We start from the raw sequence: 69,609 nt of genomic DNA, 5'->3' as shown, positions 1-69,609 counted from the left end.
AAGTTCTGTATAACCACTTTTCCCTCTCTCTGTGTTTGTTTCTCGTTCGTCGTTGTGTGTGTGTTTGTGTGCATCTGTCTCTTTCAAACAGGTGCCGGTCCTCACCTCTGCAGTGCTGCCGTCTCCTGTAGCGCTGCATGGTTCTAAGCTAAGTTTCCTTTCCTTTTTCTGTTCTCTCAGATTTTGTCCTCAGGTTTGAAGTGTCTGTGTTGTGCAGCTGGTCTGGTCTGTCTCTAGACAGTTCAGGCTTCACCCACTAGTTAAATGGTGGAGGCTCACAGCGACATACTCAACACACAAGTTTCTGAACTCTGCATGAGGGTTTCTCCGACGAAGTGAGGGCCGTGAGGCACAGCTCCCCGTCCCCCGGTGACCCTGCTAGGTCCACCTTCTTAGGGAAACCCTCTGCAGAGGAGCTGACAGAGCCAGGAACTTGTGAGTTGCGTGTGTCCACTCAGGCATCATTCATGCTTGTTCTGCAGGCAGTTCCTGTCAGAAGGAGGAGGCGCAGCAGGAGCGCCGGGGGGCGGAAGACGGTGCCTCAGTGCCTCTCTCCTTCTGACATTGTTAAAGAAAACACAACAAATTTATAAGTATGTAGATAATTACATGTAGATAATGTCCTCAAGTTCTGTATAACCACTTTTCCCTCTCTCTGTGTTTGTTTCTCGTTCGTCGTTGTGTGTGTGTTTGTGTGCATCTGTCTCTTTCAAACAGGTGCCGGTCCTCACCTCTGCAGTGCTGCCGTCTCCTGTAGCGCTGCATGGTTCTAAGCTAAGTTTCCTTTCCTTTTTCTGTTCTCTCAGATTTTGTCCTCAGGTTTGAAGTGTCTGTGTTGTGCAGCTGGTCTGGTCTGTCTCTAGACAGTTCAGGCTTCACCCACTAGTTAAATGGTGGAGGCTCACAGCGACATACTCAACACACAAGTTTCTGAACTCTGCATGAGGGTTTCTCCGACGAAGTGAGGGCCGTGAGGCACAGCTCCCCGTCCCCCGGTGACCCTGCTAGGTCCACCTTCTTAGGGAAACCCTCTGCAGAGGAGCTGACAGAGCCAGGAACTTGTGAGTTGCGTGTGTCCACTCAGGCATCATTCATGCTTGTTCTGCAGGCAGTTCCTGTCAGAAGGAGGAGGCGCAGCAGGAGCGCCGGGGGGCGGAAGACGGTGCCTCAGTGCCTCTCTCCTTCTGACATTGTTAAAGAAAACACAACAAATTTATAAGTATGTAGATAATTACATGTAGATAATGTCCTCAAGTTCTGTATAACCACTTTTCCCTCTCTCTGTGTTTGTTTCTCGTTCGTCGTTGTGTGTGTGTTTGTGTGCATCTGTCTCTTTCAAACAGGTGCCGGTCCTCACCTCTGCAGTGCTGCCGTCTCCTGTAGCGCTGCATGGTTCTAAGCTAAGTTTCCTTTCCTTTTTCTGTTCTCTCAGATTTTGTCCTCAGGTTTGAAGTGTCTGTGTTGTGCAGCTGGTCTGGTCTGTCTCTAGACAGTTCAGGCTTCACCCACTAGTTAAATGGTGGAGGCTCACAGCGACATACTCAACACACAAGTTTCTGAACTCTGCATGAGGGTTTCTCCGACGAAGTGAGGGCCGTGAGGCACAGCTCCCCGTCCCCCGGTGACCCTGCTAGGTCCACCTTCTTAGGGAAACCCTCTGCAGAGGAGCTGACAGAGCCAGGAACTTGTGAGTTGCGTGTGTCCACTCAGGCATCATTCATGCTTGTTCTGCAGGCAGTTCCTGTCAGAAGGAGGAGGCGCAGCAGGAGCGCCGGGGGGCGGAAGACGGTGCCTCAGTGCCTCTCTCCTTCTGACATTGTTAAAGAAAACACAACAAATTTATAAGTATGTAGATAATTACATGTAGATAATGTCCTCAAGTTCTGTATAACCACTTTTCCCTCTCTCTGTGTTTGTTTCTCGTTCGTCGTTGTGTGTGTGTTTGTGTGCATCTGTCTCTTTCAAACAGGTGCCGGTCCTCACCTCTGCAGTGCTGCCGTCTCCTGTAGCGCTGCATGGTTCTAAGCTAAGTTTCCTTTCCTTTTTCTGTTCTCTCAGATTTTGTCCTCAGGTTTGAAGTGTCTGTGTTGTGCAGCTGGTCTGGTCTGTCTCTAGACAGTTCAGGCTTCACCCACTAGTTAAATGGTGGAGGCTCACAGCGACATACTCAACACACAAGTTTCTGAACTCTGCATGAGGGTTTCTCCGACGAAGTGAGGGCCGTGAGGCACAGCTCCCCGTCCCCCGGTGACCCTGCTAGGTCCACCTTCTTAGGGAAACCCTCTGCAGAGGAGCTGACAGAGCCAGGAACTTGTGAGTTGCGTGTGTCCACTCAGGCATCATTCATGCTTGTTCTGCAGGCAGTTCCTGTCAGAAGGAGGAGGCGCAGCAGGAGCGCCGGGGGGCGGAAGACGGTGCCTCAGTGCCTCTCTCCTTCTGACATTGTTAAAGAAAACACAACAAATTTATAAGTATGTAGATAATTACATGTAGATAATGTCCTCAAGTTCTGTATAACCACTTTTCCCTCTCTCTGTGTTTGTTTCTCGTTCGTCGTTGTGTGTGTGTTTGTGTGCATCTGTCTCTTTCAAACAGGTGCCGGTCCTCACCTCTGCAGTGCTGCCGTCTCCTGTAGCGCTGCATGGTTCTAAGCTAAGTTTCCTTTCCTTTTTCTGTTCTCTCAGATTTTGTCCTCAGGTTTGAAGTGTCTGTGTTGTGCAGCTGGTCTGGTCTGTCTCTAGACAGTTCAGGCTTCACCCACTAGTTAAATGGTGGAGGCTCACAGCGACATACTCAACACACAAGTTTCTGAACTCTGCATGAGGGTTTCTCCGACGAAGTGAGGGCCGTGAGGCACAGCTCCCCGTCCCCCGGTGACCCTGCTAGGTCCACCTTCTTAGGGAAACCCTCTGCAGAGGAGCTGACAGAGCCAGGAACTTGTGAGTTGCGTGTGTCCACTCAGGCATCATTCATGCTTGTTCTGCAGGCAGTTCCTGTCAGAAGGAGGAGGCGCAGCAGGAGCGCCGGGGGGCGGAAGACGGTGCCTCAGTGCCTCTCTCCTTCTGACATTGTTAAAGAAAACACAACAAATTTATAAGTATGTAGATAATTACATGTAGATAATGTCCTCAAGTTCTGTATAACCACTTTTCCCTCTCTCTGTGTTTGTTTCTCGTTCGTCGTTGTGTGTGTGTTTGTGTGCATCTGTCTCTTTCAAACAGGTGCCGGTCCTCACCTCTGCAGTGCTGCCGTCTCCTGTAGCGCTGCATGGTTCTAAGCTAAGTTTCCTTTCCTTTTTCTGTTCTCTCAGATTTTGTCCTCAGGTTTGAAGTGTCTGTGTTGTGCAGCTGGTCTGGTCTGTCTCTAGACAGTTCAGGCTTCACCCACTAGTTAAATGGTGGAGGCTCACAGCGACATACTCAACACACAAGTTTCTGAACTCTGCATGAGGGTTTCTCCGACGAAGTGAGGGCCGTGAGGCACAGCTCCCCGTCCCCCGGTGACCCTGCTAGGTCCACCTTCTTAGGGAAACCCTCTGCAGAGGAGCTGACAGAGCCAGGAACTTGTGAGTTGCGTGTGTCCACTCAGGCATCATTCATGCTTGTTCTGCAGGCAGTTCCTGTCAGAAGGAGGAGGCGCAGCAGGAGCGCCGGGGGGCGGAAGACGGTGCCTCAGTGCCTCTCTCCTTCTGACATTGTTAAAGAAAACACAACAAATTTATAAGTATGTAGATAATTACATGTAGATAATGTCCTCAAGTTCTGTATAACCACTTTTCCCTCTCTCTGTGTTTGTTTCTCGTTCGTCGTTGTGTGTGTGTTTGTGTGCATCTGTCTCTTTCAAACAGGTGCCGGTCCTCACCTCTGCAGTGCTGCCGTCTCCTGTAGCGCTGCATGGTTCTAAGCTAAGTTTCCTTTCCTTTTTCTGTTCTCTCAGATTTTGTCCTCAGGTTTGAAGTGTCTGTGTTGTGCAGCTGGTCTGGTCTGTCTCTAGACAGTTCAGGCTTCACCCACTAGTTAAATGGTGGAGGCTCACAGCGACATACTCAACACACAAGTTTCTGAACTCTGCATGAGGGTTTCTCCGACGAAGTGAGGGCCGTGAGGCACAGCTCCCCGTCCCCCGGTGACCCTGCTAGGTCCACCTTCTTAGGGAAACCCTCTGCAGAGGAGCTGACAGAGCCAGGAACTTGTGAGTTGCGTGTGTCCACTCAGGCATCATTCATGCTTGTTCTGCAGGCAGTTCCTGTCAGAAGGAGGAGGCGCAGCAGGAGCGCCGGGGGGCGGAAGACGGTGCCTCAGTGCCTCTCTCCTTCTGACATTGTTAAAGAAAACACAACAAATTTATAAGTATGTAGATAATTACATGTAGATAATGTCCTCAAGTTCTGTATAACCACTTTTCCCTCTCTCTGTGTTTGTTTCTCGTTCGTCGTTGTGTGTGTGTTTGTGTGCATCTGTCTCTTTCAAACAGGTGCCGGTCCTCACCTCTGCAGTGCTGCCGTCTCCTGTAGCGCTGCATGGTTCTAAGCTAAGTTTCCTTTCCTTTTTCTGTTCTCTCAGATTTTGTCCTCAGGTTTGAAGTGTCTGTGTTGTGCAGCTGGTCTGGTCTGTCTCTAGACAGTTCAGGCTTCACCCACTAGTTAAATGGTGGAGGCTCACAGCGACATACTCAACACACAAGTTTCTGAACTCTGCATGAGGGTTTCTCCGACGAAGTGAGGGCCGTGAGGCACAGCTCCCCGTCCCCCGGTGACCCTGCTAGGTCCACCTTCTTAGGGAAACCCTCTGCAGAGGAGCTGACAGAGCCAGGAACTTGTGAGTTGCGTGTGTCCACTCAGGCATCATTCATGCTTGTTCTGCAGGCAGTTCCTGTCAGAAGGAGGAGGCGCAGCAGGAGCGCCGGGGGGCGGAAGACGGTGCCTCAGTGCCTCTCTCCTTCTGACATTGTTAAAGAAAACACAACAAATTTATAAGTATGTAGATAATTACATGTAGATAATGTCCTCAAGTTCTGTATAACCACTTTTCCCTCTCTCTGTGTTTGTTTCTCGTTCGTCGTTGTGTGTGTGTTTGTGTGCATCTGTCTCTTTCAAACAGGTGCCGGTCCTCACCTCTGCAGTGCTGCCGTCTCCTGTAGCGCTGCATGGTTCTAAGCTAAGTTTCCTTTCCTTTTTCTGTTCTCTCAGATTTTGTCCTCAGGTTTGAAGTGTCTGTGTTGTGCAGCTGGTCTGGTCTGTCTCTAGACAGTTCAGGCTTCACCCACTAGTTAAATGGTGGAGGCTCACAGCGACATACTCAACACACAAGTTTCTGAACTCTGCATGAGGGTTTCTCCGACGAAGTGAGGGCCGTGAGGCACAGCTCCCCGTCCCCCGGTGACCCTGCTAGGTCCACCTTCTTAGGGAAACCCTCTGCAGAGGAGCTGACAGAGCCAGGAACTTGTGAGTTGCGTGTGTCCACTCAGGCATCATTCATGCTTGTTCTGCAGGCAGTTCCTGTCAGAAGGAGGAGGCGCAGCAGGAGCGCCGGGGGGCGGAAGACGGTGCCTCAGTGCCTCTCTCCTTCTGACATTGTTAAAGAAAACACAACAAATTTATAAGTATGTAGATAATTACATGTAGATAATGTCCTCAAGTTCTGTATAACCACTTTTCCCTCTCTCTGTGTTTGTTTCTCGTTCGTCGTTGTGTGTGTGTTTGTGTGCATCTGTCTCTTTCAAACAGGTGCCGGTCCTCACCTCTGCAGTGCTGCCGTCTCCTGTAGCGCTGCATGGTTCTAAGCTAAGTTTCCTTTCCTTTTTCTGTTCTCTCAGATTTTGTCCTCAGGTTTGAAGTGTCTGTGTTGTGCAGCTGGTCTGGTCTGTCTCTAGACAGTTCAGGCTTCACCCACTAGTTAAATGGTGGAGGCTCACAGCGACATACTCAACACACAAGTTTCTGAACTCTGCATGAGGGTTTCTCCGACGAAGTGAGGGCCGTGAGGCACAGCTCCCCGTCCCCCGGTGACCCTGCTAGGTCCACCTTCTTAGGGAAACCCTCTGCAGAGGAGCTGACAGAGCCAGGAACTTGTGAGTTGCGTGTGTCCACTCAGGCATCATTCATGCTTGTTCTGCAGGCAGTTCCTGTCAGAAGGAGGAGGCGCAGCAGGAGCGCCGGGGGGCGGAAGACGGTGCCTCAGTGCCTCTCTCCTTCTGACATTGTTAAAGAAAACACAACAAATTTATAAGTATGTAGATAATTACATGTAGATAATGTCCTCAAGTTCTGTATAACCACTTTTCCCTCTCTCTGTGTTTGTTTCTCGTTCGTCGTTGTGTGTGTGTTTGTGTGCATCTGTCTCTTTCAAACAGGTGCCGGTCCTCACCTCTGCAGTGCTGCCGTCTCCTGTAGCGCTGCATGGTTCTAAGCTAAGTTTCCTTTCCTTTTTCTGTTCTCTCAGATTTTGTCCTCAGGTTTGAAGTGTCTGTGTTGTGCAGCTGGTCTGGTCTGTCTCTAGACAGTTCAGGCTTCACCCACTAGTTAAATGGTGGAGGCTCACAGCGACATACTCAACACACAAGTTTCTGAACTCTGCATGAGGGTTTCTCCGACGAAGTGAGGGCCGTGAGGCACAGCTCCCCGTCCCCCGGTGACCCTGCTAGGTCCACCTTCTTAGGGAAACCCTCTGCAGAGGAGCTGACAGAGCCAGGAACTTGTGAGTTGCGTGTGTCCACTCAGGCATCATTCATGCTTGTTCTGCAGGCAGTTCCTGTCAGAAGGAGGAGGCGCAGCAGGAGCGCCGGGGGGCGGAAGACGGTGCCTCAGTGCCTCTCTCCTTCTGACATTGTTAAAGAAAACACAACAAATTTATAAGTATGTAGATAATTACATGTAGATAATGTCCTCAAGTTCTGTATAACCACTTTTCCCTCTCTCTGTGTTTGTTTCTCGTTCGTCGTTGTGTGTGTGTTTGTGTGCATCTGTCTCTTTCAAACAGGTGCCGGTCCTCACCTCTGCAGTGCTGCCGTCTCCTGTAGCGCTGCATGGTTCTAAGCTAAGTTTCCTTTCCTTTTTCTGTTCTCTCAGATTTTGTCCTCAGGTTTGAAGTGTCTGTGTTGTGCAGCTGGTCTGGTCTGTCTCTAGACAGTTCAGGCTTCACCCACTAGTTAAATGGTGGAGGCTCACAGCGACATACTCAACACACAAGTTTCTGAACTCTGCATGAGGGTTTCTCCGACGAAGTGAGGGCCGTGAGGCACAGCTCCCCGTCCCCCGGTGACCCTGCTAGGTCCACCTTCTTAGGGAAACCCTCTGCAGAGGAGCTGACAGAGCCAGGAACTTGTGAGTTGCGTGTGTCCACTCAGGCATCATTCATGCTTGTTCTGCAGGCAGTTCCTGTCAGAAGGAGGAGGCGCAGCAGGAGCGCCGGGGGGCGGAAGACGGTGCCTCAGTGCCTCTCTCCTTCTGACATTGTTAAAGAAAACACAACAAATTTATAAGTATGTAGATAATTACATGTAGATAATGTCCTCAAGTTCTGTATAACCACTTTTCCCTCTCTCTGTGTTTGTTTCTCGTTCGTCGTTGTGTGTGTGTTTGTGTGCATCTGTCTCTTTCAAACAGGTGCCGGTCCTCACCTCTGCAGTGCTGCCGTCTCCTGTAGCGCTGCATGGTTCTAAGCTAAGTTTCCTTTCCTTTTTCTGTTCTCTCAGATTTTGTCCTCAGGTTTGAAGTGTCTGTGTTGTGCAGCTGGTCTGGTCTGTCTCTAGACAGTTCAGGCTTCACCCACTAGTTAAATGGTGGAGGCTCACAGCGACATACTCAACACACAAGTTTCTGAACTCTGCATGAGGGTTTCTCCGACGAAGTGAGGGCCGTGAGGCACAGCTCCCCGTCCCCCGGTGACCCTGCTAGGTCCACCTTCTTAGGGAAACCCTCTGCAGAGGAGCTGACAGAGCCAGGAACTTGTGAGTTGCGTGTGTCCACTCAGGCATCATTCATGCTTGTTCTGCAGGCAGTTCCTGTCAGAAGGAGGAGGCGCAGCAGGAGCGCCGGGGGGCGGAAGACGGTGCCTCAGTGCCTCTCTCCTTCTGACATTGTTAAAGAAAACACAACAAATTTATAAGTATGTAGATAATTACATGTAGATAATGTCCTCAAGTTCTGTATAACCACTTTTCCCTCTCTCTGTGTTTGTTTCTCGTTCGTCGTTGTGTGTGTGTTTGTGTGCATCTGTCTCTTTCAAACAGGTGCCGGTCCTCACCTCTGCAGTGCTGCCGTCTCCTGTAGCGCTGCATGGTTCTAAGCTAAGTTTCCTTTCCTTTTTCTGTTCTCTCAGATTTTGTCCTCAGGTTTGAAGTGTCTGTGTTGTGCAGCTGGTCTGGTCTGTCTCTAGACAGTTCAGGCTTCACCCACTAGTTAAATGGTGGAGGCTCACAGCGACATACTCAACACACAAGTTTCTGAACTCTGCATGAGGGTTTCTCCGACGAAGTGAGGGCCGTGAGGCACAGCTCCCCGTCCCCCGGTGACCCTGCTAGGTCCACCTTCTTAGGGAAACCCTCTGCAGAGGAGCTGACAGAGCCAGGAACTTGTGAGTTGCGTGTGTCCACTCAGGCATCATTCATGCTTGTTCTGCAGGCAGTTCCTGTCAGAAGGAGGAGGCGCAGCAGGAGCGCCGGGGGGCGGAAGACGGTGCCTCAGTGCCTCTCTCCTTCTGACATTGTTAAAGAAAACACAACAAATTTATAAGTATGTAGATAATTACATGTAGATAATGTCCTCAAGTTCTGTATAACCACTTTTCCCTCTCTCTGTGTTTGTTTCTCGTTCGTCGTTGTGTGTGTGTTTGTGTGCATCTGTCTCTTTCAAACAGGTGCCGGTCCTCACCTCTGCAGTGCTGCCGTCTCCTGTAGCGCTGCATGGTTCTAAGCTAAGTTTCCTTTCCTTTTTCTGTTCTCTCAGATTTTGTCCTCAGGTTTGAAGTGTCTGTGTTGTGCAGCTGGTCTGGTCTGTCTCTAGACAGTTCAGGCTTCACCCACTAGTTAAATGGTGGAGGCTCACAGCGACATACTCAACACACAAGTTTCTGAACTCTGCATGAGGGTTTCTCCGACGAAGTGAGGGCCGTGAGGCACAGCTCCCCGTCCCCCGGTGACCCTGCTAGGTCCACCTTCTTAGGGAAACCCTCTGCAGAGGAGCTGACAGAGCCAGGAACTTGTGAGTTGCGTGTGTCCACTCAGGCATCATTCATGCTTGTTCTGCAGGCAGTTCCTGTCAGAAGGAGGAGGCGCAGCAGGAGCGCCGGGGGGCGGAAGACGGTGCCTCAGTGCCTCTCTCCTTCTGACATTGTTAAAGAAAACACAACAAATTTATAAGTATGTAGATAATTACATGTAGATAATGTCCTCAAGTTCTGTATAACCACTTTTCCCTCTCTCTGTGTTTGTTTCTCGTTCGTCGTTGTGTGTGTGTTTGTGTGCATCTGTCTCTTTCAAACAGGTGCCGGTCCTCACCTCTGCAGTGCTGCCGTCTCCTGTAGCGCTGCATGGTTCTAAGCTAAGTTTCCTTTCCTTTTTCTGTTCTCTCAGATTTTGTCCTCAGGTTTGAAGTGTCTGTGTTGTGCAGCTGGTCTGGTCTGTCTCTAGACAGTTCAGGCTTCACCCACTAGTTAAATGGTGGAGGCTCACAGCGACATACTCAACACACAAGTTTCTGAACTCTGCATGAGGGTTTCTCCGACGAAGTGAGGGCCGTGAGGCACAGCTCCCCGTCCCCCGGTGACCCTGCTAGGTCCACCTTCTTAGGGAAACCCTCTGCAGAGGAGCTGACAGAGCCAGGAACTTGTGAGTTGCGTGTGTCCACTCAGGCATCATTCATGCTTGTTCTGCAGGCAGTTCCTGTCAGAAGGAGGAGGCGCAGCAGGAGCGCCGGGGGGCGGAAGACGGTGCCTCAGTGCCTCTCTCCTTCTGACATTGTTAAAGAAAACACAACAAATTTATAAGTATGTAGATAATTACATGTAGATAATGTCCTCAAGTTCTGTATAACCACTTTTCCCTCTCTCTGTGTTTGTTTCTCGTTCGTCGTTGTGTGTGTGTTTGTGTGCATCTGTCTCTTTCAAACAGGTGCCGGTCCTCACCTCTGCAGTGCTGCCGTCTCCTGTAGCGCTGCATGGTTCTAAGCTAAGTTTCCTTTCCTTTTTCTGTTCTCTCAGATTTTGTCCTCAGGTTTGAAGTGTCTGTGTTGTGCAGCTGGTCTGGTCTGTCTCTAGACAGTTCAGGCTTCACCCACTAGTTAAATGGTGGAGGCTCACAGCGACATACTCAACACACAAGTTTCTGAACTCTGCATGAGGGTTTCTCCGACGAAGTGAGGGCCGTGAGGCACAGCTCCCCGTCCCCCGGTGACCCTGCTAGGTCCACCTTCTTAGGGAAACCCTCTGCAGAGGAGCTGACAGAGCCAGGAACTTGTGAGTTGCGTGTGTCCACTCAGGCATCATTCATGCTTGTTCTGCAGGCAGTTCCTGTCAGAAGGAGGAGGCGCAGCAGGAGCGCCGGGGGGCGGAAGACGGTGCCTCAGTGCCTCTCTCCTTCTGACATTGTTAAAGAAAACACAACAAATTTATAAGTATGTAGATAATTACATGTAGATAATGTCCTCAAGTTCTGTATAACCACTTTTCCCTCTCTCTGTGTTTGTTTCTCGTTCGTCGTTGTGTGTGTGTTTGTGTGCATCTGTCTCTTTCAAACAGGTGCCGGTCCTCACCTCTGCAGTGCTGCCGTCTCCTGTAGCGCTGCATGGTTCTAAGCTAAGTTTCCTTTCCTTTTTCTGTTCTCTCAGATTTTGTCCTCAGGTTTGAAGTGTCTGTGTTGTGCAGCTGGTCTGGTCTGTCTCTAGACAGTTCAGGCTTCACCCACTAGTTAAATGGTGGAGGCTCACAGCGACATACTCAACACACAAGTTTCTGAACTCTGCATGAGGGTTTCTCCGACGAAGTGAGGGCCGTGAGGCACAGCTCCCCGTCCCCCGGTGACCCTGCTAGGTCCACCTTCTTAGGGAAACCCTCTGCAGAGGAGCTGACAGAGCCAGGAACTTGTGAGTTGCGTGTGTCCACTCAGGCATCATTCATGCTTGTTCTGCAGGCAGTTCCTGTCAGAAGGAGGAGGCGCAGCAGGAGCGCCGGGGGGCGGAAGACGGTGCCTCAGTGCCTCTCTCCTTCTGACATTGTTAAAGAAAACACAACAAATTTATAAGTATGTAGATAATTACATGTAGATAATGTCCTCAAGTTCTGTATAACCACTTTTCCCTCTCTCTGTGTTTGTTTCTCGTTCGTCGTTGTGTGTGTGTTTGTGTGCATCTGTCTCTTTCAAACAGGTGCCGGTCCTCACCTCTGCAGTGCTGCCGTCTCCTGTAGCGCTGCATGGTTCTAAGCTAAGTTTCCTTTCCTTTTTCTGTTCTCTCAGATTTTGTCCTCAGGTTTGAAGTGTCTGTGTTGTGCAGCTGGTCTGGTCTGTCTCTAGACAGTTCAGGCTTCACCCACTAGTTAAATGGTGGAGGCTCACAGCGACATACTCAACACACAAGTTTCTGAACTCTGCATGAGGGTTTCTCCGACGAAGTGAGGGCCGTGAGGCACAGCTCCCCGTCCCCCGGTGACCCTGCTAGGTCCACCTTCTTAGGGAAACCCTCTGCAGAGGAGCTGACAGAGCCAGGAACTTGTGAGTTGCGTGTGTCCACTCAGGCATCATTCATGCTTGTTCTGCAGGCAGTTCCTGTCAGAAGGAGGAGGCGCAGCAGGAGCGCCGGGGGGCGGAAGACGGTGCCTCAGTGCCTCTCTCCTTCTGACATTGTTAAAGAAAACACAACAAATTTATAAGTATGTAGATAATTACATGTAGATAATGTCCTCAAGTTCTGTATAACCACTTTTCCCTCTCTCTGTGTTTGTTTCTCGTTCGTCGTTGTGTGTGTGTTTGTGTGCATCTGTCTCTTTCAAACAGGTGCCGGTCCTCACCTCTGCAGTGCTGCCGTCTCCTGTAGCGCTGCATGGTTCTAAGCTAAGTTTCCTTTCCTTTTTCTGTTCTCTCAGATTTTGTCCTCAGGTTTGAAGTGTCTGTGTTGTGCAGCTGGTCTGGTCTGTCTCTAGACAGTTCAGGCTTCACCCACTAGTTAAATGGTGGAGGCTCACAGCGACATACTCAACACACAAGTTTCTGAACTCTGCATGAGGGTTTCTCCGACGAAGTGAGGGCCGTGAGGCACAGCTCCCCGTCCCCCGGTGACCCTGCTAGGTCCACCTTCTTAGGGAAACCCTCTGCAGAGGAGCTGACAGAGCCAGGAACTTGTGAGTTGCGTGTGTCCACTCAGGCATCATTCATGCTTGTTCTGCAGGCAGTTCCTGTCAGAAGGAGGAGGCGCAGCAGGAGCGCCGGGGGGCGGAAGACGGTGCCTCAGTGCCTCTCTCCTTCTGACATTGTTAAAGAAAACACAACAAATTTATAAGTATGTAGATAATTACATGTAGATAATGTCCTCAAGTTCTGTATAACCACTTTTCCCTCTCTCTGTGTTTGTTTCTCGTTCGTCGTTGTGTGTGTGTTTGTGTGCATCTGTCTCTTTCAAACAGGTGCCGGTCCTCACCTCTGCAGTGCTGCCGTCTCCTGTAGCGCTGCATGGTTCTAAGCTAAGTTTCCTTTCCTTTTTCTGTTCTCTCAGATTTTGTCCTCAGGTTTGAAGTGTCTGTGTTGTGCAGCTGGTCTGGTCTGTCTCTAGACAGTTCAGGCTTCACCCACTAGTTAAATGGTGGAGGCTCACAGCGACATACTCAACACACAAGTTTCTGAACTCTGCATGAGGGTTTCTCCGACGAAGTGAGGGCCGTGAGGCACAGCTCCCCGTCCCCCGGTGACCCTGCTAGGTCCACCTTCTTAGGGAAACCCTCTGCAGAGGAGCTGACAGAGCCAGGAACTTGTGAGTTGCGTGTGTCCACTCAGGCATCATTCATGCTTGTTCTGCAGGCAGTTCCTGTCAGAAGGAGGAGGCGCAGCAGGAGCGCCGGGGGGCGGAAGACGGTGCCTCAGTGCCTCTCTCCTTCTGACATTGTTAAAGAAAACACAACAAATTTATAAGTATGTAGATAATTACATGTAGATAATGTCCTCAAGTTCTGTATAACCACTTTTCCCTCTCTCTGTGTTTGTTTCTCGTTCGTCGTTGTGTGTGTGTTTGTGTGCATCTGTCTCTTTCAAACAGGTGCCGGTCCTCACCTCTGCAGTGCTGCCGTCTCCTGTAGCGCTGCATGGTTCTAAGCTAAGTTTCCTTTCCTTTTTCTGTTCTCTCAGATTTTGTCCTCAGGTTTGAAGTGTCTGTGTTGTGCAGCTGGTCTGGTCTGTCTCTAGACAGTTCAGGCTTCACCCACTAGTTAAATGGTGGAGGCTCACAGCGACATACTCAACACACAAGTTTCTGAACTCTGCATGAGGGTTTCTCCGACGAAGTGAGGGCCGTGAGGCACAGCTCCCCGTCCCCCGGTGACCCTGCTAGGTCCACCTTCTTAGGGAAACCCTCTGCAGAGGAGCTGACAGAGCCAGGAACTTGTGAGTTGCGTGTGTCCACTCAGGCATCATTCATGCTTGTTCTGCAGGCAGTTCCTGTCAGAAGGAGGAGGCGCAGCAGGAGCGCCGGGGGGCGGAAGACGGTGCCTCAGTGCCTCTCTCCTTCTGACATTGTTAAAGAAAACACAACAAATTTATAAGTATGTAGATAATTACATGTAGATAATGTCCTCAAGTTCTGTATAACCACTTTTCCCTCTCTCTGTGTTTGTTTCTCGTTCGTCGTTGTGTGTGTGTTTGTGTGCATCTGTCTCTTTCAAACAGGTGCCGGTCCTCACCTCTGCAGTGCTGCCGTCTCCTGTAGCGCTGCATGGTTCTAAGCTAAGTTTCCTTTCCTTTTTCTGTTCTCTCAGATTTTGTCCTCAGGTTTGAAGTGTCTGTGTTGTGCAGCTGGTCTGGTCTGTCTCTAGACAGTTCAGGCTTCACCCACTAGTTAAATGGTGGAGGCTCACAGCGACATACTCAACACACAAGTTTCTGAACTCTGCATGAGGGTTTCTCCGACGAAGTGAGGGCCGTGAGGCACAGCTCCCCGTCCCCCGGTGACCCTGCTAGGTCCACCTTCTTAGGGAAACCCTCTGCAGAGGAGCTGACAGAGCCAGGAACTTGTGAGTTGCGTGTGTCCACTCAGGCATCATTCATGCTTGTTCTGCAGGCAGTTCCTGTCAGAAGGAGGAGGCGCAGCAGGAGCGCCGGGGGGCGGAAGACGGTGCCTCAGTGCCTCTCTCCTTCTGACATTGTTAAAGAAAACACAACAAATTTATAAGTATGTAGATAATTACATGTAGATAATGTCCTCAAGTTCTGTATAACCACTTTTCCCTCTCTCTGTGTTTGTTTCTCGTTCGTCGTTGTGTGTGTGTTTGTGTGCATCTGTCTCTTTCAAACAGGTGCCGGTCCTCACCTCTGCAGTGCTGCCGTCTCCTGTAGCGCTGCATGGTTCTAAGCTAAGTTTCCTTTCCTTTTTCTGTTCTCTCAGATTTTGTCCTCAGGTTTGAAGTGTCTGTGTTGTGCAGCTGGTCTGGTCTGTCTCTAGACAGTTCAGGCTTCACCCACTAGTTAAATGGTGGAGGATCACAGCGACATACTCAACACACAAGTTTCTGAACTCTGCATGAGGGTTTCTCCGACGAAGTGAGGGCCGTGAGGCACAGCTCCCCGTCCCCCGGTGACCCTGCTAGGTCCACCTTCTTAGGGAAACCCTCTGCAGAGGAGCTGACAGAGCCAGGAACTTGTGAGTTGCGTGTGTCCACTCAGGCATCATTCATGCTTGTTCTGCAGGCAGTTCCTGTCAGAAGGAGGAGGCGCAGCAGGAGCGCCGGGGGGCGGAAGACGGTGCCTCAGTGCCTCTCTCCTTCTGACATTGTTAAAGAAAACACAACAAATTTATAAGTATGTAGATAATTACATGTAGATAATGTCCTCAAGTTCTGTATAACCACTTTTCCCTCTCTCTGTGTTTGTTTCTCGTTCGTCGTTGTGTGTGTGTTTGTGTGCATCTGTCTCTTTCAAACAGGTGCCGGTCCTCACCTCTGCAGTGCTGCCGTCTCCTGTAGCGCTGCATGGTTCTAAGCTAAGTTTCCTTTCCTTTTTCTGTTCTCTCAGATTTTGTCCTCAGGTTTGAAGTGTCTGTGTTGTGCAGCTGGTCTGGTCTGTCTCTAGACAGTTCAGGCTTCACCCACTAGTTAAATGGTGGAGGCTCACAGCGACATACTCAACACACAAGTTTCTGAACTCTGCATGAGGGTTTCTCCGACGAAGTGAGGGCCGTGAGGCACAGCTCCCCGTCCCCCGGTGACCCTGCTAGGTCCACCTTCTTAGGGAAACCCTCTGCAGAGGAGCTGACAGAGCCAGGAACTTGTGAGTTGCGTGTGTCCACTCAGGCATCATTCATGCTTGTTCTGCAGGCAGTTCCTGTCAGAAGGAGGAGGCGCAGCAGGAGCGCCGGGGGGCGGAAGACGGTGCCTCAGTGCCTCTCTCCTTCTGACATTGTTAAAGAAAACACAACAAATTTATAAGTATGTAGATAATTACATGTAGATAATGTCCTCAAGTTCTGTATAACCACTTTTCCCTCTCTCTGTGTTTGTTTCTCGTTCGTCGTTGTGTGTGTGTTTGTGTGCATCTGTCTCTTTCAAACAGGTGCCGGTCCTCACCTCTGCAGTGCTGCCGTCTCCTGTAGCGCTGCATGGTTCTAAGCTAAGTTTCCTTTCCTTTTTCTGTTCTCTCAGATTTTGTCCTCAGGTTTGAAGTGTCTGTGTTGTGCAGCTGGTCTGGTCTGTCTCTAGACAGTTCAGGCTTCACCCACTAGTTAAATGGTGGAGGCTCACAGCGACATACTCAACACACAAGTTTCTGAACTCTGCATGAGGGTTTCTCCGACGAAGTGAGGGCCGTGAGGCACAGCTCCCCGTCCCCCGGTGACCCTGCTAGGTCCACCTTCTTAGGGAAACCCTCTGCAGAGGAGCTGACAGAGCCAGGAACTTGTGAGTTGCGTGTGTCCACTCAGGCATCATTCATGCTTGTTCTGCAGGCAGTTCCTGTCAGAAGGAGGAGGCGCAGCAGGAGCGCCGGGGGGCGGAAGACGGTGCCTCAGTGCCTCTCTCCTTCTGACATTGTTAAAGAAAACACAACAAATTTATAAGTATGTAGATAATTACATGTAGATAATGTCCTCAAGTTCTGTATAACCACTTTTCCCTCTCTCTGTGTTTGTTTCTCGTTCGTCGTTGTGTGTGTGTTTGTGTGCATCTGTCTCTTTCAAACAGGTGCCGGTCCTCACCTCTGCAGTGCTGCCGTCTCCTGTAGCGCTGCATGGTTCTAAGCTAAGTTTCCTTTCCTTTTTCTGTTCTCTCAGATTTTGTCCTCAGGTTTGAAGTGTCTGTGTTGTGCAGCTGGTCTGGTCTGTCTCTAGACAGTTCAGGCTTCACCCACTAGTTAAATGGTGGAGGCTCACAGCGACATACTCAACACACAAGTTTCTGAACTCTGCATGAGGGTTTCTCCGACGAAGTGAGGGCCGTGAGGCACAGCTCCCCGTCCCCCGGTGACCCTGCTAGGTCCACCTTCTTAGGGAAACCCTCTGCAGAGGAGCTGACAGAGCCAGGAACTTGTGAGTTGCGTGTGTCCACTCAGGCATCATTCATGCTTGTTCTGCAGGCAGTTCCTGTCAGAAGGAGGAGGCGCAGCAGGAGCGCCGGGGGGCGGAAGACGGTGCCTCAGTGCCTCTCTCCTTCTGACATTGTTAAAGAAAACACAACAAATTTATAAGTATGTAGATAATTACATGTAGATAATGTCCTCAAGTTCTGTATAACCACTTTTCCCTCTCTCTGTGTTTGTTTCTCGTTCGTCGTTGTGTGTGTGTTTGTGTGCATCTGTCTCTTTCAAACAGGTGCCGGTCCTCACCTCTGCAGTGCTGCCGTCTCCTGTAGCGCTGCATGGTTCTAAGCTAAGTTTCCTTTCCTTTTTCTGTTCTCTCAGATTTTGTCCTCAGGTTTGAAGTGTCTGTGTTGTGCAGCTGGTCTGGTCTGTCTCTAGACAGTTCAGGCTTCACCCACTAGTTAAATGGTGGAGGCTCACAGCGACATACTCAACACACAAGTTTCTGAACTCTGCATGAGGGTTTCTCCGACGAAGTGAGGGCCGTGAGGCACAGCTCCCCGTCCCCCGGTGACCCTGCTAGGTCCACCTTCTTAGGGAAACCCTCTGCAGAGGAGCTGACAGAGCCAGGAACTTGTGAGTTGCGTGTGTCCACTCAGGCATCATTCATGCTTGTTCTGCAGGCAGTTCCTGTCAGAAGGAGGAGGCGCAGCAGGAGCGCCGGGGGGCGGAAGACGGTGCCTCAGTGCCTCTCTCCTTCTGACATTGTTAAAGAAAACACAACAAATTTATAAGTATGTAGATAATTACATGTAGATAATGTCCTCAAGTTCTGTATAACCACTTTTCCCTCTCTCTGTGTTTGTTTCTCGTTCGTCGTTGTGTGTGTGTTTGTGTGCATCTGTCTCTTTCAAACAGGTGCCGGTCCTCACCTCTGCAGTGCTGCCGTCTCCTGTAGCGCTGCATGGTTCTAAGCTAAGTTTCCTTTCCTTTTTCTGTTCTCTCAGATTTTGTCCTCAGGTTTGAAGTGTCTGTGTTGTGCAGCTGGTCTGGTCTGTCTCTAGACAGTTCAGGCTTCACCCACTAGTTAAATGGTGGAGGCTCACAGCGACATACTCAACACACAAGTTTCTGAACTCTGCATGAGGGTTTCTCCGACGAAGTGAGGGCCGTGAGGCACAGCTCCCCGTCCCCCGGTGACCCTGCTAGGTCCACCTTCTTAGGGAAACCCTCTGCAGAGGAGCTGACAGAGCCAGGAACTTGTGAGTTGCGTGTGTCCACTCAGGCATCATTCATGCTTGTTCTGCAGGCAGTTCCTGTCAGAAGGAGGAGGCGCAGCAGGAGCGCCGGGGGGCGGAAGACGGTGCCTCAGTGCCTCTCTCCTTCTGACATTGTTAAAGAAAACACAACAAATTTATAAGTATGTAGATAATTACATGTAGATAATGTCCTCAAGTTCTGTATAACCACTTTTCCCTCTCTCTGTGTTTGTTTCTCGTTCGTCGTTGTGTGTGTGTTTGTGTGCATCTGTCTCTTTCAAACAGGTGCCGGTCCTCACCTCTGCAGTGCTGCCGTCTCCTGTAGCGCTGCATGGTTCTAAGCTAAGTTTCCTTTCCTTTTTCTGTTCTCTCAGATTTTGTCCTCAGGTTTGAAGTGTCTGTGTTGTGCAGCTGGTCTGGTCTGTCTCTAGACAGTTCAGGCTTCACCCACTAGTTAAATGGTGGAGGCTCACAGCGACATACTCAACACACAAGTTTCTGAACTCTGCATGAGGGTTTCTCCGACGAAGTGAGGGCCGTGAGGCACAGCTCCCCGTCCCCCGGTGACCCTGCTAGGTCCACCTTCTTAGGGAAACCCTCTGCAGAGGAGCTGACAGAGCCAGGAACTTGTGAGTTGCGTGTGTCCACTCAGGCATCATTCATGCTTGTTCTGCAGGCAGTTCCTGTCAGAAGGAGGAGGCGCAGCAGGAGCGCCGGGGGGCGGAAGACGGTGCCTCAGTGCCTCTCTCCTTCTGACATTGTTAAAGAAAACACAACAAATTTATAAGTATGTAGATAATTACATGTAGATAATGTCCTCAAGTTCTGTATAACCACTTTTCCCTCTCTCTGTGTTTGTTTCTCGTTCGTCGTTGTGTGTGTGTTTGTGTGCATCTGTCTCTTTCAAACAGGTGCCGGTCCTCACCTCTGCAGTGCTGCCGTCTCCTGTAGCGCTGCATGGTTCTAAGCTAAGTTTCCTTTCCTTTTTCTGTTCTCTCAGATTTTGTCCTCAGGTTTGAAGTGTCTGTGTTGTGCAGCTGGTCTGGTCTGTCTCTAGACAGTTCAGGCTTCACCCACTAGTTAAATGGTGGAGGCTCACAGCGACATACTCAACACACAAGTTTCTGAACTCTGCATGAGGGTTTCTCCGACGAAGTGAGGGCCGTGAGGCACAGCTCCCCGTCCCCCGGTGACCCTGCTAGGTCCACCTTCTTAGGGAAACCCTCTGCAGAGGAGCTGACAGAGCCAGGAACTTGTGAGTTGCGTGTGTCCACTCAGGCATCATTCATGCTTGTTCTGCAGGCAGTTCCTGTCAGAAGGAGGAGGCGCAGCAGGAGCGCCGGGGGGCGGAAGACGGTGCCTCAGTGCCTCTCTCCTTCTGACATTGTTAAAGAAAACACAACAAATTTATAAGTATGTAGATAATTACATGTAGATAATGTCCTCAAGTTCTGTATAACCACTTTTCCCTCTCTCTGTGTTTGTTTCTCGTTCGTCGTTGTGTGTGTGTTTGTGTGCATCTGTCTCTTTCAAACAGGTGCCGGTCCTCACCTCTGCAGTGCTGCCGTCTCCTGTAGCGCTGCATGGTTCTAAGCTAAGTTTCCTTTCCTTTTTCTGTTCTCTCAGATTTTGTCCTCAGGTTTGAAGTGTCTGTGTTGTGCAGCTGGTCTGGTCTGTCTCTAGACAGTTCAGGCTTCACCCACTAGTTAAATGGTGGAGGCTCACAGCGACATACTCAACACACAAGTTTCTGAACTCTGCATGAGGGTTTCTCCGACGAAGTGAGGGCCGTGAGGCACAGCTCCCCGTCCCCCGGTGACCCTGCTAGGTCCACCTTCTTAGGGAAACCCTCTGCAGAGGAGCTGACAGAGCCAGGAACTTGTGAGTTGCGTGTGTCCACTCAGGCATCATTCATGCTTGTTCTGCAGGCAGTTCCTGTCAGAAGGAGGAGGCGCAGCAGGAGCGCCGGGGGGCGGAAGACGGTGCCTCAGTGCCTCTCTCCTTCTGACATTGTTAAAGAAAACACAACAAATTTATAAGTATGTAGATAATTACATGTAGATAATGTCCTCAAGTTCTGTATAACCACTTTTCCCTCTCTCTGTGTTTGTTTCTCGTTCGTCGTTGTGTGTGTGTTTGTGTGCATCTGTCTCTTTCAAACAGGTGCCGGTCCTCACCTCTGCAGTGCTGCCGTCTCCTGTAGCGCTGCATGGTTCTAAGCTAAGTTTCCTTTCCTTTTTCTGTTCTCTCAGATTTTGTCCTCAGGTTTGAAGTGTCTGTGTTGTGCAGCTGGTCTGGTCTGTCTCTAGACAGTTCAGGCTTCACCCACTAGTTAAATGGTGGAGGCTCACAGCGACATACTCAACACACAAGTTTCTGAACTCTGCATGAGGGTTTCTCCGACGAAGTGAGGGCCGTGAGGCACAGCTCCCCGTCCCCCGGTGACCCTGCTAGGTCCACCTTCTTAGGGAAACCCTCTGCAGAGGAGCTGACAGAGCCAGGAACTTGTGAGTTGCGTGTGTCCACTCAGGCATCATTCATGCTTGTTCTGCAGGCAGTTCCTGTCAGAAGGAGGAGGCGCAGCAGGAGCGCCGGGGGGCGGAAGACGGTGCCTCAGTGCCTCTCTCCTTCTGACATTGTTAAAGAAAACACAACAAATTTATAAGTATGTAGATAATTACATGTAGATAATGTCCTCAAGTTCTGTATAACCACTTTTCCCTCTCTCTGTGTTTGTTTCTCGTTCGTCGTTGTGTGTGTGTTTGTGTGCATCTGTCTCTTTCAAACAGGTGCCGGTCCTCACCTCTGCAGTGCTGCCGTCTCCTGTAGCGCTGCATGGTTCTAAGCTAAGTTTCCTTTCCTTTTTCTGTTCTCTCAGATTTTGTCCTCAGGTTTGAAGTGTCTGTGTTGTGCAGCTGGTCTGGTCTGTCTCTAGACAGTTCAGGCTTCACCCACTAGTTAAATGGTGGAGGCTCACAGCGACATACTCAACACACAAGTTTCTGAACTCTGCATGAGGGTTTCTCCGACGAAGTGAGGGCCGTGAGGCACAGCTCCCCGTCCCCCGGTGACCCTGCTAGGTCCACCTTCTTAGGGAAACCCTCTGCAGAGGAGCTGACAGAGCCAGGAACTTGTGAGTTGCGTGTGTCCACTCAGGCATCATTCATGCTTGTTCTGCAGGCAGTTCCTGTCAGAAGGAGGAGGCGCAGCAGGAGCGCCGGGGGGCGGAAGACGGTGCCTCAGTGCCTCTCTCCTTCTGACATTGTTAAAGAAAACACAACAAATTTATAAGTATGTAGATAATTACATGTAGATAATGTCCTCAAGTTCTGTATAACCACTTTTCCCTCTCTCTGTGTTTGTTTCTCGTTCGTCGTTGTGTGTGTGTTTGTGTGCATCTGTCTCTTTCAAACAGGTGCCGGTCCTCACCTCTGCAGTGCTGCCGTCTCCTGTAGCGCTGCATGGTTCTAAGCTAAGTTTCCTTTCCTTTTTCTGTTCTCTCAGATTTTGTCCTCAGGTTTGAAGTGTCTGTGTTGTGCAGCTGGTCTGGTCTGTCTCTAGACAGTTCAGGCTTCACCCACTAGTTAAATGGTGGAGGCTCACAGCGACATACTCAACACACAAGTTTCTGAACTCTGCATGAGGGTTTCTCCGACGAAGTGAGGGCCGTGAGGCACAGCTCCCCGTCCCCCGGTGACCCTGCTAGGTCCACCTTCTTAGGGAAACCCTCTGCAGAGGAGCTGACAGAGCCAGGAACTTGTGAGTTGCGTGTGTCCACTCAGGCATCATTCATGCTTGTTCTGCAGGCAGTTCCTGTCAGAAGGAGGAGGCGCAGCAGGAGCGCCGGGGGGCGGAAGACGGTGCCTCAGTGCCTCTCTCCTTCTGACATTGTTAAAGAAAACACAACAAATTTATAAGTATGTAGATAATTACATGTAGATAATGTCCTCAAGTTCTGTATAACCACTTTTCCCTCTCTCTGTGTTTGTTTCTCGTTCGTCGTTGTGTGTGTGTTTGTGTGCATCTGTCTCTTTCAAACAGGTGCCGGTCCTCACCTCTGCAGTGCTGCCGTCTCCTGTAGCGCTGCATGGTTCTAAGCTAAGTTTCCTTTCCTTTTTCTGTTCTCTCAGATTTTGTCCTCAGGTTTGAAGTGTCTGTGTTGTGCAGCTGGTCTGGTCTGTCTCTAGACAGTTCAGGCTTCACCCACTAGTTAAATGGTGGAGGCTCACAGCGACATACTCAACACACAAGTTTCTGAACTCTGCATGAGGGTTTCTCCGACGAAGTGAGGGCCGTGAGGCACAGCTCCCCGTCCCCCGGTGACCCTGCTAGGTCCACCTTCTTAGGGAAACCCTCTGCAGAGGAGCTGACAGAGCCAGGAACTTGTGAGTTGCGTGTGTCCACTCAGGCATCATTCATGCTTGTTCTGCAGGCAGTTCCTGTCAGAAGGAGGAGGCGCAGCAGGAGCGCCGGGGGGCGGAAGACGGTGCCTCAGTGCCTCTCTCCTTCTGACATTGTTAAAGAAAACACAACAAATTTATAAGTATGTAGATAATTACATGTAGATAATGTCCTCAAGTTCTGTATAACCACTTTTCCCTCTCTCTGTGTTTGTTTCTCGTTCGTCGTTGTGTGTGTGTTTGTGTGCATCTGTCTCTTTCAAACAGGTGCCGGTCCTCACCTCTGCAGTGCTGCCGTCTCCTGTAGCGCTGCATGGTTCTAAGCTAAGTTTCCTTTCCTTTTTCTGTTCTCTCAGATTTTGTCCTCAGGTTTGAAGTGTCTGTGTTGTGCAGCTGGTCTGGTCTGTCTCTAGACAGTTCAGGCTTCACCCACTAGTTAAATGGTGGAGGCTCACAGCGACATACTCAACACACAAGTTTCTGAACTCTGCATGAGGGTTTCTCCGACGAAGTGAGGGCCGTGAGGCACAGCTCCCCGTCCCCCGGTGACCCTGCTAGGTCCACCTTCTTAGGGAAACCCTCTGCAGAGGAGCTGACAGAGCCAGGAACTTGTGAGTTGCGTGTGTCCACTCAGGCATCATTCATGCTTGTTCTGCAGGCAGTTCCTGTCAGAAGGAGGAGGCGCAGCAGGAGCGCCGGGGGGCGGAAGACGGTGCCTCAGTGCCTCTCTCCTTCTGACATTGTTAAAGAAAACACAACAAATTTATAAGTATGTAGATAATTACATGTAGATAATGTCCTCAAGTTCTGTATAACCACTTTTCCCTCTCTCTGTGTTTGTTTCTCGTTCGTCGTTGTGTGTGTGTTTGTGTGCATCTGTCTCTTTCAAACAGGTGCCGGTCCTCACCTCTGCAGTGCTGCCGTCTCCTGTAGCGCTGCATGGTTCTAAGCTAAGTTTCCTTTCCTTTTTCTGTTCTCTCAGATTTTGTCCTCAGGTTTGAAGTGTCTGTGTTGTGCAGCTGGTCTGGTCTGTCTCTAGACAGTTCAGGCTTCACCCACTAGTTAAATGGTGGAGGCTCACAGCGACATACTCAACACACAAGTTTCTGAACTCTGCATGAGGGTTTCTCCGACGAAGTGAGGGCCGTGAGGCACAGCTCCCCGTCCCCCGGTGACCCTGCTAGGTCCACCTTCTTAGGGAAACCCTCTGCAGAGGAGCTGACAGAGCCAGGAACTTGTGAGTTGCGTGTGTCCACTCAGGCATCATTCATGCTTGTTCTGCAGGCAGTTCCTGTCAGAAGGAGGAGGCGCAGCAGGAGCGCCGGGGGGCGGAAGACGGTGCCTCAGTGCCTCTCTCCTTCTGACATTGTTAAAGAAAACACAACAAATTTATAAGTATGTAGATAATTACATGTAGATAATGTCCTCAAGTTCTGTATAACCACTTTTCCCTCTCTCTGTGTTTGTTTCTCGTTCGTCGTTGTGTGTGTGTTTGTGTGCATCTGTCTCTTTCAAACAGGTGCCGGTCCTCACCTCTGCAGTGCTGCCGTCTCCTGTAGCGCTGCATGGTTCTAAGCTAAGTTTCCTTTCCTTTTTCTGTTCTCTCAGATTTTGTCCTCAGGTTTGAAGTGTCTGTGTTGTGCAGCTGGTCTGGTCTGTCTCTAGACAGTTCAGGCTTCACCCACTAGTTAAATGGTGGAGGCTCACAGCGACATACTCAACACACAAGTTTCTGAACTCTGCATGAGGGTTTCTCCGACGAAGTGAGGGCCGTGAGGCACAGCTCCCCGTCCCCCGGTGACCCTGCTAGGTCCACCTTCTTAGGGAAACCCTCTGCAGAGGAGCTGACAGAGCCAGGAACTTGTGAGTTGCGTGTGTCCACTCAGGCATCATTCATGCTTGTTCTGCAGGCAGTTCCTGTCAGAAGGAGGAGGCGCAGCAGGAGCGCCGGGGGGCGGAAGACGGTGCCTCAGTGCCTCTCTCCTTCTGACATTGTTAAAGAAAACACAACAAATTTATAAGTATGTAGATAATTACATGTAGATAATGTCCTCAAGTTCTGTATAACCACTTTTCCCTCTCTCTGTGTTTGTTTCTCGTTCGTCGTTGTGTGTGTGTTTGTGTGCATCTGTCTCTTTCAAACAGGTGCCGGTCCTCACCTCTGCAGTGCTGCCGTCTCCTGTAGCGCTGCATGGTTCTAAGCTAAGTTTCCTTTCCTTTTTCTGTTCTCTCAGATTTTGTCCTCAGGTTTGAAGTGTCTGTGTTGTGCAGCTGGTCTGGTCTGTCTCTAGACAGTTCAGGCTTCACCCACTAGTTAAATGGTGGAGGCTCACAGCGACATACTCAACACACAAGTTTCTGAACTCTGCATGAGGGTTTCTCCGACGAAGTGAGGGCCGTGAGGCACAGCTCCCCGTCCCCCGGTGACCCTGCTAGGTCCACCTTCTTAGGGAAACCCTCTGCAGAGGAGCTGACAGAGCCAGGAACTTGTGAGTTGCGTGTGTCCACTCAGGCATCATTCATGCTTGTTCTGCAGGCAGTTCCTGTCAGAAGGAGGAGGCGCAGCAGGAGCGCCGGGGGGCGGAAGACGGTGCCTCAGTGCCTCTCTCCTTCTGACATTGTTAAAGAAAACACAACAAATTTATAAGTATGTAGATAATTACATGTAGATAATGTCCTCAAGTTCTGTATAACCACTTTTCCCTCTCTCTGTGTTTGTTTCTCGTTCGTCGTTGTGTGTGTGTTTGTGTGCATCTGTCTCTTTCAAACAGGTGCCGGTCCTCACCTCTGCAGTGCTGCCGTCTCCTGTAGCGCTGCATGGTTCTAAGCTAAGTTTCCTTTCCTTTTTCTGTTCTCTCAGATTTTGTCCTCAGGTTTGAAGTGTCTGTGTTGTGCAGCTGGTCTGGTCTGTCTCTAGACAGTTCAGGCTTCACCCACTAGTTAAATGGTGGAGGCTCACAGCGACATACTCAACACACAAGTTTCTGAACTCTGCATGAGGGTTTCTCCGACGAAGTGAGGGCCGTGAGGCACAGCTCCCCGTCCCCCGGTGACCCTGCTAGGTCCACCTTCTTAGGGAAACCCTCTGCAGAGGAGCTGACAGAGCCAGGAACTTGTGAGTTGCGTGTGTCCACTCAGGCATCATTCATGCTTGTTCTGCAGGCAGTTCCTGTCAGAAGGAGGAGGCGCAGCAGGAGCGCCGGGGGGCGGAAGACGGTGCCTCAGTGCCTCTCTCCTTCTGACATTGTTAAAGAAAACACAACAAATTTATAAGTATGTAGATAATTACATGTAGATAATGTCCTCAAGTTCTGTATAACCACTTTTCCCTCTCTCTGTGTTTGTTTCTCGTTCGTCGTTGTGTGTGTGTTTGTGTGCATCTGTCTCTTTCAAACAGGTGCCGGTCCTCACCTCTGCAGTGCTGCCGTCTCCTGTAGCGCTGCATGGTTCTAAGCTAAGTTTCCTTTCCTTTTTCTGTTCTCTCAGATTTTGTCCTCAGGTTTGAAGTGTCTGTGTTGTGCAGCTGGTCTGGTCTGTCTCTAGACAGTTCAGGCTTCACCCACTAGTTAAATGGTGGAGGCTCACAGCGACATACTCAACACACAAGTTTCTGAACTCTGCATGAGGGTTTCTCCGACGAAGTGAGGGCCGTGAGGCACAGCTCCCCGTCCCCCGGTGACCCTGCTAGGTCCACCTTCTTAGGGAAACCCTCTGCAGAGGAGCTGACAGAGCCAGGAACTTGTGAGTTGCGTGTGTCCACTCAGGCATCATTCATGCTTGTTCTGCAGGCAGTTCCTGTCAGAAGGAGGAGGCGCAGCAGGAGCGCCGGGGGGCGGAAGACGGTGCCTCAGTGCCTCTCTCCTTCTGACATTGTTAAAGAAAACACAACAAATTTATAAGTATGTAGATAATTACATGTAGATAATGTCCTCAAGTTCTGTATAACCACTTTTCCCTCTCTCTGTGTTTGTTTCTCGTTCGTCGTTGTGTGTGTGTTTGTGTGCATCTGTCTCTTTCAAACAGGTGCCGGTCCTCACCTCTGCAGTGCTGCCGTCTCCTGTAGCGCTGCATGGTTCTAAGCTAAGTTTCCTTTCCTTTTTCTGTTCTCTCAGATTTTGTCCTCAGGTTTGAAGTGTCTGTGTTGTGCAGCTGGTCTGGTCTGTCTCTAGACAGTTCAGGCTTCACCCACTAGTTAAATGGTGGAGGCTCACAGCGACATACTCAACACACAAGTTTCTGAACTCTGCATGAGGGTTTCTCCGACGAAGTGAGGGCCGTGAGGCACAGCTCCCCGTCCCCCGGTGACCCTGCTAGGTCCACCTTCTTAGGGAAACCCTCTGCAGAGGAGCTGACAGAGCCAGGAACTTGTGAGTTGCGTGTGTCCACTCAGGCATCATTCATGCTTGTTCTGCAGGCAGTTCCTGTCAGAAGGAGGAGGCGCAGCAGGAGCGCCGGGGGGCGGAAGACGGTGCCTCAGTGCCTCTCTCCTTCTGACATTGTTAAAGAAAACACAACAAATTTATAAGTATGTAGATAATTACATGTAGATAATGTCCTCAAGTTCTGTATAACCACTTTTCCCTCTCTCTGTGTTTGTTTCTCGTTCGTCGTTGTGTGTGTGTTTGTGTGCATCTGTCTCTTTCAAACAGGTGCCGGTCCTCACCTCTGCAGTGCTGCCGTCTCCTGTAGCGCTGCATGGTTCTAAGCTAAGTTTCCTTTCCTTTTTCTGTTCTCTCAGATTTTGTCCTCAGGTTTGAAGTGTCTGTGTTGTGCAGCTGGTCTGGTCTGTCTCTAGACAGTTCAGGCTTCACCCACTAGTTAAATGGTGGAGGCTCACAGCGACATACTCAACACACAAGTTTCTGAACTCTGCATGAGGGTTTCTCCGACGAAGTGAGGGCCGTGAGGCACAGCTCCCCGTCCCCCGGTGACCCTGCTAGGTCCACCTTCTTAGGGAAACCCTCTGCAGAGGAGCTGACAGAGCCAGGAACTTGTGAGTTGCGTGTGTCCACTCAGGCATCATTCATGCTTGTTCTGCAGGCAGTTCCTGTCAGAAGGAGGAGGCGCAGCAGGAGCGCCGGGGGGCGGAAGACGGTGCCTCAGTGCCTCTCTCCTTCTGACATTGTTAAAGAAAACACAACAAATTTATAAGTATGTAGATAATTACATGTAGATAATGTCCTCAAGTTCTGTATAACCACTTTTCCCTCTCTCTGTGTTTGTTTCTCGTTCGTCGTTGTGTGTGTGTTTGTGTGCATCTGTCTCTTTCAAACAGGTGCCGGTCCTCACCTCTGCAGTGCTGCCGTCTCCTGTAGCGCTGCATGGTTCTAAGCTAAGTTTCCTTTCCTTTTTCTGTTCTCTCAGATTTTGTCCTCAGGTTTGAAGTGTCTGTGTTGTGCAGCTGGTCTGGTCTGTCTCTAGACAGTTCAGGCTTCACCCACTAGTTAAATGGTGGAGGCTCACAGCGACATACTCAACACACAAGTTTCTGAACTCTGCATGAGGGTTTCTCCGACGAAGTGAGGGCCGTGAGGCACAGCTCCCCGTCCCCCGGTGACCCTGCTAGGTCCACCTTCTTAGGGAAACCCTCTGCAGAGGAGCTGACAGAGCCAGGAACTTGTGAGTTGCGTGTGTCCACTCAGGCATCATTCATGCTTGTTCTGCAGGCAGTTCCTGTCAGAAGGAGGAGGCGCAGCAGGAGCGCCGGGGGGCGGAAGACGGTGCCTCAGTGCCTCTCTCCTTCTGACATTGTTAAAGAAAACACAACAAATTTATAAGTATGTAGATAATTACATGTAGATAATGTCCTCAAGTTCTGTATAACCACTTTTCCCTCTCTCTGTGTTTGTTTCTCGTTCGTCGTTGTGTGTGTGTTTGTGTGCATCTGTCTCTTTCAAACAGGTGCCGGTCCTCACCTCTGCAGTGCTGCCGTCTCCTGTAGCGCTGCATGGTTCTAAGCTAAGTTTCCTTTCCTTTTTCTGTTCTCTCAGATTTTGTCCTCAGGTTTGAAGTGTCTGTGTTGTGCAGCTGGTCTGGTCTGTCTCTAGACAGTTCAGGCTTCACCCACTAGTTAAATGGTGGAGGCTCACAGCGACATACTCAACACACAAGTTTCTGAACTCTGCATGAGGGTTTCTCCGACGAAGTGAGGGCCGTGAGGCACAGCTCCCCGTCCCCCGGTGACCCTGCTAGGTCCACCTTCTTAGGGAAACCCTCTGCAGAGGAGCTGACAGAGCCAGGAACTTGTGAGTTGCGTGTGTCCACTCAGGCATCATTCATGCTTGTTCTGCAGGCAGTTCCTGTCAGAAGGAGGAGGCGCAGCAGGAGCGCCGGGGGGCGGAAGACGGTGCCTCAGTGCCTCTCTCCTTCTGACATTGTTAAAGAAAACACAACAAATTTATAAGTATGTAGATAATTACATGTAGATAATGTCCTCAAGTTCTGTATAACCACTTTTCCCTCTCTCTGTGTTTGTTTCTCGTTCGTCGTTGTGTGTGTGTTTGTGTGCATCTGTCTCTTTCAAACAGGTGCCGGTCCTCACCTCTGCAGTGCTGCCGTCTCCTGTAGCGCTGCATGGTTCTAAGCTAAGTTTCCTTTCCTTTTTCTGTTCTCTCAGATTTTGTCCTCAGGTTTGAAGTGTCTGTGTTGTGCAGCTGGTCTGGTCTGTCTCTAGACAGTTCAGGCTTCACCCACTAGTTAAATGGTGGAGGCTCACAGCGACATACTCAACACACAAGTTTCTGAACTCTGCATGAGGGTTTCTCCGACGAAGTGAGGGCCGTGAGGCACAGCTCCCCGTCCCCCGGTGACCCTGCTAGGTCCACCTTCTTAGGGAAACCCTCTGCAGAGGAGCTGACAGAGCCAGGAACTTGTGAGTTGCGTGTGTCCACTCAGGCATCATTCATGCTTGTTCTGCAGGCAGTTCCTGTCAGAAGGAGGAGGCGCAGCAGGAGCGCCGGGGGGCGGAAGACGGTGCCTCAGTGCCTCTCTCCTTCTGACATTGTTAAAGAAAACACAACAAATTTATAAGTATGTAGATAATTACATGTAGATAATGTCCTCAAGTTCTGTATAACCACTTTTCCCTCTCTCTGTGTTTGTTTCTCGTTCGTCGTTGTGTGTGTGTTTGTGTGCATCTGTCTCTTTCAAACAGGTGCCGGTCCTCACCTCTGCAGTGCTGCCGTCTCCTGTAGCGCTGCATGGTTCTAAGCTAAGTTTCCTTTCCTTTTTCTGTTCTCTCAGATTTTGTCCTCAGGTTTGAAGTGTCTGTGTTGTGCAGCTGGTCTGGTCTGTCTCTAGACAGTTCAGGCTTCACCCACTAGTTAAATGGTGGAGGCTCACAGCGACATACTCAACACACAAGTTTCTGAACTCTGCATGAGGGTTTCTCCGACGAAGTGAGGGCCGTGAGGCACAGCTCCCCGTCCCCCGGTGACCCTGCTAGGTCCACCTTCTTAGGGAAACCCTCTGCAGAGGAGCTGACAGAGCCAGGAACTTGTGAGTTGCGTGTGTCCACTCAGGCATCATTCATGCTTGTTCTGCAGGCAGTTCCTGTCAGAAGGAGGAGGCGCAGCAGGAGCGCCGGGGGGCGGAAGACGGTGCCTCAGTGCCTCTCTCCTTCTGACATTGTTAAAGAAAACACAACAAATTTATAAGTATGTAGATAATTACATGTAGATAATGTCCTCAAGTTCTGTATAACCACTTTTCCCTCTCTCTGTGTTTGTTTCTCGTTCGTCGTTGTGTGTGTGTTTGTGTGCATCTGTCTCTTTCAAACAGGTGCCGGTCCTCACCTCTGCAGTGCTGCCGTCTCCTGTAGCGCTGCATGGTTCTAAGCTAAGTTTCCTTTCCTTTTTCTGTTCTCTCAGATTTTGTCCTCAGGTTTGAAGTGTCTGTGTTGTGCAGCTGGTCTGGTCTGTCTCTAGACAGTTCAGGCTTCACCCACTAGTTAAATGGTGGAGGCTCACAGCGACATACTCAACACACAAGTTTCTGAACTCTGCATGAGGGTTTCTCCGACGAAGTGAGGGCCGTGAGGCACAGCTCCCCGTCCCCCGGTGACCCTGCTAGGTCCACCTTCTTAGGGAAACCCTCTGCAGAGGAGCTGACAGAGCCAGGAACTTGTGAGTTGCGTGTGTCCACTCAGGCATCATTCATGCTTGTTCTGCAGGCAGTTCCTGTCAGAAGGAGGAGGCGCAGCAGGAGCGCCGGGGGGCGGAAGACGGTGCCTCAGTGCCTCTCTCCTTCTGACATTGTTAAAGAAAACACAACAAATTTATAAGTATGTAGATAATTACATGTAGATAATGTCCTCAAGTTCTGTATAACCACTTTTCCCTCTCTCTGTGTTTGTTTCTCGTTCGTCGTTGTGTGTGTGTTTGTGTGCATCTGTCTCTTTCAAACAGGTGCCGGTCCTCACCTCTGCAGTGCTGCCGTCTCCTGTAGCGCTGCATGGTTCTAAGCTAAGTTTCCTTTCCTTTTTCTGTTCTCTCAGATTTTGTCCTCAGGTTTGAAGTGTCTGTGTTGTGCAGCTGGTCTGGTCTGTCTCTAGACAGTTCAGGCTTCACCCACTAGTTAAATGGTGGAGGCTCACAGCGACATACTCAACACACAAGTTTCTGAACTCTGCATGAGGGTTTCTCCGACGAAGTGAGGGCCGTGAGGCACAGCTCCCCGTCCCCCGGTGACCCTGCTAGGTCCACCTTCTTAGGGAAACCCTCTGCAGAGGAGCTGACAGAGCCAGGAACTTGTGAGTTGCGTGTGTCCACTCAGGCATCATTCATGCTTGTTCTGCAGGCAGTTCCTGTCAGAAGGAGGAGGCGCAGCAGGAGCGCCGGGGGGCGGAAGACGGTGCCTCAGTGCCTCTCTCCTTCTGACATTGTTAAAGAAAACACAACAAATTTATAAGTATGTAGATAATTACATGTAGATAATGTCCTCAAGTTCTGTATAACCACTTTTCCCTCTCTCTGTGTTTGTTTCTCGTTCGTCGTTGTGTGTGTGTTTGTGTGCATCTGTCTCTTTCAAACAGGTGCCGGTCCTCACCTCTGCAGTGCTGCCGTCTCCTGTAGCGCTGCATGGTTCTAAGCTAAGTTTCCTTTCCTTTTTCTGTTCTCTCAGATTTTGTCCTCAGGTTTGAAGTGTCTGTGTTGTGCAGCTGGTCTGGTCTGTCTCTAGACAGTTCAGGCTTCACCCACTAGTTAAATGGTGGAGGCTCACAGCGACATACTCAACACACAAGTTTCTGAACTCTGCATGAGGGTTTCTCCGACGAAGTGAGGGCCGTGAGGCACAGCTCCCCGTCCCCCGGTGACCCTGCTAGGTCCACCTTCTTAGGGAAACCCTCTGCAGAGGAGCTGACAGAGCCAGGAACTTGTGAGTTGCGTGTGTCCACTCAGGCATCATTCATGCTTGTTCTGCAGGCAGTTCCTGTCAGAAGGAGGAGGCGCAGCAGGAGCGCCGGGGGGCGGAAGACGGTGCCTCAGTGCCTCTCTCCTTCTGACATTGTTAAAGAAAACACAACAAATTTATAAGTATGTAGATAATTACATGTAGATAATGTCCTCAAGTTCTGTATAACCACTTTTCCCTCTCTCTGTGTTTGTTTCTCGTTCGTCGTTGTGTGTGTGTTTGTGTGCATCTGTCTCTTTCAAACAGGTGCCGGTCCTCACCTCTGCAGTGCTGCCGTCTCCTGTAGCGCTGCATGGTTCTAAGCTAAGTTTCCTTTCCTTTTTCTGTTCTCTCAGATTTTGTCCTCAGGTTTGAAGTGTCTGTGTTGTGCAGCTGGTCTGGTCTGTCTCTAGACAGTTCAGGCTTCACCCACTAGTTAAATGGTGGAGGCTCACAGCGACATACTCAACACACAAGTTTCTGAACTCTGCATGAGGGTTTCTCCGACGAAGTGAGGGCCGTGAGGCACAGCTCCCCGTCCCCCGGTGACCCTGCTAGGTCCACCTTCTTAGGGAAACCCTCTGCAGAGGAGCTGACAGAGCCAGGAACTTGTGAGTTGCGTGTGTCCACTCAGGCATCATTCATGCTTGTTCTGCAGGCAGTTCCTGTCAGAAGGAGGAGGCGCAGCAGGAGCGCCGGGGGGCGGAAGACGGTGCCTCAGTGCCTCTCTCCTTCTGACATTGTTAAAGAAAACACAACAAATTTATAAGTATGTAGATAATTACATGTAGATAATGTCCTCAAGTTCTGTATAACCACTTTTCCCTCTCTCTGTGTTTGTTTCTCGTTCGTCGTTGTGTGTGTGTTTGTGTGCATCTGTCTCTTTCAAACAGGTGCCGGTCCTCACCTCTGCAGTGCTGCCGTCTCCTGTAGCGCTGCATGGTTCTAAGCTAAGTTTCCTTTCCTTTTTCTGTTCTCTCAGATTTTGTCCTCAGGTTTGAAGTGTCTGTGTTGTGCAGCTGGTCTGGTCTGTCTCTAGACAGTTCAGGCTTCACCCACTAGTTAAATGGTGGAGGCTCACAGCGACATACTCAACACACAAGTTTCTGAACTCTGCATGAGGGTTTCTCCGACGAAGTGAGGGCCGTGAGGCACAGCTCCCCGTCCCCCGGTGACCCTGCTAGGTCCACCTTCTTAGGGAAACCCTCTGCAGAGGAGCTGACAGAGCCAGGAACTTGTGAGTTGCGTGTGTCCACTCAGGCATCATTCATGCTTGTTCTGCAGGCAGTTCCTGTCAGAAGGAGGAGGCGCAGCAGGAGCGCCGGGGGGCGGAAGACGGTGCCTCAGTGCCTCTCTCCTTCTGACATTGTTAAAGAAAACACAACAAATTTATAAGTATGTAGATAATTACATGTAGATAATGTCCTCAAGTTCTGTATAACCACTTTTCCCTCTCTCTGTGTTTGTTTCTCGTTCGTCGTTGTGTGTGTGTTTGTGTGCATCTGTCTCTTTCAAACAGGTGCCGGTCCTCACCTCTGCAGTGCTGCCGTCTCCTGTAGCGCTGCATGGTTCTAAGCTAAGTTTCCTTTCCTTTTTCTGTTCTCTCAGATTTTGTCCTCAGGTTTGAAGTGTCTGTGTTGTGCAGCTGGTCTGGTCTGTCTCTAGACAGTTCAGGCTTCACCCACTAGTTAAATGGTGGAGGCTCACAGCGACATACTCAACACACAAGTTTCTGAACTCTGCATGAGGGTTTCTCCGACGAAGTGAGGGCCGTGAGGCACAGCTCCCCGTCCCCCGGTGACCCTGCTAGGTCCACCTTCTTAGGGAAACCCTCTGCAGAGGAGCTGACAGAGCCAGGAACTTGTGAGTTGCGTGTGTCCACTCAGGCATCATTCATGCTTGTTCTGCAGGCAGTTCCTGTCAGAAGGAGGAGGCGCAGCAGGAGCGCCGGGGGGCGGAAGACGGTGCCTCAGTGCCTCTCTCCTTCTGACATTGTTAAAGAAAACACAACAAATTTATAAGTATGTAGATAATTACATGTAGATAATGTCCTCAAGTTCTGTATAACCACTTTTCCCTCTCTCTGTGTTTGTTTCTCGTTCGTCGTTGTGTGTGTGTTTGTGTGCATCTGTCTCTTTCAAACAGGTGCCGGTCCTCACCTCTGCAGTGCTGCCGTCTCCTGTAGCGCTGCATGGTTCTAAGCTAAGTTTCCTTTCCTTTTTCTGTTCTCTCAGATTTTGTCCTCAGGTTTGAAGTGTCTGTGTTGTGCAGCTGGTCTGGTCTGTCTCTAGACAGTTCAGGCTTCACCCACTAGTTAAATGGTGGAGGCTCACAGCGACATACTCAACACACAAGTTTCTGAACTCTGCATGAGGGTTTCTCCGACGAAGTGAGGGCCGTGAGGCACAGCTCCCCGTCCCCCGGTGACCCTGCTAGGTCCACCTTCTTAGGGAAACCCTCTGCAGAGGAGCTGACAGAGCCAGGAACTTGTGAGTTGCGTGTGTCCACTCAGGCATCATTCATGCTTGTTCTGCAGGCAGTTCCTGTCAGAAGGAGGAGGCGCAGCAGGAGCGCCGGGGGGCGGAAGACGGTGCCTCAGTGCCTCTCTCCTTCTGACATTGTTAAAGAAAACACAACAAATTTATAAGTATGTAGATAATTACATGTAGATAATGTCCTCAAGTTCTGTATAACCACTTTTCCCTCTCTCTGTGTTTGTTTCTCGTTCGTCGTTGTGTGTGTGTTTGTGTGCATCTGTCTCTTTCAAAAGGTGCCGGTCCTCACCTCTGCAGTGCTGCCGTCTCCTGTAGCGCTGCATGGTTCTAAGCTAAGTTTCCTTTCCTTTTTCTGTTCTCTCAGATTTTGTCCTCAGGTTTGAAGTGTCTGTGTTGTGCAGCTGGTCTGGTCTGTCTCTAGACAGTTCAGGCTTCACCCACTAGTTAAATGGTGGAGGCTCACAGCGACATACTCAACACACAAGTTTCTGAACTCTGCATGAGGGTTTCTCCGACGAAGTGAGGGCCGTGAGGCACAGCTCCCCGTCCCCCGGTGACCCTGCTAGGTCCACCTTCTTAGGGAAACCCTCTGCAGAGGAGCTGACAGAGCCAGGAACTTGTGAGTTGCGTGTGTCCACTCAGGCATCATTCATGCTTGTTCTGCAGGCAGTTCCTGTCAGAAGGAGGAGGCGCAGCAGGAGCGCCGGGGGGCGGAAGACGGTGCCTCAGTGCCTCTCTCCTTCTGACATTGTTAAAGAAAACACAACAAATTTATAAGTATGTAGATAATTACATGTAGATAATGTCCTCAAGTTCTGTATAACCACTTTTCCCTCTCTCTGTGTTTGTTTCTCGTTCGTCGTTGTGTGTGTGTTTGTGTGCATCTGTCTCTTTCAAACAGGTGCCGGTCCTCACCTCTGCAGTGCTGCCGTCTCCTGTAGCGCTGCATGGTTCTAAGCTAAGTTTCCTTTCCTTTTTCTGTTCTCTCAGATTTTGTCCTCAGGTTTGAAGTGTCTGGTTGTGCAGCTGGTCTGGTCTGTCTCTAGACAGTTCAGGCTTCACCCACTAGTTAAATGGTGGAGGCTCACAGCGACATACTCAACACACAAGTTTCTGAACTCTGCATGAGGGTTTCTCCGACGAAGTGAGGGCCGTGAGGCACAGCTCCCCGTCCCCCGGTGACCCTGCTAGGTCCACCTTCTTAGGGAAACCCTCTGCAGAGGAGCTGACAGAGCCAGGAACTTGTGAGTTGCGTGTGTCCACTCAGGCATCATTCATGCTTGTTCTGCAGGCAGTTCCTGTCAGAAGGAGGAGGCGCAGCAGGAGCGCCGGGGGGCGGAAGACGGTGCCTCAGTGCCTCTCTCCTTCTGACATTGTTAAAGAAAACACAACAAATTTATAAGTATGTAGATAATTACATGTAGATAATGTCCTCAAGTTCTGTATAACCACTTTTCCCTCTCTCTGTGTTTGTTTCTCGTTCGTCGTTGTGTGTGTGTTTGTGTGCATCTGTCTCTTTCAAACAGGTGCCGGTCCTCACCTCTGCAGTGCTGCCGTCTCCTGTAGCGCTGCATGGTTCTAAGCTAAGTTTCCTTTCCTTTTTCTGTTCTCTCAGATTTTGTCCTCAGGTTTGAAGTGTCTGTGTTGTGCAGCTGGTCTGGTCTGTCTCTAGACAGTTCAGGCTTCACCCACTAGTTAAATGGTGGAGGCTCACAGCGACATACTCAACACACAAGTTTCTGAACTCTGCATGAGGGTTTCTCCGACGAAGTGAGGGCCGTGAGGCACAGCTCCCCGTCCCCCGGTGACCCTGCTAGGTCCACCTTCTTAGGGAAACCCTCTGCAGAGGAGCTGACAGAGCCAGGAACTTGTGAGTTGCGTGTGTCCACTCAGGCATCATTCATGCTTGTTCTGCAGGCAGTTCCTGTCAGAAGGAGGAGGCGCAGCAGGAGCGCCGGGGGGCGGAAGACGGTGCCTCAGTGCCTCTCTCCTTCTGACATTGTTAAAGAAAACACAACAAATTTATAAGTATGTAGATAATTACATGTAGATAATGTCCTCAAGTTCTGTATAACCACTTTTCCCTCTCTCTGTGTTTGTTTCTCGTTCGTCGTTGTGTGTGTGTTTGTGTGCATCTGTCTCTTTCAAACAGGTGCCGGTCCTCACCTCTGCAGTGCTGCCGTCTCCTGTAGCGCTGCATGGTTCTAAGCTAAGTTTCCTTTCCTTTTTCTGTTCTCTCAGATTTTGTCCTCAGGTTTGAAGTGTCTGTGTTGTGCAGCTGGTCTGGTCTGTCTCTAGACAGTTCAGGCTTCACCCACTAGTTAAATGGTGGAGGCTCACAGCGACATACTCAACACACAAGTTTCTGAACTCTGCATGAGGGTTTCTCCGACGAAGTGAGGGCCGTGAGGCACAGCTCCCCGTCCCCCGGTGACCCTGCTAGGTCCACCTTCTTAGGGAAACCCTCTGCAGAGGAGCTGACAGAGCCAGGAACTTGTGAGTTGCGTGTGTCCACTCAGGCATCATTCATGCTTGTTCTGCAGGCAGTTCCTGTCAGAAGGAGGAGGCGCAGCAGGAGCGCCGGGGGGCGGAAGACGGTGCCTCAGTGCCTCTCTCCTTCTGACATTGTTAAAGAAAACACAACAAATTTATAAGTATGTAGATAATTACATGTAGATAATGTCCTCAAGTTCTGTATAACCACTTTTCCCTCTCTCTGTGTTTGTTTCTCGTTCGTCGTTGTGTGTGTGTTTGTGTGCATCTGTCTCTTTCAAACAGGTGCCGGTCCTCACCTCTGCAGTGCTGCCGTCTCCTGTAGCGCTGCATGGTTCTAAGCTAAGTTTCCTTTCCTTTTTCTGTTCTCTCAGATTTTGTCCTCAGGTTTGAAGTGTCTGTGTTGTGCAGCTGGTCTGGTCTGTCTCTAGACAGTTCAGGCTTCACCCACTAGTTAAATGGTGGAGGCTCACAGCGACATACTCAACACACAAGTTTCTGAACTCTGCATGAGGGTTTCTCCGACGAAGTGAGGGCCGTGAGGCACAGCTCCCCGTCCCCCGGTGACCCTGCTAGGTCCACCTTCTTAGGGAAACCCTCTGCAGAGGAGCTGACAGAGCCAGGAACTTGTGAGTTGCGTGTGTCCACTCAGGCATCATTCATGCTTGTTCTGCAGGCAGTTCCTGTCAGAAGGAGGAGGCGCAGCAGGAGCGCCGGGGGGCGGAAGACGGTGCCTCAGTGCCTCTCTCCTTCTGACATTGTTAAAGAAAACACAACAAATTTATAAGTATGTAGATAATTACATGTAGATAATGTCCTCAAGTTCTGTATAACCACTTTTCCCTCTCTCTGTGTTTGTTTCTCGTTCGTCGTTGTGTGTGTGTTTGTGTGCATCTGTCTCTTTCAAACAGGTGCCGGTCCTCACCTCTGCAGTGCTGCCGTCTCCTGTAGCGCTGCATGGTTCTAAGCTAAGTTTCCTTTCCTTTTTCTGTTCTCTCAGATTTTGTCCTCAGGTTTGAAGTGTCTGTGTTGTGCAGCTGGTCTGGTCTGTCTCTAGACAGTTCAGGCTTCACCCACTAGTTAAATGGTGGAGGCTCACAGCGACATACTCAACACACAAGTTTCTGAACTCTGCATGAGGGTTTCTCCGACGAAGTGAGGGCCGTGAGGCACAGCTCCCCGTCCCCCGGTGACCCTGCTAGGTCCACCTTCTTAGGGAAACCCTCTGCAGAGGAGCTGACAGAGCCAGGAACTTGTGAGTTGCGTGTGTCCACTCAGGCATCATTCATGCTTGTTCTGCAGGCAGTTCCTGTCAGAAGGAGGAGGCGCAGCAGGAGCGCCGGGGGGCGGAAGACGGTGCCTCAGTGCCTCTCTCCTTCTGACATTGTTAAAGAAAACACAACAAATTTATAAGTATGTAGATAATTACATGTAGATAATGTCCTCAAGTTCTGTATAACCACTTTTCCCTCTCTCTGTGTTTGTTTCTCGTTCGTCGTTGTGTGTGTGTTTGTGTGCATCTGTCTCTTTCAAACAGGTGCCGGTCCTCACCTCTGCAGTGCTGCCGTCTCCTGTAGCGCTGCATGGTTCTAAGCTAAGTTTCCTTTCCTTTTTCTGTTCTCTCAGATTTTGTCCTCAGGTTTGAAGTGTCTGTGTTGTGCAGCTGGTCTGGTCTGTCTCTAGACAGTTCAGGCTTCACCCACTAGTTAAATGGTGGAGGCTCACAGCGACATACTCAACACACAAGTTTCTGAACTCTGCATGAGGGTTTCTCCGACGAAGTGAGGGCCGTGAGGCACAGCTCCCCGTCCCCCGGTGACCCTGCTAGGTCCACCTTCTTAGGGAAACCCTCTGCAGAGGAGCTGACAGAGCCAGGAACTTGTGAGTTGCGTGTGTCCACTCAGGCATCATTCATGCTTGTTCTGCAGGCAGTTCCTGTCAGAAGGAGGAGGCGCAGCAGGAGCGCCGGGGGGCGGAAGACGGTGCCTCAGTGCCTCTCTCCTTCTGACATTGTTAAAGAAAACACAACAAATTTATAAGTATGTAGATAATTACATGTAGATAATGTCCTCAAGTTCTGTATAACCACTTTTCCCTCTCTCTGTGTTTGTTTCTCGTTCGTCGTTGTGTGTGTGTTTGTGTGCATCTGTCTCTTTCAAACAGGTGCCGGTCCTCACCTCTGCAGTGCTGCCGTCTCCTGTAGCGCTGCATGGTTCTAAGCTAAGTTTCCTTTCCTTTTTCTGTTCTCTCAGATTTTGTCCTCAGGTTTGAAGTGTCTGTGTTGTGCAGCTGGTCTGGTCTGTCTCTAGACAGTTCAGGCTTCACCCACTAGTTAAATGGTGGAGGCTCACAGCGACATACTCAACACACAAGTTTCTGAACTCTGCATGAGGGTTTCTCCGACGAAGTGAGGGCCGTGAGGCACAGCTCCCCGTCCCCCGGTGACCCTGCTAGGTCCACCTTCTTAGGGAAACCCTCTGCAGAGGAGCTGACAGAGCCAGGAACTTGTGAGTTGCGTGTGTCCACTCAGGCATCATTCATGCTTGTTCTGCAGGCAGTTCCTGTCAGAAGGAGGAGGCGCAGCAGGAGCGCCGGGGGGCGGAAGACGGTGCCTCAGTGCCTCTCTCCTTCTGACATTGTTAAAGAAAACACAACAAATTTATAAGTATGTAGATAATTACATGTAGATAATGTCCTCAAGTTCTGTATAACCACTTTTCCCTCTCTCTGTGTTTGTTTCTCGTTCGTCGTTGTGTGTGTGTTTGTGTGCATCTGTCTCTTTCAAACAGGTGCCGGTCCTCACCTCTGCAGTGCTGCCGTCTCCTGTAGCGCTGCATGGTTCTAAGCTAAGTTTCCTTTCCTTTTTCTGTTCTCTCAGATTTTGTCCTCAGGTTTGAAGTGTCTGTGTTGTGCAGCTGGTCTGGTCTGTCTCTAGACAGTTCAGGCTTCACCCACTAGTTAAATGGTGGAGGCTCACAGCGACATACTCAACACACAAGTTTCTGAACTCTGCATGAGGGTTTCTCCGACGAAGTGAGGGCCGTGAGGCACAGCTCCCCGTCCCCCGGTGACCCTGCTAGGTCCACCTTCTTAGGGAAACCCTCTGCAGAGGAGCTGACAGAGCCAGGAACTTGTGAGTTGCGTGTGTCCACTCAGGCATCATTCATGCTTGTTCTGCAGGCAGTTCCTGTCAGAAGGAGGAGGCGCAGCAGGAGCGCCGGGGGGCGGAAGACGGTGCCTCAGTGCCTCTCTCCTTCTGACATTGTTAAAGAAAACACAACAAATTTATAAGTATGTAGATAATTACATGTAGATAATGTCCTCAAGTTCTGTATAACCACTTTTCCCTCTCTCTGTGTTTGTTTCTCGTTCGTCGTTGTGTGTGTGTTTGTGTGCATCTGTCTCTTTCAAACAGGTGCCGGTCCTCACCTCTGCAGTGCTGCCGTCTCCTGTAGCGCTGCATGGTTCTAAGCTAAGTTTCCTTTCCTTTTTCTGTTCTCTCAGATTTTGTCCTCAGGTTTGAAGTGTCTGTGTTGTGCAGCTGGTCTGGTCTGTCTCTAGACAGTTCAGGCTTCACCCACTAGTTAAATGGTGGAGGCTCACAGCGACATACTCAACACACAAGTTTCTGAACTCTGCATGAGGGTTTCTCCGACGAAGTGAGGGCCGTGAGGCACAGCTCCCCGTCCCCCGGTGACCCTGCTAGGTCCACCTTCTTAGGGAAACCCTCTGCAGAGGAGCTGACAGAGCCAGGAACTTGTGAGTTGCGTGTGTCCACTCAGGCATCATTCATGCTTGTTCTGCAGGCAGTTCCTGTCAGAAGGAGGAGGCGCAGCAGGAGCGCCGGGGGGCGGAAGACGGTGCCTCAGTGCCTCTCTCCTTCTGACATTGTTAAAGAAAACACAACAAATTTATAAGTATGTAGATAATTACATGTAGATAATGTCCTCAAGTTCTGTATAACCACTTTTCCCTCTCTCTGTGTTTGTTTCTCGTTCGTCGTTGTGTGTGTGTTTGTGTGCATCTGTCTCTTTCAAACAGGTGCCGGTCCTCACCTCTGCAGTGCTGCCGTCTCCTGTAGCGCTGCATGGTTCTAAGCTAAGTTTCCTTTCCTTTTTCTGTTCTCTCAGATTTTGTCCTCAGGTTTGAAGTGTCTGTGTTGTGCAGCTGGTCTGGTCTGTCTCTAGACAGTTCAGGCTTCACCCACTAGTTAAATGGTGGAGGCTCACAGCGACATACTCAACACACAAGTTTCTGAACTCTGCATGAGGGTTTCTCCGACGAAGTGAGGGCCGTGAGGCACAGCTCCCCGTCCCCCGGTGACCCTGCTAGGTCCACCTTCTTAGGGAAACCCTCTGCAGAGGAGCTGACAGAGCCAGGAACTTGTGAGTTGCGTGTGTCCACTCAGGCATCATTCATGCTTGTTCTGCAGGCAGTTCCTGTCAGAAGGAGGAGGCGCAGCAGGAGCGCCGGGGGGCGGAAGACGGTGCCTCAGTGCCTCTCTCCTTCTGACATTGTTAAAGAAAACACAACAAATTTATAAGTATGTAGATAATTACATGTAGATAATGTCCTCAAGTTCTGTATAACCACTTTTCCCTCTCTCTGTGTTTGTTTCTCGTTCGTCGTTGTGTGTGTGTTTGTGTGCATCTGTCTCTTTCAAACAGGTGCCGGTCCTCACCTCTGCAGTGCTGCCGTCTCCTGTAGCGCTGCATGGTTCTAAGCTAAGTTTCCTTTCCTTTTTCTGTTCTCTCAGATTTTGTCCTCAGGTTTGAAGTGTCTGTGTTGTGCAGCTGGTCTGGTCTGTCTCTAGACAGTTCAGGCTTCACCCACTAGTTAAATGGTGGAGGCTCACAGCGACATACTCAACACACAAGTTTCTGAACTCTGCATGAGGGTTTCTCCGACGAAGTGAGGGCCGTGAGGCACAGCTCCCCGTCCCCCGGTGACCCTGCTAGGTCCACCTTCTTAGGGAAACCCTCTGCAGAGGAGCTGACAGAGCCAGGAACTTGTGAGTTGCGTGTGTCCACTCAGGCATCATTCATGCTTGTTCTGCAGGCAGTTCCTGTCAGAAGGAGGAGGCGCAGCAGGAGCGCCGGGGGGCGGAAGACGGTGCCTCAGTGCCTCTCTCCTTCTGACATTGTTAAAGAAAACACAACAAATTTATAAGTATGTAGATAATTACATGTAGATAATGTCCTCAAGTTCTGTATAACCACTTTTCCCTCTCTCTGTGTTTGTTTCTCGTTCGTCGTTGTGTGTGTGTTTGTGTGCATCTGTCTCTTTCAAACAGGTGCCGGTCCTCACCTCTGCAGTGCTGCCGTCTCCTGTAGCGCTGCATGGTTCTAAGCTAAGTTTCCTTTCCTTTTTCTGTTCTCTCAGATTTTGTCCTCAGGTTTGAAGTGTCTGTGTTGTGCAGCTGGTCTGGTCTGTCTCTAGACAGTTCAGGCTTCACCCACTAGTTAAATGGTGGAGGCTCACAGCGACATACTCAACACACAAGTTTCTGAACTCTGCATGAGGGTTTCTCCGACGAAGTGAGGGCCGTGAGGCACAGCTCCCCGTCCCCCGGTGACCCTGCTAGGTCCACCTTCTTAGGGAAACCCTCTGCAGAGGAGCTGACAGAGCCAGGAACTTGTGAGTTGCGTGTGTCCACTCAGGCATCATTCATGCTTGTTCTGCAGGCAGTTCCTGTCAGAAGGAGGAGGCGCAGCAGGAGCGCCGGGGGGCGGAAGACGGTGCCTCAGTGCCTCTCTCCTTCTGACATTGTTAAAGAAAACACAACAAATTTATAAGTATGTAGATAATTACATGTAGATAATGTCCTCAAGTTCTGTATAACCACTTTTCCCTCTCTCTGTGTTTGTTTCTCGTTCGTCGTTGTGTGTGTGTTTGTGTGCATCTGTCTCTTTCAAACAGGTGCCGGTCCTCACCTCTGCAGTGCTGCCGTCTCCTGTAGCGCTGCATGGTTCTAAGCTAAGTTTCCTTTCCTTTTTCTGTTCTCTCAGATTTTGTCCTCAGGTTTGAAGTGTCTGTGTTGTGCAGCTGGTCTGGTCTGTCTCTAGACAGTTCAGGCTTCACCCACTAGTTAAATGGTGGAGGCTCACAGCGACATACTCAACACACAAGTTTCTGAACTCTGCATGAGGGTTTCTCCGACGAAGTGAGGGCCGTGAGGCACAGCTCCCCGTCCCCCGGTGACCCTGCTAGGTCCACCTTCTTAGGGAAACCCTCTGCAGAGGAGCTGACAGAGCCAGGAACTTGTGAGTTGCGTGTGTCCACTCAGGCATCATTCATGCTTGTTCTGCAGGCAGTTCCTGTCAGAAGGAGGAGGCGCAGCAGGAGCGCCGGGGGGCGGAAGACGGTGCCTCAGTGCCTCTCTCCTTCTGACATTGTTAAAGAAAACACAACAAATTTATAAGTATGTAGATAATTACATGTAGATAATGTCCTCAAGTTCTGTATAACCACTTTTCCCTCTCTCTGTGTTTGTTTCTCGTTCGTCGTTGTGTGTGTGTTTGTGTGCATCTGTCTCTTTCAAACAGGTGCCGGTCCTCACCTCTGCAGTGCTGCCGTCTCCTGTAGCGCTGCATGGTTCTAAGCTAAGTTTCCTTTCCTTTTTCTGTTCTCTCAGATTTTGTCCTCAGGTTTGAAGTGTCTGTGTTGTGCAGCTGGTCTGGTCTGTCTCTAGACAGTTCAGGCTTCACCCACTAGTTAAATGGTGGAGGCTCACAGCGACATACTCAACACACAAGTTTCTGAACTCTGCATGAGGGTTTCTCCGACGAAGTGAGGGCCGTGAGGCACAGCTCCCCGTCCCCCGGTGACCCTGCTAGGTCCACCTTCTTAGGGAAACCCTCTGCAGAGGAGCTGACAGAGCCAGGAACTTGTGAGTTGCGTGTGTCCACTCAGGCATCATTCATGCTTGTTCTGCAGGCAGTTCCTGTCAGAAGGAGGAGGCGCAGCAGGAGCGCCGGGGGGCGGAAGACGGTGCCTCAGTGCCTCTCTCCTTCTGACATTGTTAAAGAAAACACAACAAATTTATAAGTATGTAGATAATTACATGTAGATAATGTCCTCAAGTTCTGTATAACCACTTTTCCCTCTCTCTGTGTTTGTTTCTCGTTCGTCGTTGTGTGTGTGTTTGTGTGCATCTGTCTCTTTCAAACAGGTGCCGGTCCTCACCTCTGCAGTGCTGCCGTCTCCTGTAGCGCTGCATGGTTCTAAGCTAAGTTTCCTTTCCTTTTTCTGTTCTCTCAGATTTTGTCCTCAGGTTTGAAGTGTCTGTGTTGTGCAGCTGGTCTGGTCTGTCTCTAGACAGTTCAGGCTTCACCCACTAGTTAAATGGTGGAGGCTCACAGCGACATACTCAACACACAAGTTTCTGAACTCTGCATGAGGGTTTCTCCGACGAAGTGAGGGCCGTGAGGCACAGCTCCCCGTCCCCCGGTGACCCTGCTAGGTCCACCTTCTTAGGGAAACCCTCTGCAGAGGAGCTGACAGAGCCAGGAACTTGTGAGTTGCGTGTGTCCACTCAGGCATCATTCATGCTTGTTCTGCAGGCAGTTCCTGTCAGAAGGAGGAGGCGCAGCAGGAGCGCCGGGGGGCGGAAGACGGTGCCTCAGTGCCTCTCTCCTTCTGACATTGTTAAAGAAAACACAACAAATTTATAAGTATGTAGATAATTACATGTAGATAATGTCCTCAAGTTCTGTATAACCACTTTTCCCTCTCTCTGTGTTTGTTTCTCGTTCGTCGTTGTGTGTGTGTTTGTGTGCATCTGTCTCTTTCAAACAGGTGCCGGTCCTCACCTCTGCAGTGCTGCCGTCTCCTGTAGCGCTGCATGGTTCTAAGCTAAGTTTCCTTTCCTTTTTCTGTTCTCTCAGATTTTGTCCTCAGGTTTGAAGTGTCTGTGTTGTGCAGCTGGTCTGGTCTGTCTCTAGACAGTTCAGGCTTCACCCACTAGTTAAATGGTGGAGGCTCACAGCGACATACTCAACACACAAGTTTCTGAACTCTGCATGAGGGTTTCTCCGACGAAGTGAGGGCCGTGAGGCACAGCTCCCCGTCCCCCGGTGACCCTGCTAGGTCCACCTTCTTAGGGAAACCCTCTGCAGAGGAGCTGACAGAGCCAGGAACTTGTGAGTTGCGTGTGTCCACTCAGGCATCATTCATGCTTGTTCTGCAGGCAGTTCCTGTCAGAAGGAGGAGGCGCAGCAGGAGCGCCGGGGGGCGGAAGACGGTGCCTCAGTGCCTCTCTCCTTCTGACATTGTTAAAGAAAACACAACAAATTTATAAGTATGTAGATAATTACATGTAGATAATGTCCTCAAGTTCTGTATAACCACTTTTCCCTCTCTCTGTGTTTGTTTCTCGTTCGTCGTTGTGTGTGTGTTTGTGTGCATCTGTCTCTTTCAAACAGGTGCCGGTCCTCACCTCTGCAGTGCTGCCGTCTCCTGTAGCGCTGCATGGTTCTAAGCTAAGTTTCCTTTCCTTTTTCTGTTCTCTCAGATTTTGTCCTCAGGTTTGAAGTGTCTGTGTTGTGCAGCTGGTCTGGTCTGTCTCTAGACAGTTCAGGCTTCACCCACTAGTTAAATGGTGGAGGCTCACAGCGACATACTCAACACACAAGTTTCTGAACTCTGCATGAGGGTTTCTCCGACGAAGTGAGGGCCGTGAGGCACAGCTCCCCGTCCCCCGGTGACCCTGCTAGGTCCACCTTCTTAGGGAAACCCTCTGCAGAGGAGCTGACAGAGCCAGGAACTTGTGAGTTGCGTGTGTCCACTCAGGCATCATTCATGCTTGTTCTGCAGGCAGTTCCTGTCAGAAGGAGGAGGCGCAGCAGGAGCGCCGGGGGGCGGAAGACGGTGCCTCAGTGCCTCTCTCCTTCTGACATTGTTAAAGAAAACACAACAAATTTATAAGTATGTAGATAATTACATGTAGATAATGTCCTCAAGTTCTGTATAACCACTTTTCCCTCTCTCTGTGTTTGTTTCTCGTTCGTCGTTGTGTGTGTGTTTGTGTGCATCTGTCTCTTTCAAACAGGTGCCGGTCCTCACCTCTGCAGTGCTGCCGTCTCCTGTAGCGCTGCATGGTTCTAAGCTAAGTTTCCTTTCCTTTTTCTGTTCTCTCAGATTTTGTCCTCAGGTTTGAAGTGTCTGTGTTGTGCAGCTGGTCTGGTCTGTCTCTAGACAGTTCAGGCTTCACCCACTAGTTAAATGGTGGAGGCTCACAGCGACATACTCAACACACAAGTTTCTGAACTCTGCATGAGGGTTTCTCCGACGAAGTGAGGGCCGTGAGGCACAGCTCCCCGTCCCCCGGTGACCCTGCTAGGTCCACCTTCTTAGGGAAACCCTCTGCAGAGGAGCTGACAGAGCCAGGAACTTGTGAGTTGCGTGTGTCCACTCAGGCATCATTCATGCTTGTTCTGCAGGCAGTTCCTGTCAGAAGGAGGAGGCGCAGCAGGAGCGCCGGGGGGCGGAAGACGGTGCCTCAGTGCCTCTCTCCTTCTGACATTGTTAAAGAAAACACAACAAATTTATAAGTATGTAGATAATTACATGTAGATAATGTCCTCAAGTTCTGTATAACCACTTTTCCCTCTCTCTGTGTTTGTTTCTCGTTCGTCGTTGTGTGTGTGTTTGTGTGCATCTGTCTCTTTCAAACAGGTGCCGGTCCTCACCTCTGCAGTGCTGCCGTCTCCTGTAGCGCTGCATGGTTCTAAGCTAAGTTTCCTTTCCTTTTTCTGTTCTCTCAGATTTTGTCCTCAGGTTTGAAGTGTCTGTGTTGTGCAGCTGGTCTGGTCTGTCTCTAGACAGTTCAGGCTTCACCCACTAGTTAAATGGTGGAGGCTCACAGCGACATACTCAACACACAAGTTTCTGAACTCTGCATGAGGGTTTCTCCGACGAAGTGAGGGCCGTGAGGCACAGCTCCCCGTCCCCCGGTGACCCTGCTAGGTCCACCTTCTTAGGGAAACCCTCTGCAGAGGAGCTGACAGAGCCAGGAACTTGTGAGTTGCGTGTGTCCACTCAGGCATCATTCATGCTTGTTCTGCAGGCAGTTCCTGTCAGAAGGAGGAGGCGCAGCAGGAGCGCCGGGGGGCGGAAGACGGTGCCTCAGTGCCTCTCTCCTTCTGACATTGTTAAAGAAAACACAACAAATTTATAAGTATGTAGATAATTACATGAGATAATGTCCTCAAGTTCTGTATAACCACTTTTCCCTCTCTCTGTGTTTGTTTCTCGTTCGTCGTTGTGTGTGTGTTTGTGTGCATCTGTCTCTTTCAAACAGGTGCCGGTCCTCACCTCTGCAGTGCTGCCGTCTCCTGTAGCGCTGCATGGTTCTAAGCTAAGTTTCCTTTCCTTTTTCTGTTCTCTCAGATTTTGTCCTCAGGTTTGAAGTGTCTGTGTTGTGCAGCTGGTCTGGTCTGTCTCTAGACAGTTCAGGCTTCACCCACTAGTTAAATGGTGGAGGCTCACAGCGACATACTCAACACACAAGTTTCTGAACTCTGCATGAGGGTTTCTCCGACGAAGTGAGGGCCGTGAGGCACAGCTCCCCGTCCCCCGGTGACCCTGCTAGGTCCACCTTCTTAGGGAAACCCTCTGCAGAGGAGCTGACAGAGCCAGGAACTTGTGAGTTGCGTGTGTCCACTCAGGCATCATTCATGCTTGTTCTGCAGGCAGTTCCTGTCAGAAGGAGGAGGCGCAGCAGGAGCGCCGGGGGGCGGAAGACGGTGCCTCAGTGCCTCTCTCCTTCTGACATTGTTAAAGAAAACACAACAAATTTATAAGTATGTAGATAATTACATGTAGATAATGTCCTCAAGTTCTGTATAACCACTTTTCCCTCTCTCTGTGTTTGTTTCTCGTTCGTCGTTGTGTGTGTGTTTGTGTGCATCTGTCTCTTTCAAACAGGTGCCGGTCCTCACCTCTGCAGTGCTGCCGTCTCCTGTAGCGCTGCATGGTTCTAAGCTAAGTTTCCTTTCCTTTTTCTGTTCTCTCAGATTTTGTCCTCAGGTTTGAAGTGTCTGTGTTGTGCAGCTGGTCTGGTCTGTCTCTAGACAGTTCAGGCTTCACCCACTAGTTAAATGGTGGAGGCTCACAGCGACATACTCAACACACAAGTTTCTGAACTCTGCATGAGGGTTTCTCCGACGAAGTGAGGGCCGTGAGGCACAGCTCCCCGTCCCCCGGTGACCCTGCTAGGTCCACCTTCTTAGGGAAACCCTCTGCAGAGGAGCTGACAGAGCCAGGAACTTGTGAGTTGCGTGTGTCCACTCAGGCATCATTCATGCTTGTTCTGCAGGCAGTTCCTGTCAGAAGGAGGAGGCGCAGCAGGAGCGCCGGGGGGCGGAAGACGGTGCCTCAGTGCCTCTCTCCTTCTGACATTGTTAAAGAAAACACAACAAATTTATAAGTATGTAGATAATTACATGTAGATAATGTCCTCAAGTTCTGTATAACCACTTTTCCCTCTCTCTGTGTTTGTTTCTCGTTCGTCGTTGTGTGTGTGTTTGTGTGCATCTGTCTCTTTCAAACAGGTGCCGGTCCTCACCTCTGCAGTGCTGCCGTCTCCTGTAGCGCTGCATGGTTCTAAGCTAAGTTTCCTTTCCTTTTTCTGTTCTCTCAGATTTTGTCCTCAGGTTTGAAGTGTCTGTGTTGTGCAGCTGGTCTGGTCTGTCTCTAGACAGTTCAGGCTTCACCCACTAGTTAAATGGTGGAGGCTCACAGCGACATACTCAACACACAAGTTTCTGAACTCTGCATGAGGGTTTCTCCGACGAAGTGAGGGCCGTGAGGCACAGCTCCCCGTCCCCCGGTGACCCTGCTAGGTCCACCTTCTTAGGGAAACCCTCTGCAGAGGAGCTGACAGAGCCAGGAACTTGTGAGTTGCGTGTGTCCACTCAGGCATCATTCATGCTTGTTCTGCAGGCAGTTCCTGTCAGAAGGAGGAGGCGCAGCAGGAGCGCCGGGGGGCGGAAGACGGTGCCTCAGTGCCTCTCTCCTTCTGACATTGTTAAAGAAAACACAACAAATTTATAAGTATGTAGATAATTACATGTAGATAATGTCCTCAAGTTCTGTATAACCACTTTTCCCTCTCTCTGTGTTTGTTTCTCGTTCGTCGTTGTGTGTGTGTTTGTGTGCATCTGTCTCTTTCAAACAGGTGCCGGTCCTCACCTCTGCAGTGCTGCCGTCTCCTGTAGCGCTGCATGGTTCTAAGCTAAGTTTCCTTTCCTTTTTCTGTTCTCTCAGATTTTGTCCTCAGGTTTGAAGTGTCTGTGTTGTGCAGCTGGTCTGGTCTGTCTCTAGACAGTTCAGGCTTCACCCACTAGTTAAATGGTGGAGGCTCACAGCGACATACTCAACACACAAGTTTCTGAACTCTGCATGAGGGTTTCTCCGACGAAGTGAGGGCCGTGAGGCACAGCTCCCCGTCCCCCGGTGACCCTGCTAGGTCCACCTTCTTAGGGAAACCCTCTGCAGAGGAGCTGACAGAGCCAGGAACTTGTGAGTTGCGTGTGTCCACTCAGGCATCATTCATGCTTGTTCTGCAGGCAGTTCCTGTCAGAAGGAGGAGGCGCAGCAGGAGCGCCGGGGGGCGGAAGACGGTGCCTCAGTGCCTCTCTCCTTCTGACATTGTTAAAGAAAACACAACAAATTTATAAGTATGTAGATAATTACATGTAGATAATGTCCTCAAGTTCTGTATAACCACTTTTCCCTCTCTCTGTGTTTGTTTCTCGTTCGTCGTTGTGTGTGTGTTTGTGTGCATCTGTCTCTTTCAAACAGGTGCCGGTCCTCACCTCTGCAGTGCTGCCGTCTCCTGTAGCGCTGCATGGTTCTAAGCTAAGTTTCCTTTCCTTTTTCTGTTCTCTCAGATTTTGTCCTCAGGTTTGAAGTGTCTGTGTTGTGCAGCTGGTCTGGTCTGTCTCTAGACAGTTCAGGCTTCACCCACTAGTTAAATGGTGGAGGCTCACAGCGACATACTCAACACACAAGTTTCTGAACTCTGCATGAGGGTTTCTCCGACGAAGTGAGGGCCGTGAGGCACAGCTCCCCGTCCCCCGGTGACCCTGCTAGGTCCACCTTCTTAGGGAAACCCTCTGCAGAGGAGCTGACAGAGCCAGGAACTTGTGAGTTGCGTGTGTCCACTCAGGCATCATTCATGCTTGTTCTGCAGGCAGTTCCTGTCAGAAGGAGGAGGCGCAGCAGGAGCGCCGGGGGGCGGAAGACGGTGCCTCAGTGCCTCTCTCCTTCTGACATTGTTAAAGAAAACACAACAAATTTATAAGTATGTAGATAATTACATGTAGATAATGTCCTCAAGTTCTGTATAACCACTTTTCCCTCTCTCTGTGTTTGTTTCTCGTTCGTCGTTGTGTGTGTGTTTGTGTGCATCTGTCTCTTTCAAACAGGTGCCGGTCCTCACCTCTGCAGTGCTGCCGTCTCCTGTAGCGCTGCATGGTTCTAAGCTAAGTTTCCTTTCCTTTTTCTGTTCTCTCAGATTTTGTCCTCAGGTTTGAAGTGTCTGTGTTGTGCAGCTGGTCTGGTCTGTCTCTAGACAGTTCAGGCTTCACCCACTAGTTAAATGGTGGAGGCTCACAGCGACATACTCAACACACAAGTTTCTGAACTCTGCATGAGGGTTTCTCCGACGAAGTGAGGGCCGTGAGGCACAGCTCCCCGTCCCCCGGTGACCCTGCTAGGTCCACCTTCTTAGGGAAACCCTCTGCAGAGGAGCTGACAGAGCCAGGAACTTGTGAGTTGCGTGTGTCCACTCAGGCATCATTCATGCTTGTTCTGCAGGCAGTTCCTGTCAGAAGGAGGAGGCGCAGCAGGAGCGCCGGGGGGCGGAAGACGGTGCCTCAGTGCCTCTCTCCTTCTGACATTGTTAAAGAAAACACAACAAATTTATAAGTATGTAGATAATTACATGTAGATAATGTCCTCAAGTTCTGTATAACCACTTTTCCCTCTCTCTGTGTTTGTTTCTCGTTCGTCGTTGTGTGTGTGTTTGTGTGCATCTGTCTCTTTCAAACAGGTGCCGGTCCTCACCTCTGCAGTGCTGCCGTCTCCTGTAGCGCTGCATGGTTCTAAGCTAAGTTTCCTTTCCTTTTTCTGTTCTCTCAGATTTTGTCCTCAGGTTTGAAGTGTCTGTGTTGTGCAGCTGGTCTGGTCTGTCTCTAGACAGTTCAGGCTTCACCCACTAGTTAAATGGTGGAGGCTCACAGCGACATACTCAACACACAAGTTTCTGAACTCTGCATGAGGGTTTCTCCGACGAAGTGAGGGCCGTGAGGCACAGCTCCCCGTCCCCCGGTGACCCTGCTAGGTCCACCTTCTTAGGGAAACCCTCTGCAGAGGAGCTGACAGAGCCAGGAACTTGTGAGTTGCGTGTGTCCACTCAGGCATCATTCATGCTTGTTCTGCAGGCAGTTCCTGTCAGAAGGAGGAGGCGCAGCAGGAGCGCCGGGGGGCGGAAGACGGTGCCTCAGTGCCTCTCTCCTTCTGACATTGTTAAAGAAAACACAACAAATTTATAAGTATGTAGATAATTACATGTAGATAATGTCCTCAAGTTCTGTATAACCACTTTTCCCTCTCTCTGTGTTTGTTTCTCGTTCGTCGTTGTGTGTGTGTTTGTGTGCATCTGTCTCTTTCAAACAGGTGCCGGTCCTCACCTCTGCAGTGCTGCCGTCTCCTGTAGCGCTGCATGGTTCTAAGCTAAGTTTCCTTTCCTTTTTCTGTTCTCTCAGATTTTGTCCTCAGGTTTGAAGTGTCTGTGTTGTGCAGCTGGTCTGGTCTGTCTCTAGACAGTTCAGGCTTCACCCACTAGTTAAATGGTGGAGGCTCACAGCGACATACTCAACACACAAGTTTCTGAACTCTGCATGAGGGTTTCTCCGACGAAGTGAGGGCCGTGAGGCACAGCTCCCCGTCCCCCGGTGACCCTGCTAGGTCCACCTTCTTAGGGAAACCCTCTGCAGAGGAGCTGACAGAGCCAGGAACTTGTGAGTTGCGTGTGTCCACTCAGGCATCATTCATGCTTGTTCTGCAGGCAGTTCCTGTCAGAAGGAGGAGGCGCAGCAGGAGCGCCGGGGGGCGGAAGACGGTGCCTCAGTGCCTCTCTCCTTCTGACATTGTTAAAGAAAACACAACAAATTTATAAGTATGTAGATAATTACATGTAGATAATGTCCTCAAGTTCTGTATAACCACTTTTCCCTCTCTCTGTGTTTGTTTCTCGTTCGTCGTTGTGTGTGTGTTTGTGTGCATCTGTCTCTTTCAAACAGGTGCCGGTCCTCACCTCTGCAGTGCTGCCGTCTCCTGTAGCGCTGCATGGTTCTAAGCTAAGTTTCCTTTCCTTTTTCTGTTCTCTCAGATTTTGTCCTCAGGTTTGAAGTGTCTGTGTTGTGCAGCTGGTCTGGTCTGTCTCTAGACAGTTCAGGCTTCACCCACTAGTTAAATGGTGGAGGCTCACAGCGACATACTCAACACACAAGTTTCTGAACTCTGCATGAGGGTTTCTCCGACGAAGTGAGGGCCGTGAGGCACAGCTCCCCGTCCCCCGGTGACCCTGCTAGGTCCACCTTCTTAGGGAAACCCTCTGCAGAGGAGCTGACAGAGCCAGGAACTTGTGAGTTGCGTGTGTCCACTCAGGCATCATTCATGCTTGTTCTGCAGGCAGTTCCTGTCAGAAGGAGGAGGCGCAGCAGGAGCGCCGGGGGGCGGAAGACGGTGCCTCAGTGCCTCTCTCCTTCTGACATTGTTAAAGAAAACACAACAAATTTATAAGTATGTAGATAATTACATGTAGATAATGTCCTCAAGTTCTGTATAACCACTTTTCCCTCTCTCTGTGTTTGTTTCTCGTTCGTCGTTGTGTGTGTGTTTGTGTGCATCTGTCTCTTTCAAACAGGTGCCGGTCCTCACCTCTGCAGTGCTGCCGTCTCCTGTAGCGCTGCATGGTTCTAAGCTAAGTTTCCTTTCCTTTTTCTGTTCTCTCAGATTTTGTCCTCAGGTTTGAAGTGTCTGTGTTGTGCAGCTGGTCTGGTCTGTCTCTAGACAGTTCAGGCTTCACCCACTAGTTAAATGGTGGAGGCTCACAGCGACATACTCAACACACAAGTTTCTGAACTCTGCATGAGGGTTTCTCCGACGAAGTGAGGGCCGTGAGGCACAGCTCCCCGTCCCCCGGTGACCCTGCTAGGTCCACCTTCTTAGGGAAACCCTCTGCAGAGGAGCTGACAGAGCCAGGAACTTGTGAGTTGCGTGTGTCCACTCAGGCATCATTCATGCTTGTTCTGCAGGCAGTTCCTGTCAGAAGGAGGAGGCGCAGCAGGAGCGCCGGGGGGCGGAAGACGGTGCCTCAGTGCCTCTCTCCTTCTGACATTGTTAAAGAAAACACAACAAATTTATAAGTATGTAGATAATTACATGTAGATAATGTCCTCAAGTTCTGTATAACCACTTTTCCCTCTCTCTGTGTTTGTTTCTCGTTCGTCGTTGTGTGTGTGTTTGTGTGCATCTGTCTCTTTCAAACAGGTGCCGGTCCTCACCTCTGCAGTGCTGCCGTCTCCTGTAGCGCTGCATGGTTCTAAGCTAAGTTTCCTTTCCTTTTTCTGTTCTCTCAGATTTTGTCCTCAGGTTTGAAGTGTCTGTGTTGTGCAGCTGGTCTGGTCTGTCTCTAGACAGTTCAGGCTTCACCCACTAGTTAAATGGTGGAGGCTCACAGCGACATACTCAACACACAAGTTTCTGAACTCTGCATGAGGGTTTCTCCGACGAAGTGAGGGCCGTGAGGCACAGCTCCCCGTCCCCCGGTGACCCTGCTAGGTCCACCTTCTTAGGGAAACCCTCTGCAGAGGAGCTGACAGAGCCAGGAACTTGTGAGTTGCGTGTGTCCACTCAGGCATCATTCATGCTTGTTCTGCAGGCAGTTCCTGTCAGAAGGAGGAGGCGCAGCAGGAGCGCCGGGGGGCGGAAGACGGTGCCTCAGTGCCTCTCTCCTTCTGACATTGTTAAAGAAAACACAACAAATTTATAAGTATGTAGATAATTACATGTAGATAATGTCCTCAAGTTCTGTATAACCACTTTTCCCTCTCTCTGTGTTTGTTTCTCGTTCGTCGTTGTGTGTGTGTTTGTGTGCATCTGTCTCTTTCAAACAGGTGCCGGTCCTCACCTCTGCAGTGCTGCCGTCTCCTGTAGCGCTGCATGGTTCTAAGCTAAGTTTCCTTTCCTTTTTCTGTTCTCTCAGATTTTGTCCTCAGGTTTGAAGTGTCTGTGTTGTGCAGCTGGTCTGGTCTGTCTCTAGACAGTTCAGGCTTCACCCACTAGTTAAATGGTGGAGGCTCACAGCGACATACTCAACACACAAGTTTCTGAACTCTGCATGAGGGTTTCTCCGACGAAGTGAGGGCCGTGAGGCACAGCTCCCCGTCCCCCGGTGACCCTGCTAGGTCCACCTTCTTAGGGAAACCCTCTGCAGAGGAGCTGACAGAGCCAGGAACTTGTGAGTTGCGTGTGTCCACTCAGGCATCATTCATGCTTGTTCTGCAGGCAGTTCCTGTCAGAAGGAGGAGGCGCAGCAGGAGCGCCGGGGGGCGGAAGACGGTGCCTCAGTGCCTCTCTCCTTCTGACATTGTTAAAGAAAACACAACAAATTTATAAGTATGTAGATAATTACATGTAGATAATGTCCTCAAGTTCTGTATAACCACTTTTCCCTCTCTCTGTGTTTGTTTCTCGTTCGTCGTTGTGTGTGTGTTTGTGTGCATCTGTCTCTTTCAAACAGGTGCCGGTCCTCACCTCTGCAGTGCTGCCGTCTCCTGTAGCGCTGCATGGTTCTAAGCTAAGTTTCCTTTCCTTTTTCTGTTCTCTCAGATTTTGTCCTCAGGTTTGAAGTGTCTGTGTTGTGCAGCTGGTCTGGTCTGTCTCTAGACAGTTCAGGCTTCACCCACTAGTTAAATGGTGGAGGCTCACAGCGACATACTCAACACACAAGTTTCTGAACTCTGCATGAGGGTTTCTCCGACGAAGTGAGGGCCGTGAGGCACAGCTCCCCGTCCCCCGGTGACCCTGCTAGGTCCACCTTCTTAGGGAAACCCTCTGCAGAGGAGCTGACAGAGCCAGGAACTTGTGAGTTGCGTGTGTCCACTCAGGCATCATTCATGCTTGTTCTGCAGGCAGTTCCTGTCAGAAGGAGGAGGCGCAGCAGGAGCGCCGGGGGGCGGAAGACGGTGCCTCAGTGCCTCTCTCCTTCTGACATTGTTAAAGAAAACACAACAAATTTATAAGTATGTAGATAATTACATGTAGATAATGTCCTCAAGTTCTGTATAACCACTTTTCCCTCTCTCTGTGTTTGTTTCTCGTTCGTCGTTGTGTGTGTGTTTGTGTGCATCTGTCTCTTTCAAACAGGTGCCGGTCCTCACCTCTGCAGTGCTGCCGTCTCCTGTAGCGCTGCATGGTTCTAAGCTAAGTTTCCTTTCCTTTTTCTGTTCTCTCAGATTTTGTCCTCAGGTTTGAAGTGTCTGTGTTGTGCAGCTGGTCTGGTCTGTCTCTAGACAGTTCAGGCTTCACCCACTAGTTAAATGGTGGAGGCTCACAGCGACATACTCAACACACAAGTTTCTGAACTCTGCATGAGGGTTTCTCCGACGAAGTGAGGGCCGTGAGGCACAGCTCCCCGTCCCCCGGTGACCCTGCTAGGTCCACCTTCTTAGGGAAACCCTCTGCAGAGGAGCTGACAGAGCCAGGAACTTGTGAGTTGCGTGTGTCCACTCAGGCATCATTCATGCTTGTTCTGCAGGCAGTTCCTGTCAGAAGGAGGAGGCGCAGCAGGAGCGCCGGGGGGCGGAAGACGGTGCCTCAGTGCCTCTCTCCTTCTGACATTGTTAAAGAAAACACAACAAATTTATAAGTATGTAGATAATTACATGTAGATAATGTCCTCAAGTTCTGTATAACCACTTTTCCCTCTCTCTGTGTTTGTTTCTCGTTCGTCGTTGTGTGTGTGTTTGTGTGCATCTGTCTCTTTCAAACAGGTGCCGGTCCTCACCTCTGCAGTGCTGCCGTCTCCTGTAGCGCTGCATGGTTCTAAGCTAAGTTTCCTTTCCTTTTTCTGTTCTCTCAGATTTTGTCCTCAGGTTTGAAGTGTCTGTGTTGTGCAGCTGGTCTGGTCTGTCTCTAGACAGTTCAGGCTTCACCCACTAGTTAAATGGTGGAGGCTCACAGCGACATACTCAACACACAAGTTTCTGAACTCTGCATGAGGGTTTCTCCGACGAAGTGAGGGCCGTGAGGCACAGCTCCCCGTCCCCCGGTGACCCTGCTAGGTCCACCTTCTTAGGGAAACCCTCTGCAGAGGAGCTGACAGAGCCAGGAACTTGTGAGTTGCGTGTGTCCACTCAGGCATCATTCATGCTTGTTCTGCAGGCAGTTCCTGTCAGAAGGAGGAGGCGCAGCAGGAGCGCCGGGGGGCGGAAGACGGTGCCTCAGTGCCTCTCTCCTTCTGACATTGTTAAAGAAAACACAACAAATTTATAAGTATGTAGATAATTACATGTAGATAATGTCCTCAAGTTCTGTATAACCACTTTTCCCTCTCTCTGTGTTTGTTTCTCGTTCGTCGTTGTGTGTGTGTTTGTGTGCATCTGTCTCTTTCAAACAGGTGCCGGTCCTCACCTCTGCAGTGCTGCCGTCTCCTGTAGCGCTGCATGGTTCTAAGCTAAGTTTCCTTTCCTTTTTCTGTTCTCTCAGATTTTGTCCTCAGGTTTGAAGTGTCTGTGTTGTGCAGCTGGTCTGGTCTGTCTCTAGACAGTTCAGGCTTCACCCACTAGTTAAATGGTGGAGGCTCACAGCGACATACTCAACACACAAGTTTCTGAACTCTGCATGAGGGTTTCTCCGACGAAGTGAGGGCCGTGAGGCACAGCTCCCCGTCCCCCGGTGACCCTGCTAGGTCCACCTTCTTAGGGAAACCCTCTGCAGAGGAGCTGACAGAGCCAGGAACTTGTGAGTTGCGTGTGTCCACTCAGGCATCATTCATGCTTGTTCTGCAGGCAGTTCCTGTCAGAAGGAGGAGGCGCAGCAGGAGCGCCGGGGGGCGGAAGACGGTGCCTCAGTGCCTCTCTCCTTCTGACATTGTTAAAGAAAACACAACAAATTTATAAGTATGTAGATAATTACATGTAGATAATGTCCTCAAGTTCTGTATAACCACTTTTCCCTCTCTCTGTGTTTGTTTCTCGTTCGTCGTTGTGTGTGTGTTTGTGTGCATCTGTCTCTTTCAAACAGGTGCCGGTCCTCACCTCTGCAGTGCTGCCGTCTCCTGTAGCGCTGCCTGGTTCTAAGCTAAGTTTCCTTTCCTTTTTCTGTTCTCTCAGATTTTGTCCTCAGGTTTGAAGTGTCTGTGTTGTGCAGCTGGTCTGGTCTGTCTCTAGACAGTTCAGGCTTCACCCACTAGTTAAATGGTGGAGGCTCACAGCGACATACTCAACACACAAGTTTCTGAACTCTGCATGAGGGTTTCTCCGACGAAGTGAGGGCCGTGAGGCACAGCTCCCCGTCCCCCGGTGACCCTGCTAGGTCCACCTTCTTAGGGAAACCCTCTGCAGAGGAGCTGACAGAGCCAGGAACTTGTGAGTTGCGTGTGTCCACTCAGGCATCATTCATGCTTGTTCTGCAGGCAGTTCCTGTCAGAAGGAGGAGGCGCAGCAGGAGCGCCGGGGGGCGGAAGACGGTGCCTCAGTGCCTCTCTCCTTCTGACATTGTTAAAGAAAACACAACAAATTTATAAGTATGTAGATAATTACATGTAGATAATGTCCTCAAGTTCTGTATAACCACTTTTCCCTCTCTCTGTGTTTGTTTCTCGTTCGTCGTTGTGTGTGTGTTTGTGTGCATCTGTCTCTTTCAAACAGGTGCCGGTCCTCACCTCTGCAGTGCTGCCGTCTCCTGTAGCGCTGCATGGTTCTAAGCTAAGTTTCCTTTCCTTTTTCTGTTCTCTCAGATTTTGTCCTCAGGTTTGAAGTGTCTGTGTTGTGCAGCTGGTCTGGTCTGTCTCTAGACAGTTCAGGCTTCACCCACTAGTTAAATGGTGGAGGCTCACAGCGACATACTCAACACACAAGTTTCTGAACTCTGCATGAGGGTTTCTCCGACGAAGTGAGGGCCGTGAGGCACAGCTCCCCGTCCCCCGGTGACCCTGCTAGGTCCACCTTCTTAGGGAAACCCTCTGCAGAGGAGCTGACAGAGCCAGGAACTTGTGAGTTGCGTGTGTCCACTCAGGCATCATTCATGCTTGTTCTGCAGGCAGTTCCTGTCAGAAGGAGGAGGCGCAGCAGGAGCGCCGGGGGGCGGAAGACGGTGCCTCAGTGCCTCTCTCCTTCTGACATTGTTAAAGAAAACACAACAAATTTATAAGTATGTAGATAATTACATGTAGATAATGTCCTCAAGTTCTGTATAACCACTTTTCCCTCTCTCTGTGTTTGTTTCTCGTTCGTCGTTGTGTGTGTGTTTGTGTGCATCTGTCTCTTTCAAACAGGTGCCGGTCCTCACCTCTGCAGTGCTGCCGTCTCCTGTAGCGCTGCATGGTTCTAAGCTAAGTTTCCTTTCCTTTTTCTGTTCTCTCAGATTTTGTCCTCAGGTTTGAAGTGTCTGTGTTGTGCAGCTGGTCTGGTCTGTCTCTAGACAGTTCAGGCTTCACCCACTAGTTAAATGGTGGAGGCTCACAGCGACATACTCAACACACAAGTTTCTGAACTCTGCATGAGGGTTTCTCCGACGAAGTGAGGGCCGTGAGGCACAGCTCCCCGTCCCCCGGTGACCCTGCTAGGTCCACCTTCTTAGGGAAACCCTCTGCAGAGGAGCTGACAGAGCCAGGAACTTGTGAGTTGCGTGTGTCCACTCAGGCATCATTCATGCTTGTTCTGCAGGCAGTTCCTGTCAGAAGGAGGAGGCGCAGCAGGAGCGCCGGGGGGCGGAAGACGGTGCCTCAGTGCCTCTCTCCTTCTGACATTGTTAAAGAAAACACAACAAATTTATAAGTATGTAGATAATTACATGTAGATAATGTCCTCAAGTTCTGTATAACCACTTTTCCCTCTCTCTGTGTTTGTTTCTCGTTCGTCGTTGTGTGTGTGTTTGTGTGCATCTGTCTCTTTCAAACAGGTGCCGGTCCTCACCTCTGCAGTGCTGCCGTCTCCTGTAGCGCTGCATGGTTCTAAGCTAAGTTTCCTTTCCTTTTTCTGTTCTCTCAGATTTTGTCCTCAGGTTTGAAGTGTCTGTGTTGTGCAGCTGGTCTGGTCTGTCTCTAGACAGTTCAGGCTTCACCCACTAGTTAAATGGTGGAGGCTCACAGCGACATACTCAACACACAAGTTTCTGAACTCTGCATGAGGGTTTCTCCGACGAAGTGAGGGCCGTGAGGCACAGCTCCCCGTCCCCCGGTGACCCTGCTAGGTCCACCTTCTTAGGGAAACCCTCTGCAGAGGAGCTGACAGAGCCAGGAACTTGTGAGTTGCGTGTGTCCACTCAGGCATCATTCATGCTTGTTCTGCAGGCAGTTCCTGTCAGAAGGAGGAGGCGCAGCAGGAGCGCCGGGGGGCGGAAGACGGTGCCTCAGTGCCTCTCTCCTTCTGACATTGTTAAAGAAAACACAACAAATTTATAAGTATGTAGATAATTACATGTAGATAATGTCCTCAAGTTCTGTATAACCACTTTTCCCTCTCTCTGTGTTTGTTTCTCGTTCGTCGTTGTGTGTGTGTTTGTGTGCATCTGTCTCTTTCAAACAGGTGCCGGTCCTCACCTCTGCAGTGCTGCCGTCTCCTGTAGCGCTGCATGGTTCTAAGCTAAGTTTCCTTTCCTTTTTCTGTTCTCTCAGATTTTGTCCTCAGGTTTGAAGTGTCTGTGTTGTGCAGCTGGTCTGGTCTGTCTCTAGACAGTTCAGGCTTCACCCACTAGTTAAATGGTGGAGGCTCACAGCGACATACTCAACACACAAGTTTCTGAACTCTGCATGAGGGTTTCTCCGACGAAGTGAGGGCCGTGAGGCACAGCTCCCCGTCCCCCGGTGACCCTGCTAGGTCCACCTTCTTAGGGAAACCCTCTGCAGAGGAGCTGACAGAGCCAGGAACTTGTGAGTTGCGTGTGTCCACTCAGGCATCATTCATGCTTGTTCTGCAGGCAGTTCCTGTCAGAAGGAGGAGGCGCAGCAGGAGCGCCGGGGGGCGGAAGACGGTGCCTCAGTGCCTCTCTCCTTCTGACATTGTTAAAGAAAACACAACAAATTTATAAGTATGTAGATAATTACATGTAGATAATGTCCTCAAGTTCTGTATAACCACTTTTCCCTCTCTCTGTGTTTGTTTCTCGTTCGTCGTTGTGTGTGTGTTTGTGTGCATCTGTCTCTTTCAAACAGGTGCCGGTCCTCACCTCTGCAGTGCTGCCGTCTCCTGTAGCGCTGCATGGTTCTAAGCTAAGTTTCCTTTCCTTTTTCTGTTCTCTCAGATTTTGTCCTCAGGTTTGAAGTGTCTGTGTTGTGCAGCTGGTCTGGTCTGTCTCTAGACAGTTCAGGCTTCACCCACTAGTTAAATGGTGGAGGCTCACAGCGACATACTCAACACACAAGTTTCTGAACTCTGCATGAGGGTTTCTCCGACGAAGTGAGGGCCGTGAGGCACAGCTCCCCGTCCCCCGGTGACCCTGCTAGGTCCACCTTCTTAGGGAAACCCTCTGCAGAGGAGCTGACAGAGCCAGGAACTTGTGAGTTGCGTGTGTCCACTCAGGCATCATTCATGCTTGTTCTGCAGGCAGTTCCTGTCAGAAGGAGGAGGCGCAGCAGGAGCGCCGGGGGGCGGAAGACGGTGCCTCAGTGCCTCTCTCCTTCTGACATTGTTAAAGAAAACACAACAAATTTATAAGTATGTAGATAATTACATGTAGATAATGTCCTCAAGTTCTGTATAACCACTTTTCCCTCTCTCTGTGTTTGTTTCTCGTTCGTCGTTGTGTGTGTGTTTGTGTGCATCTGTCTCTTTCAAACAGGTGCCGGTCCTCACCTCTGCAGTGCTGCCGTCTCCTGTAGCGCTGCATGGTTCTAAGCTAAGTTTCCTTTCCTTTTTCTGTTCTCTCAGATTTTGTCCTCAGGTTTGAAGTGTCTGTGTTGTGCAGCTGGTCTGGTCTGTCTCTAGACAGTTCAGGCTTCACCCACTAGTTAAATGGTGGAGGCTCACAGCGACATACTCAACACACAAGTTTCTGAACTCTGCATGAGGGTTTCTCCGACGAAGTGAGGGCCGTGAGGCACAGCTCCCCGTCCCCCGGTGACCCTGCTAGGTCCACCTTCTTAGGGAAACCCTCTGCAGAGGAGCTGACAGAGCCAGGAACTTGTGAGTTGCGTGTGTCCACTCAGGCATCATTCATGCTTGTTCTGCAGGCAGTTCCTGTCAGAAGGAGGAGGCGCAGCAGGAGCGCCGGGGGGCGGAAGACGGTGCCTCAGTGCCTCTCTCCTTCTGACATTGTTAAAGAAAACACAACAAATTTATAAGTATGTAGATAATTACATGTAGATAATGTCCTCAAGTTCTGTATAACCACTTTTCCCTCTCTCTGTGTTTGTTTCTCGTTCGTCGTTGTGTGTGTGTTTGTGTGCATCTGTCTCTTTCAAACAGGTGCCGGTCCTCACCTCTGCAGTGCTGCCGTCTCCTGTAGCGCTGCATGGTTCTAAGCTAAGTTTCCTTTCCTTTTTCTGTTCTCTCAGATTTTGTCCTCAGGTTTGAAGTGTCTGTGTTGTGCAGCTGGTCTGGTCTGTCTCTAGACAGTTCAGGCTTCACCCACTAGTTAAATGGTGGAGGCTCACAGCGACATACTCAACACACAAGTTTCTGAACTCTGCATGAGGGTTTCTCCGACGAAGTGAGGGCCGTGAGGCACAGCTCCCCGTCCCCCGGTGACCCTGCTAGGTCCACCTTCTTAGGGAAACCCTCTGCAGAGGAGCTGACAGAGCCAGGAACTTGTGAGTTGCGTGTGTCCACTCAGGCATCATTCATGCTTGTTCTGCAGGCAGTTCCTGTCAGAAGGAGGAGGCGCAGCAGGAGCGCCGGGGGGCGGAAGACGGTGCCTCAGTGCCTCTCTCCTTCTGACATTGTTAAAGAAAACACAACAAATTTATAAGTATGTAGATAATTACATGTAGATAATGTCCTCAAGTTCTGTATAACCACTTTTCCCTCTCTCTGTGTTTGTTTCTCGTTCGTCGTTGTGTGTGTGTTTGTGTGCATCTGTCTCTTTCAAACAGGTGCCGGTCCTCACCTCTGCAGTGCTGCCGTCTCCTGTAGCGCTGCATGGTTCTAAGCTAAGTTTCCTTTCCTTTTTCTGTTCTCTCAGATTTTGTCCTCAGGTTTGAAGTGTCTGTGTTGTGCAGCTGGTCTGGTCTGTCTCTAGACAGTTCAGGCTTCACCCACTAGTTAAATGGTGGAGGCTCACAGCGACATACTCAACACACAAGTTTCTGAACTCTGCATGAGGGTTTCTCCGACGAAGTGAGGGCCGTGAGGCACAGCTCCCCGTCCCCCGGTGACCCTGCTAGGTCCACCTTCTTAGGGAAACCCTCTGCAGAGGAGCTGACAGAGCCAGGAACTTGTGAGTTGCGTGTGTCCACTCAGGCATCATTCATGCTTGTTCTGCAGGCAGTTCCTGTCAGAAGGAGGAGGCGCAGCAGGAGCGCCGGGGGGCGGAAGACGGTGCCTCAGTGCCTCTCTCCTTCTGACATTGTTAAAGAAAACACAACAAATTTATAAGTATGTAGATAATTACATGTAGATAATGTCCTCAAGTTCTGTATAACCACTTTTCCCTCTCTCTGTGTTTGTTTCTCGTTCGTCGTTGTGTGTGTGTTTGTGTGCATCTGTCTCTTTCAAACAGGTGCCGGTCCTCACCTCTGCAGTGCTGCCGTCTCCTGTAGCGCTGCATGGTTCTAAGCTAAGTTTCCTTTCCTTTTTCTGTTCTCTCAGATTTTGTCCTCAGGTTTGAAGTGTCTGTGTTGTGCAGCTGGTCTGGTCTGTCTCTAGACAGTTCAGGCTTCACCCACTAGTTAAATGGTGGAGGCTCACAGCGACATACTCAACACACAAGTTTCTGAACTCTGCATGAGGGTTTCTCCGACGAAGTGAGGGCCGTGAGGCACAGCTCCCCGTCCCCCGGTGACCCTGCTAGGTCCACCTTCTTAGGGAAACCCTCTGCAGAGGAGCTGACAGAGCCAGGAACTTGTGAGTTGCGTGTGTCCACTCAGGCATCATTCATGCTTGTTCTGCAGGCAGTTCCTGTCAGAAGGAGGAGGCGCAGCAGGAGCGCCGGGGGGCGGAAGACGGTGCCTCAGTGCCTCTCTCCTTCTGACATTGTTAAAGAAAACACAACAAATTTATAAGTATGTAGATAATTACATGTAGATAATGTCCTCAAGTTCTGTATAACCACTTTTCCCTCTCTCTGTGTTTGTTTCTCGTTCGTCGTTGTGTGTGTGTTTGTGTGCATCTGTCTCTTTCAAACAGGTGCCGGTCCTCACCTCTGCAGTGCTGCCGTCTCCTGTAGCGCTGCATGGTTCTAAGCTAAGTTTCCTTTCCTTTTTCTGTTCTCTCAGATTTTGTCCTCAGGTTTGAAGTGTCTGTGTTGTGCAGCTGGTCTGGTCTGTCTCTAGACAGTTCAGGCTTCACCCACTAGTTAAATGGTGGAGGCTCACAGCGACATACTCAACACACAAGTTTCTGAACTCTGCATGAGGGTTTCTCCGACGAAGTGAGGGCCGTGAGGCACAGCTCCCCGTCCCCCGGTGACCCTGCTAGGTCCACCTTCTTAGGGAAACCCTCTGCAGAGGAGCTGACAGAGCCAGGAACTTGTGAGTTGCGTGTGTCCACTCAGGCATCATTCATGCTTGTTCTGCAGGCAGTTCCTGTCAGAAGGAGGAGGCGCAGCAGGAGCGCCGGGGGGCGGAAGACGGTGCCTCAGTGCCTCTCTCCTTCTGACATTGTTAAAGAAAACACAACAAATTTATAAGTATGTAGATAATTACATGTAGATAATGTCCTCAAGTTCTGTATAACCACTTTTCCCTCTCTCTGTGTTTGTTTCTCGTTCGTCGTTGTGTGTGTGTTTGTGTGCATCTGTCTCTTTCAAACAGGTGCCGGTCCTCACCTCTGCAGTGCTGCCGTCTCCTGTAGCGCTGCATGGTTCTAAGCTAAGTTTCCTTTCCTTTTTCTGTTCTCTCAGATTTTGTCCTCAGGTTTGAAGTGTCTGTGTTGTGCAGCTGGTCTGGTCTGTCTCTAGACAGTTCAGGCTTCACCCACTAGTTAAATGGTGGAGGCTCACAGCGACATACTCAACACACAAGTTTCTGAACTCTGCATGAGGGTTTCTCCGACGAAGTGAGGGCCGTGAGGCACAGCTCCCCGTCCCCCGGTGACCCTGCTAGGTCCACCTTCTTAGGGAAACCCTCTGCAGAGGAGCTGACAGAGCCAGGAACTTGTGAGTTGCGTGTGTCCACTCAGGCATCATTCATGCTTGTTCTGCAGGCAGTTCCTGTCAGAAGGAGGAGGCGCAGCAGGAGCGCCGGGGGGCGGAAGACGGTGCCTCAGTGCCTCTCTCCTTCTGACATTGTTAAAGAAAACACAACAAATTTATAAGTATGTAGATAATTACATGTAGATAATGTCCTCAAGTTCTGTATAACCACTTTTCCCTCTCTCTGTGTTTGTTTCTCGTTCGTCGTTGTGTGTGTGTTTGTGTGCATCTGTCTCTTTCAAACAGGTGCCGGTCCTCACCTCTGCAGTGCTGCCGTCTCCTGTAGCGCTGCATGGTTCTAAGCTAAGTTTCCTTTCCTTTTTCTGTTCTCTCAGATTTTGTCCTCAGGTTTGAAGTGTCTGTGTTGTGCAGCTGGTCTGGTCTGTCTCTAGACAGTTCAGGCTTCACCCACTAGTTAAATGGTGGAGGCTCACAGCGACATACTCAACACACAAGTTTCTGAACTCTGCATGAGGGTTTCTCCGACGAAGTGAGGGCCGTGAGGCACAGCTCCCCGTCCCCCGGTGACCCTGCTAGGTCCACCTTCTTAGGGAAACCCTCTGCAGAGGAGCTGACAGAGCCAGGAACTTGTGAGTTGCGTGTGTCCACTCAGGCATCATTCATGCTTGTTCTGCAGGCAGTTCCTGTCAGAAGGAGGAGGCGCAGCAGGAGCGCCGGGGGGCGGAAGACGGTGCCTCAGTGCCTCTCTCCTTCTGACATTGTTAAAGAAAACACAACAAATTTATAAGTATGTAGATAATTACATGTAGATAATGTCCTCAAGTTCTGTATAACCACTTTTCCCTCTCTCTGTGTTTGTTTCTCGTTCGTCGTTGTGTGTGTGTTTGTGTGCATCTGTCTCTTTCAAACAGGTGCCGGTCCTCACCTCTGCAGTGCTGCCGTCTCCTGTAGCGCTGCATGGTTCTAAGCTAAGTTTCCTTTCCTTTTTCTGTTCTCTCAGATTTTGTCCTCAGGTTTGAAGTGTCTGTGTTGTGCAGCTGGTCTGGTCTGTCTCTAGACAGTTCAGGCTTCACCCACTAGTTAAATGGTGGAGGCTCACAGCGACATACTCAACACACAAGTTTCTGAACTCTGCATGAGGGTTTCTCCGACGAAGTGAGGGCCGTGAGGCACAGCTCCCCGTCCCCCGGTGACCCTGCTAGGTCCACCTTCTTAGGGAAACCCTCTGCAGAGGAGCTGACAGAGCCAGGAACTTGTGAGTTGCGTGTGTCCACTCAGGCATCATTCATGCTTGTTCTGCAGGCAGTTCCTGTCAGAAGGAGGAGGCGCAGCAGGAGCGCCGGGGGGCGGAAGACGGTGCCTCAGTGCCTCTCTCCTTCTGACATTGTTAAAGAAAACACAACAAATTTATAAGTATGTAGATAATTACATGTAGATAATGTCCTCAAGTTCTGTATAACCACTTTTCCCTCTCTCTGTGTTTGTTTCTCGTTCGTCGTTGTGTGTGTGTTTGTGTGCATCTGTCTCTTTCAAACAGGTGCCGGTCCTCACCTCTGCAGTGCTGCCGTCTCCTGTAGCGCTGCATGGTTCTAAGCTAAGTTTCCTTTCCTTTTTCTGTTCTCTCAGATTTTGTCCTCAGGTTTGAAGTGTCTGTGTTGTGCAGCTGGTCTGGTCTGTCTCTAGACAGTTCAGGCTTCACCCACTAGTTAAATGGTGGAGGCTCACAGCGACATACTCAACACACAAGTTTCTGAACTCTGCATGAGGGTTTCTCCGACGAAGTGAGGGCCGTGAGGCACAGCTCCCCGTCCCCCGGTGACCCTGCTAGGTCCACCTTCTTAGGGAAACCCTCTGCAGAGGAGCTGACAGAGCCAGGAACTTGTGAGTTGCGTGTGTCCACTCAGGCATCATTCATGCTTGTTCTGCAGGCAGTTCCTGTCAGAAGGAGGAGGCGCAGCAGGAGCGCCGGGGGGCGGAAGACGGTGCCTCAGTGCCTCTCTCCTTCTGACATTGTTAAAGAAAACACAACAAATTTATAAGTATGTAGATAATTACATGTAGATAATGTCCTCAAGTTCTGTATAACCACTTTTCCCTCTCTCTGTGTTTGTTTCTCGTTCGTCGTTGTGTGTGTGTTTGTGTGCATCTGTCTCTTTCAAACAGGTGCCGGTCCTCACCTCTGCAGTGCTGCCGTCTCCTGTAGCGCTGCATGGTTCTAAGCTAAGTTTCCTTTCCTTTTTCTGTTCTCTCAGATTTTGTCCTCAGGTTTGAAGTGTCTGTGTTGTGCAGCTGGTCTGGTCTGTCTCTAGACAGTTCAGGCTTCACCCACTAGTTAAATGGTGGAGGCTCACAGCGACATACTCAACACACAAGTTTCTGAACTCTGCATGAGGGTTTCTCCGACGAAGTGAGGGCCGTGAGGCACAGCTCCCCGTCCCCCGGTGACCCTGCTAGGTCCACCTTCTTAGGGAAACCCTCTGCAGAGGAGCTGACAGAGCCAGGAACTTGTGAGTTGCGTGTGTCCACTCAGGCATCATTCATGCTTGTTCTGCAGGCAGTTCCTGTCAGAAGGAGGAGGCGCAGCAGGAGCGCCGGGGGGCGGAAGACGGTGCCTCAGTGCCTCTCTCCTTCTGACATTGTTAAAGAAAACACAACAAATTTATAAGTATGTAGATAATTACATGTAGATAATGTCCTCAAGTTCTGTATAACCACTTTTCCCTCTCTCTGTGTTTGTTTCTCGTTCGTCGTTGTGTGTGTGTTTGTGTGCATCTGTCTCTTTCAAACAGGTGCCGGTCCTCACCTCTGCAGTGCTGCCGTCTCCTGTAGCGCTGCATGGTTCTAAGCTAAGTTTCCTTTCCTTTTTCTGTTCTCTCAGATTTTGTCCTCAGGTTTGAAGTGTCTGTGTTGTGCAGCTGGTCTGGTCTGTCTCTAGACAGTTCAGGCTTCACCCACTAGTTAAATGGTGGAGGCTCACAGCGACATACTCAACACACAAGTTTCTGAACTCTGCATGAGGGTTTCTCCGACGAAGTGAGGGCCGTGAGGCACAGCTCCCCGTCCCCCGGTGACCCTGCTAGGTCCACCTTCTTAGGGAAACCCTCTGCAGAGGAGCTGACAGAGCCAGGAACTTGTGAGTTGCGTGTGTCCACTCAGGCATCATTCATGCTTGTTCTGCAGGCAGTTCCTGTCAGAAGGAGGAGGCGCAGCAGGAGCGCCGGGGGGCGGAAGACGGTGCCTCAGTGCCTCTCTCCTTCTGACATTGTTAAAGAAAACACAACAAATTTATAAGTATGTAGATAATTACATGTAGATAATGTCCTCAAGTTCTGTATAACCACTTTTCCCTCTCTCTGTGTTTGTTTCTCGTTCGTCGTTGTGTGTGTGTTTGTGTGCATCTGTCTCTTTCAAACAGGTGCCGGTCCTCACCTCTGCAGTGCTGCCGTCTCCTGTAGCGCTGCATGGTTCTAAGCTAAGTTTCCTTTCCTTTTTCTGTTCTCTCAGATTTTGTCCTCAGGTTTGAAGTGTCTGTGTTGTGCAGCTGGTCTGGTCTGTCTCTAGACAGTTCAGGCTTCACCCACTAGTTAAATGGTGGAGGCTCACAGCGACATACTCAACACACAAGTTTCTGAACTCTGCATGAGGGTTTCTCCGACGAAGTGAGGGCCGTGAGGCACAGCTCCCCGTCCCCCGGTGACCCTGCTAGGTCCACCTTCTTAGGGAAACCCTCTGCAGAGGAGCTGACAGAGCCAGGAACTTGTGAGTTGCGTGTGTCCACTCAGGCATCATTCATGCTTGTTCTGCAGGCAGTTCCTGTCAGAAGGAGGAGGCGCAGCAGGAGCGCCGGGGGGCGGAAGACGGTGCCTCAGTGCCTCTCTCCTTCTGACATTGTTAAAGAAAACACAACAAATTTATAAGTATGTAGATAATTACATGTAGATAATGTCCTCAAGTTCTGTATAACCACTTTTCCCTCTCTCTGTGTTTGTTTCTCGTTCGTCGTTGTGTGTGTGTTTGTGTGCATCTGTCTCTTTCAAACAGGTGCCGGTCCTCACCTCTGCAGTGCTGCCGTCTCCTGTAGCGCTGCATGGTTCTAAGCTAAGTTTCCTTTCCTTTTTCTGTTCTCTCAGATTTTGTCCTCAGGTTTGAAGTGTCTGTGTTGTGCAGCTGGTCTGGTCTGTCTCTAGACAGTTCAGGCTTCACCCACTAGTTAAATGGTGGAGGCTCACAGCGACATACTCAACACACAAGTTTCTGAACTCTGCATGAGGGTTTCTCCGACGAAGTGAGGGCCGTGAGGCACAGCTCCCCGTCCCCCGGTGACCCTGCTAGGTCCACCTTCTTAGGGAAACCCTCTGCAGAGGAGCTGACAGAGCCAGGAACTTGTGAGTTGCGTGTGTCCACTCAGGCATCATTCATGCTTGTTCTGCAGGCAGTTCCTGTCAGAAGGAGGAGGCGCAGCAGGAGCGCCGGGGGGCGGAAGACGGTGCCTCAGTGCCTCTCTCCTTCTGACATTGTTAAAGAAAACACAACAAATTTATAAGTATGTAGATAATTACATGTAGATAATGTCCTCAAGTTCTGTATAACCACTTTTCCCTCTCTCTGTGTTTGTTTCTCGTTCGTCGTTGTGTGTGTGTTTGTGTGCATCTGTCTCTTTCAAACAGGTGCCGGTCCTCACCTCTGCAGTGCTGCCGTCTCCTGTAGCGCTGCATGGTTCTAAGCTAAGTTTCCTTTCCTTTTTCTGTTCTCTCAGATTTTGTCCTCAGGTTTGAAGTGTCTGTGTTGTGCAGCTGGTCTGGTCTGTCTCTAGACAGTTCAGGCTTCACCCACTAGTTAAATGGTGGAGGCTCACAGCGACATACTCAACACACAAGTTTCTGAACTCTGCATGAGGGTTTCTCCGACGAAGTGAGGGCCGTGAGGCACAGCTCCCCGTCCCCCGGTGACCCTGCTAGGTCCACCTTCTTAGGGAAACCCTCTGCAGAGGAGCTGACAGAGCCAGGAACTTGTGAGTTGCGTGTGTCCACTCAGGCATCATTCATGCTTGTTCTGCAGGCAGTTCCTGTCAGAAGGAGGAGGCGCAGCAGGAGCGCCGGGGGGCGGAAGACGGTGCCTCAGTGCCTCTCTCCTTCTGACATTGTTAAAGAAAACACAACAAATTTATAAGTATGTAGATAATTACATGTAGATAATGTCCTCAAGTTCTGTATAACCACTTTTCCCTCTCTCTGTGTTTGTTTCTCGTTCGTCGTTGTGTGTGTGTTTGTGTGCATCTGTCTCTTTCAAACAGGTGCCGGTCCTCACCTCTGCAGTGCTGCCGTCTCC

The sequence above is a fragment of the Rhamphochromis longiceps genome, unplaced genomic scaffold, assembly GCF_057381845.1.
Source record: "Rhamphochromis longiceps isolate RC_006_pf unplaced genomic scaffold, R_longiceps_female_GT1.1 unmapped_scaffold_9, whole genome shotgun sequence".
Lineage (NCBI taxonomy): Eukaryota > Metazoa > Chordata > Actinopteri > Cichliformes > Cichlidae > Rhamphochromis > Rhamphochromis longiceps.
This window is presented reverse-complemented; position numbering follows the sequence as displayed.